Here is a 72,089-nt window from a genome sequence, read left to right as displayed (position 1 = left end):
GATCTTGATGGTCATGAAGCAAGTGATGGGTAATAGATGGAAAGATATAGTTGGAAGGTAAATTATGGAGGTCTTTGCAGGATTCAGGAGATTTGATTTGGTCCTAAAAACAATGAGAGTGTTGTTGGACAGTTTTAGTAAAGAGATATGATTCATATGCCAAAGATTAGTATGTATACCAAAGATTAGTTTGAGAGTTATTTGAAATGTGATTTAACAAGAAAAAAAAAAAAGAAAACAACTAGAGATGGAAACAAGTAAATGTCAAAAGTGTCAAAAAGAGGATGCATAATGTTTAGTAAATCAAGATTTGATATTTTTTTTTCTTTTCACGTACATCTCTATAATCATCAGACACAAACATTCTGTCAGAATAGGTTGTTTTTGTTAAGTTTACATTAATTTATGTTGCTTTGATAATTTTAAGAAAGCAGAACATCTAACATATTGTATTCTTTCTTTCTTTCTTTCTTTCTTTTTTTCTTGAGTGGCATTCCTGTTATATTCCAGCCTAGAGTGTAATCTGACCATCCAGCAAATAGTGACACAGTTCTTCTTAAAAATTTTTAAAAATTAATTAATTCACTTTAATTGAAGGCTAATTACTTTGCAATATTGTAGTGGTTTTTGCCATACATTGACATGAATCAGCCATGGGGTGTACATGTGTCCCCCCCATCCTGAATCCCCCTCCCACCGCCCTCCCCATCCCAACCTTCAGGGTCATCCCAGTGCACCGGCCTTGTATTTAATTACACAGAAGACTGAAAATGAGGAATAAGAGGTTTCTCCAGGTTTTGGCCTTGGGTCAAGTGGAGGCCAGGGTGCCATTAGCAAAAGTAGGATGGACATTAGAAACAGAAGCTGGTAATGGAGGGGATAAAATGAAACTTGGAATTGATAGAGCCTGAAGTGCTAGTGAATGCTGGAGATCTGCCCTTGACCTTGAGGGAGAGTTCAAGACTCTAGAAGTAAATGTGAGACCTATATATAGGGAGGCAATATTGTTGTTTAGTTGATAAGTCATGGGGGGAAAGCAAAGTGGTCCATAAAAAAGATCTTATAGCCCACCAGGCTCCTCTTGTCCATTGAATTTCCTGGGAAAGAATAGTTTAGTGAGTGCCATTATCTTCTCTAGGTGTTCTTCCTCACCCAGGGATCAAACCTGCATCTTCTGCATTGGCAGGCAGATTCTTTTACCTCTGAGCCACCGACTCTTTGCGACCCCGTGGACTGTAGCCCACCAGGCTCCTCTGTGCATGGGATTTGCCGGGCAAGAATACTAGAGTGGGTTGCCATTTCCTTCTCCATGGGAAGCCCTAGCTGAAGTCAAAAACTTGTGTATCACATCTGAGGGAAAAAGAGAAGAGAGGAAGCCATATGAGGCCCTTGAACACTTTGAAAATGAAAACAAGAAGATAAATGAGCCAAAGAAAGTGAAGAGCAGTGATCAGACAGATAGTGAAACCATGTAACTCAGGTTGAGACATGAACATTACATCACACACCTGGTCTCAGGACTTAACAAAGCTCAGGTTCTTGATGTCTCGTGGCAGAAAGAATTCAGTGAGAGACAAAGGGATAGATAAGAAGTGGATTTATTTAGAGAGAAAGACGCTCTACAGAGTGTGGGCCATCTCAGAAGGAGAGGGACACACCAGTGTAGGGAGTTGTTGTTTTTTGTAAGGGTGGGTAACATCACAGGTTCATGAGTGGGAGGAATTATTCCATCTATTTTGGGGAAGGGGTGGAGATTTCTAGGAATTGGGTCACTGCTCACTTTTTGATCTTTATGGTTGACCTTGGGACTGTCATGATGCTGGTTGGCGTGTCATCTAGTTTGCTGATGTGTTACAATGAGCATGTACTGAGGCTCAAGGTTTAGTGGAAGTTGACTCATCCTCAATCTTGGACCCATTTGGTTCTAATCAGCTCACGTCATATCCTTGGGTTACGTCTTTCTTTTAAAGGTTGTGCCCTACGCTTCCCCTCCTGCTTCAATAAGAGCACAGGGCAGAGTGTCCTGGGCTTTGGGGACCAAAGGAAGAACTTTTCAAGAGCAGGAGTTAATGAATAATGGGAAGACGATGGCGTTGCAACATGAGTTAGAAAATATCCCAGAGGAATTGGGTCCCAGGCAAATGATGACTGAAAATGGGCCTTGGGACTTGGTAAGAGTCAAGCTTCAGATGGTTCTTTAGAAAATCCCCTTGATAGAATGCTAGGAAAGGGAGGTCCACTTTGGAAAGGACTTGGACCTTGTTGAAAAATGTGTAAGCAATAAGAGAAGAAGATAAGTTGAGGGTATAAATATATACACACACAAATACAAACATATACACATAACACATCTAAAATATATACATAGGGTACTCCACATTTTTTAATATTTCAGTTCAGTTCAATTCAGTCACTCAGTTGTGTCCAACTCTTTGCGACCCCATGGACTGCAGCATGCCAGGCTTGCCTGTCCATCACCAACTCCACAATTGTGCTGGGAAGCTGAAGCCAAGGAACCAGTAGTAGCATCAGACATAGACTGAAGACAAGGGTAAGAGACAGTAATTGCTGGTAAAGGCCCAAAGGAGATGGGAGAGGTAGAATCAAGGGTCCCGATGAAAGGGTTATCTACTAAAACGATATGTCTGCTGGAGGAAGAGAAGGGAAGGAAGGGTGATTAAGATCAGTTAAAGGTGGAGGGACGAGCCCTTGAAAAGGAGGGAATTGCCCTTACTGTCCTCCAGTTTTTGGTAAAGAGGGAGCGGAGGTCATCTGAGGAGCATGGGGGCCAGGGAGAGGGTGGATGGGGCTGGTGGGTGGTATTGAGGGGCAGTTGTCAGAATGAATGAATCATACGCTGCCTTTAGTTTATTCTTGGCAAAACCAGCCATGAGAAGCACTCTTTCCCTAAGCATCCTAGTATGACTTTTCTAGAAAGAATTTTTTGCTGCAGAGGGTTAAAAAGGCAGAGGAGAAAGGAATAAAGGACAGGACACACAGGCGTTTTCACATAATTCAGCAAATTGTGTTTACAACAGATTGAGGGTTTTCCTTACCTCAATTCCTTCAAAATAGTAAAGTATAATAAAATGTCACTTTGCTCTGTAAAATGGTATGTGATGAGGATGTGTAAAAGTTTTGTGTATTTTGTTAATGCCATTGGCTCAATAATTTTTAAACATAGAGATAGCTTAAAATGGTAAAATTTACTGTCTCTTTCTGAACATTTGAGGTTTAATTTTGACTTATGCTCAGAGATACTTGTGAATCTTCTGGTACCAGAGTGATCCTCTTCTATCTGAACTGAGCTAATTCTACAGAAGCTTTTGACTCAACTACTCACAACCCATTCCAGGAAACGCATTAGGAAGGAGCCAGCAGATAACAAATCTCTAACTTAGGAAGAATTGCTTCTGGAAACTGCAGAGCACCAGATAAGGTTTATTCCATGGGAGCTGACTTTATCCAACCCCACACTCGAGTGATATAGTGGGCTCTGAGTAAGTTGTGTACACAACTGATAAACTCTGCACTAAATTAATTAAGAATTCTATTGCTTTAATAGCTTGTCTTCAAGGACCAATGACTAATACCAGGATTTATTATGCGAACAATGAAACATTGGCTATGTAAATTTTATAATGGAAGTTCTAGGGTCATATTAAATCATCTCCAGTTTTGTTGGTTTTCTTGTTGATATTTCTGGTATCCAAGCTACACTCTATAGAATTACTGGCTCACAGAGATCCAAGGATTCTTTCAGAAGTAGAATGACTAATCTTGTCACTGAGCTTAGAGTCTGTATGTGTTTTAACAAAAATTGCGAAATTTGAGTCTCTCAACATCTATGAAAAGAGATAGAACTACTCCCAATTTACAGATACTGGTTCATTAAGATTTTGCTTCCTGTCCAAGGACACCCAATTCAAGGGTGTAAGTCCAGTTCTCTTCTGCTCTGCCCCAAAGCAATAATAGCTTGTTTGATTTTTTTTTCCAATTTCTGTTCTTTATTTCTCTCTTGTTCTTTCTCTCTTCCTTTCCTTCTTTCTTTGTCTTTCTGAAAGGAAACTGAGATTCAGAGGTGCTAAGTGACTGTACTGCCAGTTACTGATAGAATCACAACTAAATTGGAAGCCATGACCCTGTCCCAGCTGTCACCCTATGCCCCTTGGAGTAGAGGATAGGTTTAAAGTTGGACATTCCAACAGCCAGCCCATGGTGGTTTATCTGTCTTTTGCCTCCTCAGTTCAGTTCAGTTCTTTTCAGTTCAGTCACTCAGTCGTGTCCGACTCTTTGCGACCCCACGAATCGCAGCATGCCAGCCTTCCCTGTCCATCACCAACTCCTGGAGTTCACTCAAACTCATGTCCATCGAGTCGGTGATGCCATCCAGCCATCTCATCCTCTGTTGTCCCCTTCTCATCCTGCCCCCAATCCCTCCCAGCATCAGAGTCTTTTCCAATGAGTCAACTCTTCTCATGAGGTGGCCAACGTACTGGAGTTTCAGCTTCAGCATCATTCCTTCCAAAGAAATCCCAGGGCTGATCTCCTTCAGAATGGACTGGTTGGATCTCCTTGCAGTCCAAGGGACTCTCAAGAGTCTTCTCCAACACCACAGTTCAAAAGGATCAATTCTTCGGCACTCAGCTTTCTTCACAGTCCAACTCTCACGTCCATAGACGATCACTGGAGAAACCATAGCCTTGACTAGATGGACCTTCGTTGGCAAAGTAATGTCTCTGCTTTTGAATATGCTATCTAGGTTGGTCATAACTTTTCTTCCAAGGACTAAGCGTCTTTTAATTTCATGGCTGCAGTCACCATCTGCAGTGATTTTGGAGCCCCCCAAAATAAAGTCTGACACTGCTTCCAGTGTTTCCCCATCTATTTCTCATGAAGTGATGGGACCAGATGCCTTAATCTTCATTTTCTGAATGTTGAGATTTAAGCCAACTTTTTCACTCTCCTCTTTCACTTTCATCAAGACGCTTTTTAGTTCCTCTTCACTTTCTGCCACAAGAGTGGTGTCATCTGCATATCTGACGTTACTGGTATTTCTCCCAGCAGTATTGATTGTAGCTTGTGCTTCTTCCAGCCTAGCATTTCTCATGATGTACTCTGCATAGAAGTTAAATAAGCAGGGTGACAATATACAGCCTTGACATACTCCTTTTCCTATTTGGAACCAGTCTGTTGTTCCATGTCCAGTTCTAACTGTTGCTTCCTGACCTGCATACGGATTTCTCAAGAGGCAGGTCAGGTGGTCTGTATTCCCATCTCTTTCAGAATTTTCCACAGTTTGTTGTGATCCACACAGTCAAAGTCTTTGGTATAGTCAATAAAGCAGAAGCAGATGTTTTTCTGGAACTCTCTTGCTTTTTTGATGATCCAGCGGATGTTGGCAATTTGATCTCTGGTTCCTATGCCTTTTCTAAAACCATCTTGAACATCTGGAAGTTCACAGTTCACGAATTGCTGAAGCCTGGCTTAAATAGGCATTTGTAAATCATTAAATTAATAAACACATTAATAAAGTGAAAACTGGACTCCATTTGGGAGTTCTCAGAGTGATTCAGAAAACAGAGGAAAAATAAACATCAGTCCAACATCTAAGCCAGATGTCTTCCAGTGCTTATATACTGGCACTTTTCCATGTTATATACCTAGAAGTGGAGCAGATCAGTTGAATAGTATCGACATCTGCAAGTTAACAAGAGAACTGACAAAGGGTTCTCTGAATCTTGGTTACAACAATGTAATAGAACTGCCCACGACATCTGGGTTTCCAGTTGTTGTCATCATTGCTGTAATCATAAATACTCACTGCTTGCTCTGGTGGGCACGATTCTAAGCATGTTACATGTGCTAACTCACTCAATTTTCATAATCCTTGGTTTAAAAAATCTCATTTTGCAGTGAGGAGATTGACGCACACAGAGTTTAGATTATTTGTCCAAGGCCATGTGATTTATGAATAGAGTTGGAATTAAAGGTCTAGTAGTCTGGCTCCTGAGCCTGCCCTCTTAGCCATTATTACAGGTTATTTCTCTCAACATCTAGTATGAAAGGCTCTTTACACATTTGACGAAAGGATGAGCGTAAAATACTCTTTCATTGTTGTTTTCATTTGTATACACCTGATTTCTGGCATATATAGATGAAAGTGACCATATTTTTGTGTATTTATTGTGTACCTAGGTTTCTTCTTCCATGCATTGCTCATTCATAATCTTTGCCAGTTTTCCTGTTGGGTTGTCTTTTCCTTTTTGATTCTGGATAGTATGTCAGTAAGCATGACATTTTAAATCACCCAAACCTTGGTATCTTAAAATAGCACACAGTGGCAGGTTCAAAGAACAATAGCCTTATATCCAGTCTACTCTACTGGTGAAGGCAAACACAAAGTGTCACCAGGGTTCAACGGGAGGGGTTACAAGCTCTGCCAAGCTACGCGATAACAGTCAGGGTCACTGTAAATAAGATGCTTGAGATGGGATATATCATGGCAGCTATCTTTGGAAAACTTTCTCACCCACAGAGAACAACAACAATTCTACCAAGTCTTTGCTTGCTTTTTCACGTTTTTAATAGTATCTTTTGACATAGTTTTAAATATAGTAGAGTCAGTTTTCTCAATATTTTCCCTTTTGGTTTGTAATTTTTTGTTTCTTTTCTAGGACATCACTATTTGACTCATGTATTTAATATAAGAATTATATATATATATATATATATATATATATATATATATTCTAAAGAAAAGTTATGACCAACCTAGATAGTATATTCAGAAGCAGAAACATTACTTTGCCAACTAAGATCCGTCTAGTCAAGGCTATGGTTTTTCCTGTGGTCGTGTATGGATGTGAGAGTTGGACTGTGAAGAAGGCTGAGCACCGAAGAATTGATGCTTTTGAACCATTGTGTTGGAGAAGACTCTTGGGAGTCCCTTGGACTGCAAGGAGATCCAACCAGTCCATTCTGAAGGAGATCAACCCTGGGATTTCTTTGGAAGGAATGATGCTAAAGCTGAAACTCCAGTACTTTGGCCACCTCATGCGAAGAGTTGACTCATTGGAAAAGAGTCTGATGCTGGGAGGGATTGGGGGCAGGAGGAGAAGGGGATGACTGAGGATGAGATGGCTGGATGGCATCACGGATTTGATGGATGTGAGTCTGAACTGAACTGAATTCTTATAGTTAAGACTTTAATTTATAAGAGACATATTTCTCTACATAGTGTAAGATAGAGTCTATTTTTTTTTTCTTTCCTTATTGATAGTTAGTTGTTGGAACTTGTGGTATTTACTATAATTCTTATTTCTTTAAAAATAAATATGTATTTTGTCTACTTTTTTTTCCGACTGGACTGAGTTTAAAAGAATTTCCTGGCATCCTTCCTTCACCCATTTGCTCCATTTCCTGCTTAGGAAAATGTGTGTTTTATTTTCATTTTTCGTGGTCACATTTATAATTTTAACAAGTAAATTTAACAAAGCCTAAATTTTATCTGCATCTCTCCCCTTATTTCCCCAAATATAAGGACCTTAGAAAGTTTTAGCTGCAATAACCCTCAGCAGCCTGTGTTACTTTTACGTAATATTTTATTTTTTCTTGTTTATATATAGATAAAAATTACTCGCTATTGTTATCATATCAGTAGCCCATGTTTATTAGAAATATTTGTATGTTTGGATATATCTTTGTTTGCCACTTTTTTTATCTCACCATATCCATCTGGGTTCAATTTCCTTCTTCATGCAGAACATGTTTTAATAGCTCTTTCAGTGAAGATCTAGGTGTAAAAACTCAATATTTTTGTCTGAAAATAGCTCTGTTATTTGAAGACATCATTCCATTCTCTTCCTTTTAAAACAATTGAAATATAGTTGATGTACAATGTCACGTTAGTTTATGATGCACAGTATTGCATTCTCCATCCTGATTAGAGTCCTTCACAATCTAACTGCTGTTAGTTTGTAGGTATTTGTTTCTGTTGTTTTTTGTTTAAAAATATTCTCTTTGTACTTGATATTCTCCAGTTTTCCTCTGTTTAGTCTAGATATAGATATCCTTTGCCTTTGACTTGGAATCACTTACTCTAACAACTCATCAATTCTGAAAAATTCTTCACCATTCCTCTTCACATATATCTTCTTTCTTATTCCATTCCCTCCTTCTTGAATTCCTATAAGATTCATGCTAGCTGTTCTCATTTTATCTACCAAACCTCTTAACTTGTCCATTTCCATGCCTTTATCTTTCAGTGATTCATTCTGTGTAATTTCCTCCACATTGACTTCTAGTTCACTAATTCTTTCTTCAGCTTTGTCAAATTTGTTGATTAATTCATTCATTGAGCTTTAATTTTTATATCTTATTCTATCAGGCATTTAATTTTTAGAAGTTTGATTTGGTTATTATTATAATTTCCTTTTTTGTCTATGAAACCTTTTATTTATTGAGTTTTATCCTCTCATATCTTTATTTGATTTATTTTTAGAATTGATTTGTTTTAGAATCTTGAATTCAGACATTTTTCTGATGTTTTTAGTGTCCAATATTTCCGCTGGAGTCTTCTACATTGTTTAGAGTGGAGAAATGGCGTTTTAAAATTCCTTACTGTGCATTCATTATCAGTGAGAATAATATCACTTGTGTCTTGGATTAAGGATTTTCCTCTGCAGTAGTTTTCCATTTGTTTATGGTGGATACCCCAGCATCTTGCTATACTGGGGTAAACTTTATGTTAAAATTTTGTTCTGAGGATTTGTAACCCACAGAGGTGGTGGAATGTGGTCTCTCAACTTATATGTCATGCTGTAGGCTTCCGGTTTTTTACGGGGATTATTTTTCCCCTCAAAAGTCTCTGAGTAGTGGAGGTGATGGAATTCCAGTTGAGCTATTTCAAATCCTGAAAGATGATGCTGTGAAAGTGCTGCTTGCAATATGCTAGCAAATTTGGAAAACTCAGCAGTGGCCACAGGACTGGAAAAAGTCAGTTTCATTCCAATCCCAAAGAAAGGCAATGCCAAAGAATGCTCAATCTACCGCACAATTGCACTCATCTCACACGCTAGTAAAGTAATGCTCAAAATTCTCCAAGCCAGGCTTCAGCAATACGTGAACTGTGAACTTCCAGATGTTCAAGATGGTTTTAGAAAAGGCAGAGGAACCAGAGATCAAATTGCCAACATCTGCTGGATCATGGAAAAAGCAAGAGAGTTCCAGAAAAACATCTATTTCTGCATTATTGACTATACCAAAGCCTTTGACTGTGTGGATCACAATAACCTGTGGAAAATTCTGAAAGAGATGGGAATACCAGACCACCTGACCTGCCTCTTGAGAAACCTGTATTCAGGTCAGGAAGCAACAGTTAGAACTGGACATGGAACAACAGACTGGTTCCAAATAGGAAAAGGAGTATGTCAAGGCTGTATACTGTCTCCCTGCTTATTTAACTTCTATGCAGAGTACATCATGAGAAACGCTGGGCTGGAAATGAACAAGTTGGAATCAAGATTGCTGGGAGAAATATCAATCACCTCAGATATGCAGATGACACCACCCTTATGGCAGAAAGTGAAGAGGAACTAAAAAGCATCTTGATGAAAGTGAAAGAGGAGAGTGAAAAAGTTGGCTTAAAGTTCAACATTAAGAAAACAAAGTTTATGGCATCTGGTCTCATCACTTCATGGGAAATAGATGGGGAAACAGTGGAAACAGTGTCAGACTATATCGGGGTGGGGGGGTGCTCCAAAATCACTGCAGATGGTGACTGCAGCCAGAAAATTAAAAGACGCTTACTCCTTGGAAGGAAAGTTATGACCAACCTAGATAGTATATTCAAAAGCAGAGACATTACTTTGCCAACAAAAGTCCATCTAGTCAAGGCTATGGGTTTTCCAATAGTCATATATGGATGTGAAAGTTGGACTGTGAAGAAAGTCGAGTGCTGAAGAACTGATCCTTTTGAAATGTGGTGTTGGAAAAGACTCTTGAGAGTCCCTTGGACTGCAAGGAGATCCAACCAGTCCATCCTAAAGGAGATCAGCCCCAGGTGTTCTTTGGAAGGAATGATGCTGAAGCTCAAACTCCAATACTTTGGCCACCTGATGCGAAGAGTTGACTCATTGGAAAAGAGTCTGATGCTGGGAGGGATTGGGGGCAGGAGGAGAAGGGAATGACAGAGGATGAGATGACTGGATGTCATCACTGACTCGATGGACATGATTTAGAGTGAACTCCAGGAGTTGGTGATGGACAGGGAGGTCTGGCATGCTGCAGTTCATGGGGTCGCAAAGAGTCAGACACAACTGAAAGACTGAACTGAACTGAACTGAATAGATAATCTTCCTTAAAATCTTCACCATCCAGGTACAAGAAATGAGGGTGGAGTCATTTGAAAAATCTGACTTCATGTAAAATGTCTCAGTGTCACCATCTCACCTTCAGTTCAGTTCAGTTCAGTCGTTCAGTCGTGTGTGACTCTTTGCAGCCCCATGGACTGCAGCACTCCAGGCCTCCCTGTCCATCACCAACTCCTGGAGCTTACTCAAACTCATGTCCATTGAGATGCCATCCAACCATCTCATCCTCTGTCGTCCCCTTCTTTTCCTGCCTTCAATCTTTCCCAGTATCAGGGTCTTTTCCAATGAGTCAGTTCTTCACATCAGGTGGCCAAAGTATTGGAGTTTCAGCTTCAGCATCAGCCTTTCCGGTGAATATTCAGGATTGATTTCCTTTAGGATGGACTGGTTGGATCTCCTTGCAGTCCCAGGGACTCTCAAGAGTCTTCTCCAACAAACACCACAGTTTAAAAGTATCAATTCTTTGGCACTTCCACCTTGGGTGGGCCAAAAACCTGGTTCCCAAGCTCTGGGGGGAACAATCACTAAGTAATTAGAGTCTTCCTCCTCTAAAACCCTGTTCTGTCTTTATGTCACCAGGCCAGATAGAGTTTCAGTTCCAGTACTCACAGACATTGCTTTCAGTTCCCTCTTCATTTCTGGAAATTTTGATTTTTCTTTCATTTGTTCTTCCTTCCTTTCTTTCGTGTACAGTTATATATTTGTACAGTTATAAATTTAGCTCATCATTGTTATTAACTTAGTTTCCATTGGTTTATAGTGTAGCTTGGTCTAATCTGCTTTTAGAACTCTAAGTATCTGGAAAGATTGACTATATCTTGGGTGAAGCTTGGGAGTGGAGTTTTCCAATGTTCTTGGGAGTTAACCTAGTCAACTGAAAGATTATTCTCTAGATTCAGTTCACAGGATCATTTATAGGTGATAAATCATCTTCTAATAAAACTGGTTTTAGATGGTTTCCAAGAGGGTTCTGACTTTCACTGACATTCTCTAGGAGAGTGTTCCTGGGGATGTGTTTGCAGGATATTAATACTGTTTAAAAAAATTTCATGTTTACATAAGTTTGGGAAAAGATGGGTTAAACCAATTTAAACCAAGTTTCTATATTTTGGCACTTCTCAGAAAAGAAGAGGGAAGCAGCTGCCCTTAGCATCATTCCTGAATATAAAAGCAAGTAGGAAAAGGTCATGTCTAAACATGAGCAGTGGATTAGGATATGGGACGAGAGTCAGAAGGTCAGAGCATTTCTAAGTCCAACTCCAGAAAGAAGAAATTGACTATTTAGGCCTGCCTCATTGGTTTCATTTCAAGCATGTGCCTGTTCATTTTGCAGGGACTCTATTTAGTTTAGTTATGATGTAAGGAAAACACTTCTATGATTTACATGATAGTGAATTATTGACATAGTCAATCCACCTTTTAAGTTTTGAATTCATCTCAGGCCCCATGTCCTATGAGAGGGTAAAATAAATGTTTTCTATTGTGATTGTTGTAACTCTCTTTTATAATTATAGCTAATGTATATTGAACATTGACTGCCTTCCAGAAGCAGTGTCTAGCATTCTATAGGGCATGTAAGCCTCACAACAGGACTGTGAAGCTGGTTCTGTAGTTGGTTCCATTTTACAGATGAGAAAACTGAGACGCCACAGAAACCCCATGCCATCTCCTTCTCTACTGATTCATTTCAACTGAATTTTCATTATAATACCCAAGTTTTGACAAGATCAATGCTAACTTTGAGGCTCTGAATTTAAGACATTTTTGGCATCTGCCTTAATTAGGAAGCAAGATGGAAGCTGTCATATAAGCAGGGATAGTTAGTAGGATACCCACCCTTCTGAAGTTTAGACATCTTAGATCCAGACTTCTGGCTGCCACGTGAAAGTGGGCAAAACTTCACCTTCTTAGATCCATTTTCGTCTATTAAAAAGGATTTATTGGAACTCTGCTCAATGTTATGCGGCAACCTGGATGGGAGGGGAGTTTGGGGGAGAACGGATATATGTATATGCATGGCTGAATCCTCTCGCTGTTCACCTGAAACTATTAGAACACTGTCAATTGGCTAAAGCCCAGTACAAAGTAAAAAGGTTTTTTAAAAAAAGGATTTATAATACTGGGGACGTCTACCTCTTAGGGTTGTCAGAGTTATTAAGTAAAATACATATAGAAGTTCTTTGTAAAGTGCTATGTAACATATAAGGTACTATCATTGTTAATGACGTATAGTTTTGCTTTCTTTTTACTTCTGATGTGAATCCAGATGAAGGTCATGATCCTGGTAAAAGACTGGGCAGTCTAGTGAGTCTGGTTTAAAGACCTGCTGACTCTCAGATGCTCCAGGGGGTCAGTGATGGTAATAGAACTTTCCATCCCCGTTTTAGTCTGAAGACCAGAATTGGGAGCTTTCTTCAGCCTAAATCCAGCTCTAGCCTGGATTTGCTGGTCATATTTTTAAAGTAAATACTAACATCTTCTACTTCAAAATGTTCTAATGAGAATGTGTGTGTCCTTTGTCAATGGAAAGGTTAATTTTCAAGGAATGTTACATATCTTTTTTAGTTTTTCTCCCCACCAAACAATCTCAAGATACTTTACGATTAAAAACAGAAATTCTAAAGAAGTATGTTGTATTTAATTCTATTTATAAAAGCAGACCCAAACAAGTCCTAAATCTGCCCAACAACTCGGGTAATAAATATTTCTGTATTTGTTTTTGGAGTCCATCTGAGTGGTCAGACATGTTTGATTTAGGCTTAGTTCCCTTGGAACAAATGCGTTTCCTTTTCCTCTTATCACTATCATGTTTTTGCAAGAACACTGGCTCCCTCTCTGAAGGTCCCTCAGACCTCAGTATTAACTTGTCCACTTTGCTAGGAAGTATTATGTCCCATGTTAACAAAATATGTGGGAAAATCTGGAATTATGAGAAAAGACAAATACTGCCCTGAATAGTAGCTGTCTATTCATTCATTCAACTCAGTGATCCAACCATTCAACAAATACATATTCAGTGCTTAACTATGGGTCTACTGTGAAGGAGACAGGCAGGGTTTCTGTTTTTATTGACCTTTCATTCCAGTGGAAGAGTGAAACAGACAATCACTTGCATCATTTATTCCTTTATTAGGGAAATTTCTTAAGCCAATTGCAGTATCAGATACTTGTAACTCCTTGATAAGAAATGAAGGATGGAACTGAGTATTTGCTGGAGGTCTTATTAAGGGAGTTAGTGTGCAAAACAAAGGATCCTTTACTATTTGGAGAGCTGTCTATTGCTCGAGGCTGAAAGAGTTGTAGCTATTTCATGGGGAGAAGAGTAAGTGAAATTGTGTTTGAGGTTAGGGAAGAGAATTGAAAGTGTCAAGTATCTGTATTTTTCTGTTGAGTGTAGGATGAGAAATACTCAAGTTTAAATTTCAGAGAGGATTGAGCTTAGACCTTGGGAAGGAATATCACAAATGACGAGAAATTTTGGACCTCATCCAAGGAGGGGTTGGACACAATATTGCAAAGATGCGTGACTGAAACAGAGCAGGACCCCTATGGTCCTTGCCCCCCATGTCCTCTTCCTGCCTTTTGTCTGTTGAAAGACTTTAGCCAAAGAATAAGTTTAATCGGAGAAGTGAGAAAATGCAGAAACAAAAACAGCCAAGGAAAACCAAGCAATAATGATTAGTGATTAAGCACAATCAGGAATCTTTAGTTCCTCCTCAAAGGCTATGGATAATATTCTAGAGCTGTCTTATAGAAACTCCCACCAGGTGGAGAAGTTAACTACGTGATGACCACACTGTATGACATAAGCTGCCACAATTCCAAGAATTGGCCTCAAGGAAATGAGAACAAACTGACCTTGGAACTGAAGACTGTACCTAAAACAATCAAGATGATGCTGATCAGAGCACTGATGACCAATTTCAGTAACCCGAAGGGCTGACCAACCTAGACAGCATATTAAAAAGCAGAGACATTACTTTGTCAACAAAGGTCCATCTAGTCAAGGCTATGGTTTTCCCAGTGGTCATGTATGGATGTGAGAGTTGGACTATAAAGAAAGCTGAGCACCGAAGAATTGATGCTTTTGAACTGTGGTGTTGGAGAAGACTCTTGAGAGTCCCTTGGACTGCAAGGAGATCAAACCAGTTCATCCTAAAGGAAATCAATCCTGAATATTCATTGGAAGAACTGATGTTGAAGCTGAAAGTCCAATACTTTGGCACCTGATGTGAGGAGCTGACTCATTTGAAAAGACCCTGATGCTGGAAAAGATTGAGGGCAGGAGGAGAAGGGGATGACAGAGGATGAGATAGTTGGATGGCATCACTGACACAATGGACATGGGTTTGGGTGGACTCCAGGAGTTGGTGATAGACAGGGAGGCCTGGGGTGCTGTGATTCATGGGGTCACAAAGAGTCGGACATGACTGAGTGACTGAACTGAACTGAAGGACTGACTGTATTGTTTTTGCACGTAGTCCTCGCCCTCTGCCTTTAAAAGCTCTTGCCCACTGGGTTGGGTTGGAGGGGAGTCAGCCTTTGGAAAGGCATTGCCCTTCTCCCCCTCACCCGTGGTTTCTGGCATCCAAAATAAAACAAGCTTTCATTTCCACCCACCTGGCCTCTTTATTGGCTTTTGAGCAGTGAGCAGCTGAACCCCGCTTTTGGTTACACGATGGGATTTGAAGATGAGGTGTTGCTAAGGGTAAGGACTGGGGTCCCAAGCGCTGGGTTCTTTGACTCTCTGAGGCTACTCTTCTTAGTTTCCACTGTTCCACCACTAGACCATGTTGAAGGATGTATCTTAAGCTTCATCTAATTGCAACACTCATTTCCTTTAACATTCACCACAACAGCATCTTGCATTTTTTTCTCTCTTCGAAGTATTTAATGTTTTTCACAACATTTTCCATTTTTATCTATGATGATCTATCGTTTCCTGTCAGAGCCGGAAATATGATACCAGGATTGAGCAACTCTCCAGTCTTTTTCTCTTGGGTTAATTCTGAAACGGAAGAACCCAAACCTGTCTGTTATTTCTGCAACATTTTCTCCAAATGTCATTTCCTAATTTTGTAGGGGGAAAATATAATCCGTTTACTCTTAAAATGAAAGAATTTATCTAAAATCTTCTTGGCATTGCACAAATTCCTCTTGGTCTTTATAGGGTCATAAACCATTCATGAATCACAGGACACTTTCAGCTTTGATGTCTGACTAATTGGTTTGGCATTCATTCTTTAATTGTTAATTTGAGGGGAGGGTACAGTTGCCGGTTCTCTTGATTCTATAATTCTGCTGATTCTGGTAACATTGATTTCCTGTTTAAAATAGAAAAGAAAATGAAAGAGCAATGCAGTTAGATTTTATTTTTAAGAGCCTGAAAAGTATAATAATAAATCCTCTGAATAGGGGGAAATCAAGCCAAAGAAACATGTTTACTAAAGCTATGGACGATCCTGTAACAGAAGCACCGCTGCCCATGTCGAAAGAAGAAAATCCTGCACCCGACACTTCCTTTTCCAAAAGCAACACACAAGATCAGTGCTTTGGAAAGTATGCATTTGGACAGTATGGCTATTGTCACATCTCCGCTGCTAATGTGATGACTAAGATGGGGAACTCATCACATGTCACTTAAGTCATTGAGCAGCCCAGCTTCCTCAGAGAGCTTGGGAAATGTTTTTCATTTCAGAAATGAAAAACAACTGAAAATCGGCCCTGCTTGTATTTGAAGTCCAACTCACTGCATCCTGACTGACCCCCTAGTGTCTCTAAATTATTAATATCTTGCGTGCACGAGTGTTTAGTCACTTCAGTCGTGTCTGACTCTTTGCAGTCCCGTGAACTGTAGCCTGCCACGCTCCTCTGTCCATGAGGTTCTCCAGGTAAGAACACTGGAGTGGGTTGCCATGCCCTCCTCCAGGGAGTCTTTCCTCCTCCAGGGATTGAACCCAGATCTCCTGTGTCTCCTGCACTGCAGGTGGATTCTTCCCCATTGAGCCACCTGGGAAGCCCCTAAATTATCCTAGGGCTTTGAAATATGTAGAGAAGGGTTTTGAGAAGACTTTTGATAACCAGCCATTCAAATTGAGAGTAACTAAGTGAAGCAGCATTCTCATTCTACTTTAGCATTTTCAGTGCAGTGTATCCTGGTAATGGAAGTTAATAAGTCATTAAATTAATAAATGCCTTAATAAAGTTATTATATTTCTGTAAGTTTCTAATAGGAAGCTGTTTTAGGAAAACAATATAAAAAGAAACCTTATGTTGCATTTTATTTCTTTCAGTCATGTGCTTCATTTTTAATTCAGATTTTTACTAAAATAAATGAAGTATGTCAAGCTTTCCTTGTGCATCATTCTTTATGGATGTTAACATTCAGAGGAAACAAATCCTAATTTGCATTGGATAGCTAACTCTATAGACGGTGGGAGGAGCCTGGAGTGCTACAGTCCTTGAGGTCTAGCAACTGAACAACAACTAACTTGAATTTGTAGATATGAATACACCTGTGCTTTCCTACGAAAACCATTGTGTTTGGGTGGTTACTTTCTACAGTCCTACTTGTAGAAAAAAAAAAATTATGTATGCTGAGATTCTTCCAACAGAGTAATGGAATACAACATTGGAAACTACAAAGTACTGTGGTTAATTTCTTCTGCATGAACTTAAAATTTCAAGCTTCCTTTTTTCAGTCATTCTAGGAATTAACACTGTAAAACAACAGCTTTTAAAGCCATTTTGATGGCTACACAAAGATTATCCTGAATTCTGAGATCTTTTAAATGTTCAGAGTGCCTGGCCATCATGTAATTCTCATGGGAAAACAGGGCTGTGAACTGCTGGGGGCATTAACTAACTTGACCTAGAAAGCAGGCCCAGGTCTTCTTGTGAATCCAGAGGCCAGACAGGTTGAAGAAATAAAAAGTCCGTTTTAAACACCTGCACGTCCTCAGAAGCTGTGAAACGCTGGAACCTGTAAAAACTGACTTCCCATCCTGATTTCTAGGAAATGTTTTTTGTCTCATCAAAATAAGACTTTGTGATTTCAGCCCATCTCTTTTCTACTTTCTCTTTTGCCAACTGCCTTCTTCCCCTAAAAGGCGCCACGAGGTCCTAATGCTGCACAACTCTGTTCACAAGGTCTTTAAATGACTTGAACATTGTTGCGTGGATGTTAAATGTTATCATCACACACACAAAAAATGGTACTCACGAGAAACGATGGTGGTGTTAACTAAGCTTATTGTGGTTAACACTTTGCAATATACACATAGGTCACATATCAATAATATCTCAATAAAGCTGGAAAAAATGAATGACTTCTGTGTCATTTCCCTTTATTCCATCATATGGTTATAACGTTTCTTATATATCTGATACTTACACATGCAGCCCCAATGAGAGGATATGGGACTTTAGGCTTTCCTCCTGTGTCCTCAAAGGGTACCAAGCTGAAGGAGCTATGCCCCAGGGTGATTTTAGTTCATCTTACTGAACCTTGACACAAAGTATTTAATAACAATTGAAATGCAAAGTACACATGGCTTCAATGTGGGCAAATCTATTGGGTCATTTATTTTCCAGGATCGGTGTCTGTTACACAGTTAGGGGACAGAAAGAGGAAGGGAGGAAAAACAGAATGTCACTGGCTGTTTTTGACAGCACATTTCTAAACATTTAAGTTACCGGGGTTGTATGATTTCTCAATTCTGTTCACATGAGCGCTTGGAGAAACCATGCAAAATAAAATGAAAATGTTTATATTTGGAAGCTAGGTACCTAGGTATTTCTCCTTGATACTATACATTTGTTTTAGGATGAGGATGATGATGTGTGTGTGTGAGAGAGAAAGATACAGGCAGACAGACAGACTGAGAGTGTCAGAGAAGGGAGAGAGAGTGAAAAAGAAGATGGAAGGTGGTCTCTTCATAGAGGAAGACAGAAAGAAAATACATATATATATATATACTTGTTTCATTTCATGGGGAAAAATACTGCTTTCAAAGTTGCAGCAAAAACTATGACTGATTAATAGACATATTTTAAAAGTTGTAAGACAAACAGGGTGATAGTTCAGACACTGAATATATGTTCATGTTCTAGGCAGAAGGGGGCTGGAAGTCACTCAGGATGGTGGGTGGATGGATGGAACTAGCATCCATCCAGGATGGATCCAGCAGGGATGCTCCTGGATTGCCAGGAGCCCTTTCTTATTTAGTGGGATGCAAGAAGACAGTTACGATAGTCCTTGGAACTGATGGGGAGCATTGCTATTCTGTGGATATTCTCTTCTTCTGATGGTGATGACGATGAATAATTATGGAGCACCTCATATATATCCATAGTAAGTGCTTGATGGGGCTTTCCACGTGGCACTAGTGGTAAAGAACCTGCCTGCCAATGTAGGAGATAGATGTGGGTTCGATCCCTGGGTCGGGAAGATACCCTGGTGGAGGGCATGGTGACACACACCAGTTTTCTTGCCCGGAGAATCCCATGGACAGAGGATCCTGGTGGGCTATGGTCCATAAAGTTGTAGAGAGTCAGATACGACTAAGTGACTTAACACGCATGCTCACAACACTGATATCAATTGACTCATTTAACCCTCATAGCATCCCTCACAGTTTTCTTCTGATTCTGCCCTAATTCTTGTACTGGAATCTTTGATTTAAAGATGAAGAAGAAGAAACCCAACAATAGTCAGCTAGTGGGGCTGAACTGGGATTCAAACCCAAGCAGTCAAGCTCCCAGGCTGAGCTCCTGTCGCGGGCAAGTTGTGCTTGCCTGGAGCGCTCATTTCTAATCTCCTTTATTGTCCTTGGCAACAGGTTTTTATTTACATAGTAGCAATGACCTGTGTCTTAGAAGAAGTCATATTGGGAGGACTCTGGGTAACATGTCAAGACATCATGGCTGTTTAAAGAGAGAAGCAGCCCATGTCTTTAGTGAGTAACAAATGGAAAATTGTATTTGCTATTTTAGGTCACTTCTCTAAGTCAGAAGAGAGGAGGAGTAGAAAAAACTGTTATCGTGGGAGGTGTCTGAGATGGAAAGACTGTTTGAAAGTAAGGGAGGACTGAGTAGTATTAAAAGATGTTCCAGAGTCTACTCTGGAGAAGGGGATGACAGAGGATGAGATGGTTGGATGGCATCACCAACTCAACGGACGTGAGTTTGAGCAAGTTCCTGGAGATGGTGAAGGACAGGGAAGCCTGGCGTGCTGCAGTCCACGGGGTTGCAAAGAGTCAGACATGATTGAGCCACTGAACAACAGTCTACATCTGGCAAATTGGGGCTACAGGGTCAAGTGTGGGAACCCTCAAGGTCCCCAGGTCCTCCCCCTATGCCTTCCTCCAGGCAGCCTTTCTGAAAAGTTCTGCATTTAATTCTCTAGCTGGATCTTTCCCCCATTTAATACCAAGCCCAGGAATTGGAGAGAAATGAGAAGGGACTTCTGGAAACTTGCTGTACCTGAGTCATCCTTCTGACGTCTGATTTAGTTTCACTTTTCTTGCAAACCCTGAATAGAAGTTCTCTTGAGATCTGAGACCTGGAAGTCTTCTCTGACATTGTCCCTGCAGTTTTGTTCACATCTTTATAGATCAGTGAGGAGTTTACTGAGGGCAGAACACTGTTCTGTAGAGTCTATGAAATGTGTCCATTGAAACAGCAGCCACTGGGGAAGATAGGTTAGTGGTTAAAAGGCAGGTCCTTGGGCCCTTGCCCCACTCACTGAATCAGCACTGAGGGGGAAGATGCAGGGAGGGTGTCTGCCCTAAATGATGCATCTCAGAGGATTTTCGTACAAGGTAGCTTGCAGATCATCGCTTGATGGGCTTGCTGGTTCATAGAGAAACACTTCTTCGCTAACAATCATTATCTTTTTCTTTAATTGGATAATTGCTTTACAATGCTGTGTTGGTCTCTGCTGCACAACGGGAATCAGCCACAATTTTATATATATATATATATATATATATATATATGTATGTATGTATGTATGTATGTATCTCCACTCCCTCTAGAGTCTTCCCTGCTTCCCATCAAGCACTCTAGGTTGTCATAGAGCACCAGGGTGGCTTCCCTGTGTGATACAGAAGAAGCTATCTATTTTACACACTGTAATGGACATATGGAGAAGGCAATGGCACCCCACTCTGGTACGGCACCCCACTCTGGTACTCTTGCCTGGAAAATCCCATGGACGGAGGAGCCTGGTAGGCTGCAGTCCATGGGGTCGTGAAGAGTCGGACACGACTGAGGGGCTTCACTTTCACTTTTCACTTTTCACTTTTCACTTTCATGCATTGAAGAAGGAAATGGCTACCCACTCCAGTGTTCTTGCCTGGAGAATCCCAGGGATGGAGGAGCCTGGTAGGCTGCCGTCTATGGGGTTGCACAGAGTCAGACACGACTGAAGTGACTTAGCAGCAGCAGCAGCAGCAATGGACATATGCCAAAGCTACTTTCTCAATTTTTCCTAATCTCTATAGATCTGTTCTCTACATCTGCATCTCCATTCCTTTCCTGTAAATAGGTTCATGAGTAGTATTTTTCTAGATTCCATATACATGCGTTAATACATGATATTCATTTTTCTCTGAGTTCCATCACTCTGTATAACAAGTTCTAAGTTCATCCACCTCACTACAACTGACTCAAATTCATTCTTTTTTTATGGCTGAGTACTGGAATATTACTCAGCTAATAATTGTTAAATGATTTTCTGTTTCAGGACTGCTATAAATGTTCAATACCAGGGCTATGTGGATTGATGAATGACTAACTTACTCCCGCCATGAGTGGGGTCCAAGTTCATCAAATAAAATTCATGTAGGCCTGAAATGAAGAGGTGAATGAGACTCAAAAACAAGGCAGATTCTCTCATCAGCCTTTTCTAACTGTATCCTACCATCATTGGAGAATGGATTTTTGAACTAGTGTTTCCCTATTCGAATAAGTCATTCTTTCCCCTTTCACAGAATTTGACTCATGGAAACTTACTTAAATCTTTCGAAACATTCTTTAATACAAATCTGGGGTTTCCAAGCTTTTAAAGAAATCACAGTGCTTACAAAACCTTAAATATTTGTAAATCTTTGCAGACCATATGGGTGACTTTGATAGCACACCCTAAAATACCACTGACATTGTGGGAAATTTCCACTAAGATTAATAGTTCTCTCCAATGGAGATGGACTTATTAAAAGCATAAATAAGTGTTGCTTATTTTATTTATTTAGAAAAAAAAATACAATCTCTCTAAATGTCTTGTAATTTGATGGGAAGAACATGTATTCTGAGAATTAAAAAAAAACAAACAAACTTATGTTTAGGGCTTCCCTGGTGCCCAGTGATTAAGACTGCTTCCACTTCTGTGATGCAGGTTGGTTTAATCCCTGGTCGGGAAACTAAAATCTTGAATGCTGTGAGGTGTAGCATCAGTGTTTGAGTTATTTCACACGTGCAGAGCAAGAGATTTTCATTGTCACTTCAGGGTAAATTAAGACTAGTAATAACAGTGTGCCGGGGTCCAGCCCCAGTCGATCCAGGGAATTCGAAGGTGGGGACAGTGTTGGCATCCTTGGAAAAATACATATTTAATCACAGGTATACAGAAAGATTGGAAACGGATAGTGTAGAAGGAAAATTAGTGGAGAAAAAGAGGCTGAATAACTTGGTTTACGTGGAATAGCATCCATGCTCCAGATGGGAATTCAGCCAGAAAAACAGGGAGCAAGAAAGAATGACATGGGGGGCATCAGTCTTTCCAGAAACTGATCTGATTTCTTTATTTTGGGGTTTGCTTATATACCTTTTGTTACATATAGGGATGAATACAGAGTCACGTGGGGGTCAGCAGTCCTGACCTTTATCAAAATCAGGTGCTTCACATAAAAAGGTATTAGGGATTTTACATCATCTTCTGGCCATGAGTGAGACCTGCTGACATTTTATGATCCTTTCTTTCTGATAACCAAAAATCTTATTTCTTCCAAGGGTGTTTTTTCTTAAACCAGGCACCACCCTCCAAATAAAGTTGCATTCCTATAGGGTGAGGGTGTAGTGAGTTACAATCAAGAAAGGAATTTATTTAACCCAAGGTTAACATGATTAATCTTAAAGGTTAATGCTTATTTCTCCTATATGCTTAAAGGTTAATACTTATTTCTCCTATATGTTAGTTATATTCATTATAAGGGCAGGGAATATGGAGATTTAGCAGCAAACATCAGCCCAACAAATGAAAATCCTTTCACCAATGTTCCCCTTAAGATCTATTTAGTCTTAAGATAGTGATAAAGTTACATTTTTACATAGCAAGGACACAGTGATTTATAACAAAGTACAGTGATCTATTACAAAAGAGGAAATTCATTAACTCAAAAAGTCTAGTATTGCTAACCTTAAAACTACTATATTTCCTTTTCTATATTCCAAATACATTGATTAATATATTCCCAGGTGCCTAAGGATACGGAGGCCTGGCGGCAATCATTGACTCAACAATGAGAAAAGCCCTATGCTAATTAAGACTTTCAAAATACTCCAAAACTCTCTGTTCTGTCTATGGTTGAGAGGTAGTAAACAATCATGTGGGTAGTGGCAGGAGTATGGATAATCCTGTCACACAAGCTAGTCTGTCAGCAGAGAGGTTTGACCTAAGACACCCTTGTCACACCCAGGGCAGGGAATTAGCAGCAATTATTGGCACAACAAATGAAAAACCCTTCACCAATATAATTCCTAACCAACCCACTATACTAATAATTTCCAACTCCCCAAAGGAATTTGCCTTTAGTAAGTCTAAAACATCTCGTGCCTCTCAGGTTGGGAGGCTATAAACAATCACATGTGGCCGGACGAACCTATAGAGGCTGGCTAGATAAACTTCAGAGGAGTCCATAAGCTGAAACACTCTTGTCATGCCCAGGAATTTTTATTGCCTTGGAGCTGCACGTTTACTCCTTCTCAGAGAAAAACGATTATGGGGGAGAGCATAAAACAGACTCTGGTTTTGGGGTAGATGCTCGGGAACAGGGGGTTTCCTGAGGCTTGATCACGCCTTTGCATATGCCAAGCCTCCTTCCTCATGATCTTTGCCATGGGCGGAGTTCCTCACGCTGGCCCCTGGCAACAGTGCTCTTTGGATTTCCCAATAGGGCTCATGAATCTTTCTTTGAATTAGTGATTATTCCTACAATATCCAATGACCAGCAGTTTCAGACACAGTCACATGTATGATGGCTAAACTGGAGATGGAGTGTAGAGAAATCAGTATTGCTCAGAGCAAGGATTACCAAATACTGCCTGAAACAAACTTACAGGAAAAATACATTCATTGTTTATCCTAATGCAAACTGAACTAGCCATACTTTTTAGTTTTGTTTGTTTACATGCTCAATCTGTTTTAACTCTAATCACTGGAAAGAAAAAAAAAATAGAAGCATTTTTAAGAAAACCAAGATATTGAGAACTTTTGTTTCTCATTATTACTGCCAGAGTCACCTTCACTGTCTCATGAAGTACCCTAGGTAGCCACCCTTGCCCATCAGTGGCTGCTTCCCATCCCCACACCCTGCGCCTGCCAGCTGATGCAGGGAGTGTGGGATTTTTTAGGCTTTCCAGCTTGTTAGTGAATAGGGATTTGTCTTTTGGGGAGGATTCAAGGTTGCGGCACTTGTAGGGGAGCCTGTATCTCCAGAGTCAAGTCAGCTCAGGGTTCCCTCCTCTTTAAACCTTAAGAGCCTCTCCACACAGAGGCTCACAGGCTGACCCAAGGTCTATGTGCACTCACACACCCCTGAAGATGCACGCACACTCCTCTCTGCCTCATTTCATAGGTAGTGTATTTACTTATGACTTCCTGATTCCACACAGCGGTAATATACTTTTTAAAAGTTGAAGTGTAGTTGATCACAATATTATGTTAGTTTCAGGTATACAGTAAAGTGATTCAGTCATGCAAATATATATGTATCTATTCAATTATATTTCATTATGCTCAAACTGCCACACAATTGCACTCATCTCACATGCTAGTAAAGTAATGCTCAAAATTCTCCAAGCCAGGCTTCAGCAATACGTGAACCGTGAACTTCCAGATGTTCAAGCTAGTTTTAGAAAAGGCAGAGGAACCAGAGATCAAATTGCCAACATCTGCTGGATCATGGAAAAAGCAAGAGAGTTCCAGAAAAACTTCTATTTCTGCTTTATGGACTATGCCAAAGCCTTTGACTGTGTAGATCACAGTAAACTGTGGAAAATTCTGAAAGAGATGGGAATACCAGACCACCTGATCTGCATCTTGAGAAATCTGGATGCAGGTCAGGAAGCAACAGTTAGAAGTGGACATGGAACAACAGACTGGTTTCTAATAGGAAAAGGAGTACATCAAGGCTGTATATTGTCACCCTGCTTATTTAACTTCTATGCAGGGTACATCATGAGAAATGCAGGGCTGGATGAAGCACAAGCTGGAATCAACACTGCCGGGAGAAATATCAATAACCTCATATATGCAGATGACACCACCCTTATGGCAGAAAGCGAAAAAGAACTAAAGAGCCTCTTGATGAAAGTGAAAGAGAATGGAAAAGTTGGCTTAAAGTTCAACATTCAGAAAACAAAGATCATGGCTTCTGGTCCCATCACTTCATGGCAAATAGATGGGGCAACAGTGGAAACAGTGCCTGGCTTTATCTTTTGGGGCTCCAAAATCACTGCAGATGGTGACTGAAGCCATGAAATTAAAAGACGCTTACTCCCTGGAAGGAAAGTTATGACCAACCTAGATAGCATATTGAAAAGCAGAGACATTACTTTGTCAACAAAGGTCTGTCTAGTTAAGGCTATGGTTTTTCCTGTGGTCATGTATGGATGTGAGAGTTGGACTATAAAGAAAGCTGAACACCGAAGAAATGATGCTTTTGATCTGTGGTGTTGGAGAAGACTCTTGAGAGTCCCTTGTACTTCAAGGAGATCCAACCAGTCCATCCTAAAGGAAATCAGTCTTGGGTGTTCATTGAAAGGACTAATGTTGAAGCTAAAACTCCAGTATTTTGGCCACCTGATGTAAAGAGCTGACTGACTGGAAAAGACCCTGATGTTGGGAAAGATTGAGGGCAGGAGGAGAAGGGGACAACAGAGGATGAGATGGTTGGATGGCATCACCAACTCAATGGACATGAGATTAGGTAGACTCCAGGAATTGGTGATGGACAGGGAGGCCTGGTGTGCTGCAGTTCATGGGGTTACAAAGAGTCAGACACAACTGAGTGACTGAACTGAACTGATAGTTTATTACAAGATATTGAATATAGTTCCCTATGCTATATAATGAATCTTTGTAGCTTATCTATTTTATATCTAGTAGAGCATATCTGTTAATCCCTTACTCCCAATTTATTCTACCCCTCCACTTTGGTCACCAAAAGTTTGCTTTCTATGTGGGTGAATCTGTTTCTGTTTTATAAATAAGTTCATTTGTACTAGTTTTCAGATTCCATAAATAAATGATCTCATATAAGATTTGTCTTTCTTTGTCTTAATTATTTCTCCTAGTATGATAACTTAGGTCCATCCATGTTGCTACAATTGGCATTGTTTCATTCTGTTTTGCAGTTGAGTAATATTCCATTGTGTATATATATATACATATACACACAATATTCCAATGTGTGTATATATATACACACACACAACATTCCATTGTGTGTGTATATATATATATATATACATATATATATATACACATAATATTCCATTGTGGATATATATATATATATATATATATATATATATACATACACACATACATCTTGTTTATATGTTCATCTGTTGAAGGACATTTAGATTGTTTCCATGTCTTGGCTACTGTGAATAGTGCCGCTACATTACTTTTCATGAAAGTGAAAGTGAAAGTTGCTCGTTGTGTCTGACTCTTTGTGACCCCATGGACTATACAGTCAATAAAATTCTCCAGGCCAGAATACTGGAGTCAGAAGCCTTTCCCTTCTCCAGGGGATCTTCCCAACCCAGGGATCAAACCCAGGTCTCCCACATTGCAGGTGGACTCTTTACCAGCTGAGCCACAAGGGCAGTGCTAGAATACTGGAGTGGGTAGTTTATCCCTTTGCCAGTGGATCTTCCTGACCCAGGAATCGAACCGGGGTCTCCTGCATTGCAGGCGGATTCTTTACCAACTGAGCTACCAGGGAAGCACTTTTCGTATATTATCTCATTTAATCCTGCATTAGTCTTATGAGGACAATAGCATTTTCTCTATGTATTTCGAATCAGACAGTCAAGACTTAGAATGATTAAGTAATCTGTCCATAGTCCATAAAAATTCACATGAAACACCTCTTCCAAAGTCCAAGCTCTTACCGTCTCTTTGTATACCATCGCTTTCTTCCACTCTTCCGACGTGCTCTCTCTATTCTATATCTCAGGTAAATCAGAAAGGGATCATAAGAACTTAATACAAATGAAGAGATGCCCTGGGTTTTGGGTCAGGCTGACTCGGTGAACTTTCCTATTTGGGGCAAGTTGCCGAATCTCTCTGAGACTCAGTTTTCCTATTCTTTAAAACTGGAATACAAACGCTGCCTGCATAAGTTTTCTGGGATGATGAAATGAAGAGAGAGCCAAAAGGGAGAACAGAAAGATCATAGGAGAACGTGAAAGGGGAGGAAGAAGGTTAATTGTGCCAGGAATCTGGGATGGGAGTCTGTTAAATCCAAGCCTGACTTTTCAATGTGAGGTTTTTGAAAGCTTTGTATAAGGAGCAGTGATGGCTTTGAGGGGACAAGCATGACCCTCAGATTCATATGTAGAATCTGTGTGTACAGCAGCCGCTATGGCTTTTAATTCACCACGGGAAGAGGAAGGTTAAGGCTCAGAACTCCTGAGAATTCCTTAAAAATCTCTGTTCATGACTAAGAAATATTTATGTTCTTTGTAGAATATACAGTTGCTTTTCTGGACTTCCCTTGAGGAAAAAAGCATCCCCCATCTATTACTTTTATTTATTTTCTGAAAAACAAAGCAAAACAAAAAAATCTGAGCCAATACTTACAGCAAATATTTCTGAACTTGAACAAAATGTTATTACAATTCTCTGAGTAATCTAGGCTGGGCTGGGCCAACTCTCTGGGCCTTTCTAGCTCATCTGAACAGGAAACAGATTAACTTGAGGAATTCCATGGACCTGTGTGGAGCATCTGGTTTACACCTTGCCCTGTGCTGGGCATCCGTCCATGAATAACCAAGGCCTCCCCATCACAAGTGGGGATGGAGGGGTGAGTGTGGGGACAGGAGTCACTTAACCTGATACACACGGGTGGGTTGCATCAGGTGGTCCACATGCCGTGAAGAAATACTGCCAGGCAGCAGAAGAGAGCATGAAGGGGACAGCCAGGAAGAAGGACCTGGCATATCACAGAAGGCTTCTCTGAGGAGGTGGCATTTGGGCTCATATTTGCATATGGTTACGGAACCTGGCACGAAGCATGTTACAGGTGGCTCTTGTGGAAGTTGCCTTCACAGAATGCTAGGGAAGGAAGTCAAGGCAGCAAGGAATTTGGGTTTTGTTAGCAAATGTGAAGCTGTAAGAATATGCCTTTACTTGGGCCCTTGTCTTCAACTTACACTTTCTATATCCTCCACCTTGTGTGTGTGTGTGTGCGTGTGTGCGCTGTATTCTTTTATGAATAATCATTCAGATATGGCCACAAGATGAGATCAAGGAGAGGCTCAGGAAAAAAACAAAACAAAGTTGATTATATTATGATGACTTGAGGCAGGACCTTATGGGAAAGACCCCAGAGTGGAGGCAGAAGTTGGCGGTGGAGGGGCAACCTTGAGGCCTTGGTCTTTACTGAGGTTTCCCCAGGAAAGGCAAGGCTTCCCTGGTGGCTCAGATGGTAAAGAATCTGCCTACAATGCAGGAGACGCAGGTTAGATCCTTGGGTCGGGAACATCCTGTGGGGCAGGGAATGGCAACCCACTCCATGACTCTTGCCTGGAAAATTCCATGAACAGAGGGGCCTGGTGGGCCACAGTCTGTGGGGTTGCACAGAGTCAGACATGAGTAAGTGACTAACGCACACACACACAGGAAAGACAGCAGGGTGGATGCACGGCTTAGGATAGGCTAGTCAGAACGACTCCCATGGGCTTTGGGCTCTGGAGTTGGTCCTAGTGCTGAAGGGAAAGTGGTATCTACCCCTGGGGTGTAAGGGCAAGGGAAGAGTTGTGGTTTTGGACAGGTTAGTTCATCTGTCAAAGACACACTCCTGACTAGGCCCTTGGCTATCTCTAAGGAAGGCAACCAGAAAAGTCTGTTTTAGAATGTCAAGACATCATCATGTAACTGGGAAGGGGTGATTTTTTTTTTTCTATTTCTTTTTTTTTTTTTTTTGGTTAATTTTAAATTTACACCGGATCTGCTTCTGTGACTTAAACTTTTTTTTGTTATTATAAATGTCCATAATGGCCTGCCTCAGGGAGATCACCTGATCAGCCCCCGTGTGAAGGGCTGCAAGGAAGCGAAACTAACACATCCCTCTGTGACGCTTGCCATTCTAGGGGACATTTGCCAGGGTTGAATAGTCTTTTTATTTTGTTTCCTCACCTCCCTCGGCCCCCTCAACCTTCATCTCTGGTCCATAAAAGAGCCGGGCATCCAGGCCCTGACAAGATGGCTATTTTGAGGCACTAGCCTGCCATCTCCTTGGTCAGCTGGCTCCCTGATTCAAGTCTCTTTCTTGTTTCAACCTCTCGTCTCTCGCAATCACTGGCCTGTCGTGTGCAGAGGGCAGAGGGAGCTTGGATTCAGTAACAACAACACACAGAAAAATTGGAAAAAAACCCATAAATCTACAGTTCAGTATATGTCCACATTCTTTTAAAAATATTTATGTATTTATTGGGGTATAGTTGCTTTACCGTGTTGGGCTAGCTTCTGCTGTACAATGGAGTGAATCGGCCTTCTCTCCTGGTTCACCCATCCCACCCCTCTAGGTTATCCCAAGCACCAAACTCAGCCCCTCGTGCTGTGCAGAGGTTCCCACTAGCGAGCTGCTTTACACGTGGTCGTGTATATATGTCCACCCCCAAATCCCAATTCATCCCCCGCTCCGCCTTCCCCCTCCACGTCTCTACACATGCTCTATGTCCACGTTTCTGCTGTCACCCTGCAAACAGGTCCATCTGTACCATGTTTCTAGATTCCACATTTACGTTGTTGATATGCGGTAGCCATGCGTTCCGGGAAACCAACTCACTCAGAAGGACAATGCACACAGTGGAGTGCAATTTATTACACTGGCGGGCCCAAGGCAGAGTCTCATAGCCAAGGACCCCGACCGACTTCTGTGGCAACCTTATATACCTTAAGTGTACTGTTCAAGCCCACCTCCCCAAATTCTTTAAACCTAGTCTGGAAAGTGTTAAAGGCAGATGCAATCAGGTCACAGCCATGATTCATAATCACAAGGATCAGCTGGTTACACATAGTAGCCTACGCCAATGGGTGCCATACAGATGACAAAGGTGATTGACCACATAGGGGATTATTGCATTCTTTTTGACAACGGGAAATCTTGGTATGGAATCTGGTGTCTCTCAGTCCGGGAGGCCTGTTCGGCCATAGGTATGTTATCCCCATGGTTACCAGGCACACAGTCCAAAGCTCACTGAAAGTGCAAGATGGAGTTTCCTTCTTTTTCAAGATAGAGTCAGCTCGGCCTGTTCTTTTCCTCCCTCAGATATGCATAGATCCACATTCTTACCTACACATCAGGAATAGGGAACAGACACAAGTGCCCCAGGGTTTCCCCCACTGTAAGTCCCTATGACTAGTGTTGGGGGGATAAACAGATGCCCCAGCACTCCTGCACTGATGCCAGCCCTGTCAGATCAACCCACGGATGGCATCAAAGGGGAGGCGGACCCTGCTGGCTCCACGGTCCAGGGCTCCGGGCTCACTCGGATGCTCCTGAAAATCCCTGTTTTGTAATATTGACGAGAAAGTTAAAACGGACTTTGCAAATCAAAACAGAGTGGGTGTGAAAGGAGCCGAGTGAAACCTCGTCAAAGGGGCGACTTCCACGGGACATTAGGAAACAAGCAGTACACCTGTGTGGGCACAGATGTAGAGTGTGAGAGAACTGGGGACCGCGTCGGCTCAGCAGCAAAGAATCTGCCTGCGATGCAGGAGCCGCAGCAGACGTGGGTTCAGTCCCCGGGTCGGGAAGATCCCCTGGAGGAGGGCATGGCAACCCACTCCAGTATTCTTGCCTGGAGAATCCCATGGACAGAGGAGCCTGGCACGTTACAGTCCGTACGTCACAAAGAGTCAGACACAAATGGAACGACTCAGCACGCACGCAGGCGTGTGGCAAGAGCGTATAGCTCGGCCAGTGGAGCAGTGGGAACAAAACAGAGCCCCGCTGAGCAAAGACTTCAGAAGAGGAGCAGTGCGAAATGGAATTGAGGATGTGAGTTAGAGTCTGGGAAGAGTTAGAAACAGGATTACAAGAAACAAAAAACAGTTTTTCAGATGGATACTGAGGATCTGTTTGCCCCTACGTGATCCACTGCGTGTACACAGTGGCCTGGCCTGTGACGTGTGGCAGGAATGGGTACTCTCCCTGGTATTTGCAGTACCTGCTGCAGAAGCCTTAATTTCAAGGTGTGTTCTGGGCCTGCCCTTTCCGGGGCAGTAACCTGGGGGCAGAAGGGCTTCTGTTAGAGAGGGGCTTACCCAGGGTACATCACTGTGTTTGCCAGAGTCTGCACAGAATACCTGAAGATCAACAGTTCATTTCAGACAGATGGGTGCTAAGCCGATTCATTTATGTTCGACTCTTTGCAACCCTATGTACTATAGCTCGCCAGGCTCCTCTGTCCATGGCAAGAATACTGGAGTGGGTAGCCGTTCCCTTCTTCAGGGGATCTTTCCAACCCAGGGATCAAACCCAGGTCTCCCACACTGCAGGCAGATGCTTTGCTGTCTGAGCCGCCAGGGAAGCCCTGGAGTGTAGAGTGTAAGGAAAATACCAAATCACTGACATGAGGAGTGGGAGAGGATGGAGTTAATTCAAATGAATTGAGACCAACAAGATTACTGATGAGAATCCAAGCAATACTTTAGTGTGATTTGTCAAGACCAGGCTGATGAAGTTATCATTTTCCTAGCCTCAATGACCTTAAGCTGAGTTTTTCTTCTAAACTGAATTTATTGTATATTTTTTCATTACATATTTAATTCATTCCACTTTTTTTTCTCCCTTTAGAGAGTGATCTGGTGAAAGAAAAACACTCTGAATTCCAAGATCGTGCTGTCTAAAGGTAAGGAGATTAGAAGTTGTGTTTTGGTGAACTTGATGGTTCAGCCATCTGACATTAGAGATGGAGAAGTATTTCTGATGGGTGCTGTGGTGTAAGCAAATATTATCTTCTGTAAGTTGATACTGCTGAGTCCTTCCTTGTATTAGTTAGTGCATCGGGGGGAAGTGTAAAATTTGAAGTATTTCTTGCTTCTTTTTAGGTCTACTTTAGAATAGAGACAAAACCGGCATCTATGTTGCTTCTTGGTTACAGTGCCTCACTAGTGAGGCACGGGAGCTGTTGGGAGAAGCTCCTGGTCTGAGCCCTAGAGGTCCAAGTCTCTGCTGAGCTTTGGGCTTTTGCTTGAAGCCTCTTGATATCATAGGAAGGTCTTGTTCTGGCAGTTGTGCTTTTATGATGTACTTGGGCTTCTTGGATGCTTCCTTTCTTTTTGATTTAGATTATTGCTCTTAATAAGCAAGATTCTCTTTATGTCCCTCCACGTTTTGTTATACACCAACCTGCAAGGGAGTAATTGTGTCTGTTGTATTTTTGTATTATCTCTGGCATAGCATTTAAAAATATTTTAATTTAAAATGTTATGTCACAAAATTATGAAATACTTTTGGGAAAGGACCCTTCAAAAACTATCTCCTGGCTATTTAGAAATGGCAGCTATTATTATTTTGCTACCAATTCATATGCTTTTTTTTCATATGGCACATACTGTTTGAAATCCTGAGCAATATTTAAGAAAAAAAACATTAAAAGTGAGTAAATGAAATATACACATCTTTTCTTCCCTCCTTTGCCCCATGACAACTAATTCCCTTTCAAGGAGACATCTGATATCATCTCTGGTTTTCTAATTTACTGGACCTTTCAGATTATTTTTATTATTTATAATTTTTCTCTATTAAGCAATATTTGATGAATACATTAATGAACGCCCTTACACACGTGTTGTTTCTCATACGTGTATTTGGTTTGAAAGCAAAGCCATCACTCAATGCCTACAGCAAAAACTGACTCTTTTTCTTGCTATACAAGGGAAAAGAGTAGCTGTGGGATATAGTTGTATCAAAATAATGCAGAAGCTGATCTTATATAGGGTTTGGGAAGCATTGAGACCAGGGATTGACAGAATTCCAGAAGCAAGAGTGTTTAAAGATTGGTTGACCTTCAGTTGCAGAACCTTGGCAATGGCATGTGCCTTTAAGAAGTGCAGTTAGTAAATCTCATTTTCACTGATGGACTGGAATGACTTTGAAAAAAAGTTGTGGTGAATTGTTTATGTCTTGGGACTATGGCCAAAGAACAGTCATTTTTTCCTTTCTTGAATTTAGAGTATAGAAACTTTAAAATGTCATCTTCATGAGAAATTCATAGGAATGGAATTGCTGGGTCAAATAGTATGTGCTTTCTGTATTTTGACTGGCTTCCAAGAGGTTTACCAACTTATACACCAACTAGCAATGAATGACAGTGTTCATTATCCCATAATGTGGTGTGTCATCGAGTTTTTGGTCTTTGTTAACCTGACAGGTAAAATACAGTACCTTCTTGAAGTTTTAGCTTCTCTGTTTCTTAGCATAAATGAACTTGAGAAACTTTGTCCATGATTAAAAGCCATCATGTTTATTTTCTATAATATTTTGCTAACATCTGCCCATTTTCAATAGGGTTTTTAATGTTGATTTTAAAGAACTCTTTATATATTAATTAGACCTTTACATTAAGAGTGGTAAATATTTTCTCTATGTATTGTCTTTTGACTTTGGTTATGACGTTTATTCAGAGGAGAGGAGCATATAAAAGCCTGCTTGTACACAGTTGGGTTGATCAATTTTTTATTGTCTTTCAGGTTTAATGGTATGGTTGGAAAGACTTTTTAATTTTAAGAATATAATATTTTTCTATGCTTTGTCCTAGTGGTTTTATGGTGTCACTTTCTATCATTCTTCTGGGCTTTTATAGTGGAATACGTATTAAGGAGGATTACACTTTTTCAGGTAGCAACTTAGTTGACTCAGCACTATTAGAAAATGCCTATTTCTTCATTAATCAGAAACGTCATCTTTGCCTCAAACTATTTTTCCATAAATGTGGAAATTTACTTCAAAATTTTCTCTTCTGATCTATTGATATATCTGTTGACTTTTTCATTTAACATGATATTATGAGCATCTTTGTAATTGGTAACCAGGCTTCTTGCTTATTACTGTGGTATTTCTATCAAGCGAACATTCTATACTTTATTCCACAATCTCCTTCTTCTTGCCCAATATTTAACATTGGTGGAATTTTGGTTACAAGCCAACAAATTGATTTCCAAAACTTTACCTCTGTTTATTCCATAAATAACCAGTTGTGAAGGCTACTGTCTTGACCTGCTTTATCTGACCACTGCTTACAGCTGCAGATCACAGGTGTAGATTTTCTCATTAAAGCCTGAGTTAGATCTCTAAGTGTGTTGGTAAAAAAAAAAAAAAAAAAAAAAGGCTGAAAAAAAAATCCTTCAGCAACCAAATATCTGTCATAAAATGGAAAAGAAAAATCTATTGGGTCTTTAAACTTTTCTTGTGAATTAGAACATCTAGAACTTGAAGAGAAATGCTATTCTCAGTTCCAGGTGCTAGTTGAAAATAGCTGGCTATAGGACCTCATTTTCTTATGAATGTGCTCGCACCAAACTCTGGAGAAGGCAATGGCACCCCACTCCAGTACTCTTGCCTGGAAAATCCAATGGATGGAGGAGCCTGGTGGGCTGCCGTCCATGGGGTCGCACAGAGTCGCACACGACAGAAGCGACTTAGCAGCAGCAGCAGCAGCACCAAAATCAATTTTTTTGGTGGATGATTCAGAAACATTGGTTGAGCCATCATGGTGCCAAATTTGTAAGTGTGCAGATGTGTGTAAAAATATGTGGGGTGTGAATATGTGTGCTATGTTCCCCAGAGAATAACACCGACATGTGTGTGCTTCCTAGAGCTATTCTAATTTTTATTCCCTATACCAGAGATTATACTGACTTATTCTAAGGGAGAAAAGAGTGCTATTAGCTTTCCATGCCCACGGAAATGAAGTTTAAACTCAGACACAAATTCCTTTTTCCTGGACCTAAGTTTGCCTCACTGGTTAGGGTTGGATCCGTCTGAAGTCAGGCAGTTTGATAACTTCATCTTTATCTATACATATCTTAGAGAAAAACTTCCTCTACAGGCATTAAATGGTATCTCAATTTTATTTTATTTTTTATAGCCACTTCTTTTAATAATATTATTTGGTAAGAAGCTATATTAATACTAAATATTAAGCAAATATTTAACATGAATTATCTATTGAAATTTAAAAAATCTTTCTAGTCTTTTTATTTTTTTAATTTTTAAAAGTAAATTTTATTTTATTTTATTTTTAATTTTTATTTTTACTTTATTTTACTTTACAATACTGTATTGGTTTTGCCATACATTGACATGAACACAGCAGTCATCACTTTTATCAGGGATTATTTGTTACTTAAATGAAATGTGTGTTCCTTTTAGGAGCCCCCAAATCCTCATTGGCAACAAGTCATTAATCTTCTTACACTGGGGTAGATAGGAGCTCCTGGCCACAGATAGTCAAAGTTACTCATCCAGGGTCATGTGACAAGTCCCTGGTGAGGAAAAGAAGTAATGGGTCAGTAAGATAATGTCACCATTCTAATTAAAAGTCTTGGGCTGGTGAGGTAACGGTTATGAATTATAGCATGAACTCAGTGGACTGCAGAGAGTACAATTGTATATGAATGCTTAAATTACTTCTCACACTAACATTTTTAAAAAGAGATGAATAAAGAATAATGAATGACTGGTTAGATGGAGGTCTCTCATTTTTTTCTGGGTAAATTCAGAAAAAAAAACTGTATTCCCTTCTTCACTCCTGTGAATATCTATATTCTTCTTCCAAAGGGATGATAGATGAAGGAAATCAATAGAGGAATGTGGAGAGCCAGCAAATACTTGAGACTATGTGGGAGTTTCCTAGTCATCTCAGCATCTTTGTGATATTAGACCGTCATTGCTAGGATCGTCAGTGATATCTCAAACGGAAGAGCCTCATTAAATTTCATGAAATGTGATGTCAGTAAAAGCGGTCAGATAAGGCTTCTTAGGGCAAGAGGAGGGTACAAAGCAGATGGTAAACAGAGCTGCCTAAAAAACCTACCATTTTGTTCCACCATAAAGAAGATCCCAGCTTGCCTGAGATCTTGTAGGTTCTAACTTCTGAGGGTGGGATGCCAAGTCAGGTTGCATTTGCCAGCTGTCACCTGGAACTATGTTAACAAAATTTGTTTGGGAGCTTGTCCTCTTTAAGAACTCTCCAGGAGAAATGTTAGATTCTTATAGGAGAGTCAGAAATAGAGATGTCATGTAGGAACCAGGCTGAACCACTTCACCACAATGCTTTCTCAATGTTTTTGAAGAATGCCAATTCTGAGCCTCATCTCTAGAGTCTGACTCAATAATTCTGGGGTGAGGTTTGCTAATATCTATTTTAACAAGGGTTTCAGTTGATTCCAGGTGAGGCTGAAGTTTTGGTGTTCTTTAACGTAAGTGTGACCACACTACAGTAATATGACGTGGTTAGTGACAATAAGTGATTCATTTTCAGGCGATGATTTGAATGTTGCCTTGTGGCTCAGACAGTATAGAACCCCCCTGCTAATGCAGGAGATATAAGAGACACAGGTTCAACCCCTGGGGTGGGAAGAACACCTGGAGAAGGAAATGGCAACCCACTCCAAAATTCTTGCCTGGAGAATCCTATGAATAGAGTAGCCTGGTGGGCTACAGTCCATGGGTTAACAAAGAGTTGGACACGACTGAGTGACTAAGGACACACACACAACTTCACATGTTACAGATTTATACATCCTCTTACTTCTACGTGCATATAAATACAAGCAAACAGACAGCAAATGCATAATGCTGTGGTGGGGGAGGATTTTTTGATCTGTTGTATTTAGGGGAAAAACCAAGTTCTGAAGACTTGATGAGAGTCCATTTAAAATTCCTAGTGTTCCTAGAAACATTGGAGGGGGTCACTGAGTGGTCCATCTCAAGACCAGAAAGGGCAAAAGACCAGAACAAAGGCCAAACAATGATTTCATTATACGAATGAAATGGGAAAACACAGTGGAATTCTATCCATCCCTCAGGACTGACTCCATTTAGAGGTTAGAAGAGCAGCCTGGAGTGATCTTACACTTATGCGCTCTATAACTACCAATCTCGAGCAACGGTAGAAGGGTTATGACTAAGGATGAAAGAACCATCACGTAAGTTTTGAACTTTAACTGCCATTCTGCTGGGTGCATAAGAAATAAAATAGATGATCAAGCCAAATGAGCCATCCCCTGGTGAATCGTGAACAAGGAGTAGCTAAGAAGGCAAATGCAATCATCAGGGAAAACCAAATAAAAGTGTCAGGAATGAATTTCACTTCAGTTTTAGGGACCACCTGTTAAGTACATCAGGTGATGTCACCCATGTTCTATGTTAAAGAAGACGCCGGAAGGAACTGACTCAGGCAAATCCCAAATGCTCTAAAGGCTTCCTTCCGTGTTCTTCACAGTCCATTGCAGTTTAAAGGATTTCCCACATTGAAACAGGTATCATGTTATCCAGATTACAGATGAGGAAACTGAGTCTCACTGAGATGAAATGGCATCCAGCTTTTTACTGTCAGAGCCTATATTCAGCACCAACTCAGCATCTCACTTGCACACTTAGGCTCAGCTCCTGTTTATGGAGGACCAACCCTAAGTAAGTCACCGTGTTGCGTTTCAAGGCAAGTGAATGACCTCGGACCGTAAAAATGGTTGCAGGAATCTCTTACCATTTCTTGATTGTTCTTTAGTCTTCAGCAAGTCTGTGAAGAATTCGGTGGAAAGACTTTGAAAATTGCTTAACATTTTAATCATTAATATTGTCACAGCATTAAATTAGACAGATACCTGTGAAAATGAAAAAAAAAATTAAAGCAAGGAAATCCTCATTTTGTTGATTCACTTTACAAGATGGCACCTACAACTGATGTGAGAGAATTCTGCCAGCAAACCATTGTCCAGTGCACAGCAGACTGTTAATTACTCAGAGAGACACACTTTTTCAACAAAGAATGGTACATTTTAATTGCCTTTAAGTAACAAGCTTTGTCTCCCCTGGCCCCCGGCACCACCTACATTCCATCAGCACTTATCCCAGAGCTGGCTTGAGTTTTAATTGATTCATAATAGAAATGTCTATGTATTAATAATAATAAAGATAAATTCTGTTTTCAAGTGCTTTCCTTGACATTTCATCTCCATAGCAACTCAGGGGCATATGCAGGGTAAGTATTATTATCTCTGCTTTAATGATGAGCAAACCCAGTCATGGTGAGGTTGGGGGATTTTCCAAAGTTTCAGGGGTCTATCAGGACTCAAGCTCAGGTTTTGTCTATTTGACAATATCCTATTCTGCACTTAAGAAATCAAGCTGTGCTGTAACACAGGACAGTGCTAGGGCATGAAGACTCAGCCACTTGTGTTGCCCCTGTTAGCTATATATTCTTAACTTCCTGTTACCCACTTTGTGTTGTTGTTTTTTAGTTGATAAGTTGTGTCTGACTCCAGGCCTGTCCATAGGATTTTCCAGGTAAGAATACTGGAATGGATTACCATTTCCTTCTCCAGGGGATCTTTCCATCCCAGGGATTAAACTTGTATCTCCTGAACTGCAGACAGATTCATTACTGTGGAGCCACCTGGGAAGCCCTGTTACTCAATTTATTCATCTTCAAAATGACAAAAGTAGCATCTGTAATATTATGAAGTTTTGGTAAGGCTCTATGGTGGCAGAAAGCAAAGAGGAGCCAAAGAGCCTCTTCATGAAGGTGAAGGAACAAAGAGAAAAAGATGGCTTAAAACTCAATATTAAAAAAAAACGAAGATCACGGCATCTGGTCCCATGACTTCATGGCAAATAGAAGAGGAAAAGGTGGAAACAGTGACAGATTCCTTCTTCTTGGGCTCTAAAATCACTGCGATGGTGACTGTAGTCATGAAATTAGAAGATGCTTGCATCTTGTCAGGAAAGCTATGACAAACCTAGACAGTTTGTTAAAAAGTAAAATCATCACTTTGCTGACAAAGGTTCATATAGTGAAGCTGATGGTCTTTCCAGTAGTCACGTACAGATGTGAGAGCTGGACTATATAGAAGGCCGAGAGCCGAAGTATCGATGCTTTTGAACTGTGAAGCTGGAGAAGATTCTTGAGCTTCGGAGATAAAACCAGTCAATCTTAAAGAAAATCAACACTGCATACTCTTTGGAAGGACTGAGGCTGACACTGAAGCTCCAATATTTTGGCCACCTGATGTGAACAGCTGACTCATTGGAAAAGACCCTGATGCTGGAAAAGATTGAAGGAAGAAGGAGAAGAGGGCAACAGAGGATGAGATGGTTGGCTGCATCACTGATTCAATAGACATGAACTTGGGCAAACTCCAGGAGATGGTGGGGGGCATGCTATAGTCCATGGGGTTAGAAAGAGTTGGACGTGACTTGTCCACTTAACAACAGCAAAAGGAGATAATGCATGAGGAATTGGTTTGAAATTTGTACACAGTTTGTTCTTTGCCTAGAGTCTTTGAATATGTGTTGATGGGTCTATAAGACCTTTGCTGCTGCTGCTGTTGCTAAGTAGCTTCAGTTGTGTCTGACTCTGTGTGACCCCATAGACCGCAGCCTGCCAGGCTTCCCTGTCCCTGGGACTCTCCAGGCAAGAACACTGGAGTGGGTTGCCCTTTCCTTCTCCAACGCATGAAAGTAAAAAGTGAAAGTGAAGTCGCTCAGTCTTGTCCGACTCTTAGCGACCCCATGGACTGCAGCCTACCAGGCTCCTCCGTCCATGGGATTTTCCAGGCAAGAGTATTGGAGTGGGTTGCCATTGCCTTTATGCCAAAATTGGTGTATATTTGTTTATAAGGCAGTTTGCTGGGTTAGTATTGAAAATATAAGATTTTCAGAGATTTCTGTGGTTAAAAAAATAAGTATTGCCACAAAACATTATGCAAAGTGATTTGGGTATATTATGTCTTTTCTGATTTTATAGTGTATTTCTTCCAGAAAATATTGGAAAGTAAAGCATGAAGAAGAAAATAATATTTACATGTATATGTATGACCGAGTCCCTTTTCTGTCCACCCGAGACTCTCAAAACATTGTTGATCAGCTATACTCCAATATAAAATAAAAAGTTTAAAAATATAAATAGAAGAAAAAGAGAGAAGAAAAGCATATCATCTAGAGAGAATGCTTACACGCATGTTACATTTTTGGTAGACATTATCTTCCAGTTTTTAAAAAATTGGGGGGGGGCAGCATAAAAATATAGATAGTTTATTTGTACATGTTTGGACTATATGTTTACAGGTTTGGGATCATTCTAGATATGTGAACATGATCTAGTGGTATCATATTTTTTTACGTGCTATTTAATGCCTGACCAGAAGTCTCTTTATGACTTTATAATTTCTATACCTAATACTCTATACTTTCAGGTTATTTTTATTTCTGTCACTTTTACTATTTTATAATATAATATTTATGCTTCTACATGTGATTATACTATATATTCATGAATTTTATGTATTTTCCAAAGTCAGTCTTACGTTTCTTATTATTCAGTTAGGTGTCCAATTATGAAGTATTTAGTTCTCCCAGTTGTACTTTAACTTTTCACTACAAGGTTTCAAATTCTTCAGTTCAGTTCAGTTCAGCCACTCAGTTGTGGCCTAAAAATTAGTTATATCTATTAATTGTTGGGGACAGGTGAAGGAGAGTTTTCCTCTTTATGCTTTTAGCCCAGACTATGGCCTGTCCTTTCTTTTATTCGGTTCTTTTTATATCTTTCAGTTAAATTTCGTTATTTTCTTTAATGCTACTCCTAATAACTTGCGTCTTCCTTTACAATCTTTATAGATTGTCATTTGTCTTTTAAAGACCTTTTACAAGGCTAAAACTTTCAGAACAATTTTGAAAAGCCAGTGGCAGTAGTAGGTGTCACATTTTTTCCAAACATGAATGTGGGTATCTCAGCATTAATGATGGCTGGCTTAAAGTGAGGACCAGTGGTCTTTATCATGATAAGGAATATTGGTATCTACTTCTGGTTTACTAAAAGGCTGATAAAATCAATATTAGATGTCGAATATTATCAAAAATGGCTTCCCAGGTTGCTCAGTGGTAAAGAACCTGCTTGCAATGCAGGAGGAGCGGGTTTGATCCCTGGATCAGGAAGATCCCCCTGGAGAAGGAAATGCCACCCACTCCAGTGTTCTTGCCTGCAAAATCCCATGGACAGAGGAGTCTGGCAGACTACAGTCTGTGGGATCACAAAAGCTTTGGACATGGCTAAGCAACTAAACAACAACAGATTATCAAATACACTTTGAATTTTAAAGAGTTAATACTCTGTGACTTCTCTTTTGATTGAATGCACTGAGTCATTTTGGATTTCTGAAGTAAATCATTCTTGCATACTTAGAATAAACTCTTCTTGATCACAGTGTAATATTTTTAGAATACATTTCCAAATTAAATTGCTAATATTTCATTTAGAATTTGTCATTGATAATCATAAGGGAGATTGGTCTGTAGGCTTATTTTTCTGTCCCCCCCCCCCCTTTTCAATATCACTACAAGAACTAGGAGAAGAAAAGGAAAAGTCTTCCATCCTTCTTCTCAGGAAATTGTAGACAACTATGAAATTTTTTCCCTAGTTATTCCTTCATTCAGCTGTTCTATATCTTTCACATTTTATTGAAAAATCATCTCAATTACTCAGTTTTCACATTTATCAGAATAAGATATGGGGAAGAAATCCAAAGGACTTTTTTGTATACATGACAGAATTTTTATTAAATATTCTGAATTCTGATCAAACTCCTTTTCTACCCTGATTTTTTTTGAAAGTATTGGTCTTTTTTATTTATTTTTGCCTGAAATGTACATGTTTTGCCAGCCCAGGCCATGCTACAGATTGGTCCAGTCTGTAGAATTAGGAGCAGTAATTCTAAGGGCCTTTATGAAGGCAGAAAGGGGTAAAGAGAAACCAGTTCACTGGGAGCAGGACATCAAATCCAATTCCAGCCCCAGGTGTTCATCTGTGACATGGGAGTGCTGTAGACACTCCCCAAATCCCAGAGCTGATGAAGGCATTCAGCGCAAACAGGTAAACTCATTTGCTGTATAAGCATTGACATCCCTTTAAAATTGAGCATTCTCTATTTTGAGTTAAAAAATAAAAGCTCTTTTGCAGAAAAGTTGTAGAAATACTTAAAGTCCCTGTAAGTTTGTGGCAGGAAGAGTAATGGCTCCCCAAAGATGTCCACATCCTATCCCCAGAACCTGTGAGTGTGTTACCTTATGTGGCAATGGAAGATGAAGGCCGCAGGTGGAATTCAAGTTGCTGATCAGCTGAACTTGTTGGGAAGATTATCCTGGGTTATCCTGGAGGGTCCAATGTAATCAGAAGGGGCCTTAAAAGTGGAAGCAAGAGACAGAAGAAGAGGTGAGACTGACGTGACACGTGAGCGATGAGAATGCCTCATTCGTGGCAGATAAAGAGATACATTTGTGATATGATTATAAAGGAACAATGGATAGTAGACATCTAAATGACAAAGCATTGACAGCAATTAGTGCTAGTGATGGTGATAGTAACTAACATTTCCCAAGCATTTGACACGTGCCAGGTTCACTAGATCCTTGAATTCTCACAACCATACTGTGATGATGGTCGTAATTTTTCTGTCTTGCAGATGAGGAGACTAAGACTTGAGAGGCCGGTCTTTATCCAAATGTTATAATGAGCTTATGGCAGAGCCTGTTTCACACTGTAGCCTTTAGGGCCAGACATCAGCATGTTCAATTCCTGTTCTTTGCTGTTCTCAGTGAATATGAGCAATTCAGGGTGGAAGGCATGGACCACTAGGTTCCTAGAACGGAAATCAACAGTAGACATGAGCATGTTTGAGAGCAAACCAGGATGAATCCTCAGAGAAGGAAGGCCCTGAATTATAGGGTGAGTCTAAATTAAAGGACAATTTAGGGTGGGGTGGGACTGGAGACAGAAGGACAGATGTCCCTGCTGACATTTTTCATCAGCATGACACCAGGTCCCTGCTATATGCATACCAGTTTACCTGGATTCTTTGAGCTTGAACAAAATTTAGAATTTTACCAAGGTTTTCACAATAGCCATACTACAGAGAATGAATTGTGTACAAGTGGTTTCACTGGGATTTGGTACTTTTTTTATGTGTCTATGATAGGAGATGGATAATAATCACTTATACTCACATCCTCAGAGTGCCCACCCCAGGCAACTAGAATGGATGTTATAGGCTGAGGCAGAATCTCCTTTGTAATTTCAAAGGCTGTTATGTTCTCTACTGACAAATAACCTTAAATTAAATGTTAAATTCTCTGTTCTTTATTATGGAATAAAGGAATTCACGGGAAAGGCAAGAGAGGAAAAATATTCTTCCTTGTACAGGCATATAGTTCCTCTCTCTCAACTCTCCACTCACGCTTTAGTTTAGAATTTTCTTTTGTAAAAATATCTTGTCTCTCAGATCTAAGACACTCTGGTGGGTTCATCCGGTTATTAAATAGGGAACATTTATATGCATTCCTCATTTTAAAATAAAGTAAGAAGATTCTTAATTAGGCCTTAACAGCCTCCTTAATTAGGTTAATCAAACCAAGGAAGCTCTAACCTTCCGTCACTATATACATTTTTAAATTCTTTTATTGAAGGATAGTTGTTTTACAGTGTTGTGCTGGTTTCTGCCACACATCAACATGAATTATTTTATTTTTTTAATATAATTTATTTATTTTAATTGAAGGCTAATTACTTTACATTACTGTACTGGTTTTGCCATACATCAACAAGACTCTGCCTCGGGTGTACATGTGTTCCCCATCCTGAACCCCCCTCCTACCTCCCTCCCCATCCCATCCCTCTGGGTCATCCCAGTGCCGCAGCCCTGAGCACCCTGTATCCTGCATCGAACCTGGACTGGCGATTTGTTTCACATATGATATTATACATGTTTCAGTGCCATTCTCCCAAATCATCCCACCCTTGCCCTCTCCCAGAGTTCAAAAGACTGTTCTATACATCTGTGTCTTTTTTGCTCTCTCACATGAAGCGACTTAGCAATAGCACCAACAGCATACAGGGTTATCGTTACCATCTTTCTAAATTCCATATATATGGGTTAGTATACTGCTGGTGTTTTTCTTTCTGGCTTACTTCACTCTGTATAATAGGCTCCAGTTTCATCCACCTCATTAGAACTGATTCAAATGTATTCTTTTTAGTGGCTGAGTAATATTCCATTGTGTATATGTACCACAGCTTTCTTATCCATTTGTCTGCTGATGGACATCTAGGTTGTTTCCATGTCCTGGCTGTTATAAACAGTGCTGCAGGCAACACTGGGGTACACGTGTCTCTTTCGATTCTGGTTTCCTCGGTGTGTATGCCCAGCAGTGGGATTGCTGGGTCGTATGGCAGAAATAAACAGACATTTCTCCAAAGGAGATACACAGATGGCTAACAAACACATGAAAAGATGCTCAACATCACTCTTATCAGGGAAATGCAAATCAAAACCACGCCAGTCAGAATGGCTGCTATCCAAAAGTCGATAAGCAATAAATGCTAGAGAGGGTGTGGAGAAAAGGGAACCCTCTTACACTGATGGTGGGAATGCAAACTAGTACAGCCACTATGGAGAACAGTGTGGATATTCCTTAGAAAAACTGGAAATAGAATTGCCGTGAATTATTTTAGAAGCACGATTTTCCAAGTGGTGGTCAGGATGGCAGAAAGATGAAGGGAAACGTATGTTACTTTTTGGTTCTGTGGTCATAGGATTTGGCCCTTTTATTTGATATTTTTACATTTATATGTTCACTACGTTTTTGTCATAGACACTGGGATTTATATTTAAATCATGAGGACCTTAGGTTAAAGACAATAAAAAAATACCATTTTTTTTGCATATTTAATGTTACATACCTGTGGATGAAAATTAGAGAAAGAAGCCTTCACTGACCTTCGTATTAGTAGGATTACCAATGCCAGGATACGTCACGTTGGATTTTACCTAATGTCATAATTTATACTAGATTCAATCTGACCTCTAGATTATCCTTTTCATGGTATAGTGAGCTATTCTACCGCTTATGTGAAAGAAAAAGCACTGCTTTACTGCAAGAGTTCAGGCGGGTCAGCTTTCACCCCCGGCTTTGGGTGAATTTCCAAAGGAAGGACGGTGGTTAGGCCACAACCCACACCCTTGTTCCATGATGAGAGACATCTGTTTTGAATGGGCTGGAATCTCCGTTTTTTCCATATGGCCTGGGTCTCACCTTTGTCCTGTGCCCTGGAGAAGGTTCGTCCTCCAGGTGGTCAAGCTCCTCAGTTCCAGGGTAGTTAAGGCACTATTAAATAGAACTTAGTGAGAATATCCAAGAGGGCACACAGCATTTTCAGCTCAAAGTAGGGTAACAGGTGTTGAACATGTGGGTGTGCAAACACGTGGCTACTGTTATCGGCTGCACTGTTCTCTCCCCTCCCCCTACAGAGGACACTGAAGGCCTAGTCCTTGGTTTCTAGGACTTAGTAGACCTTACCTGGCCACAGGGTCCTTGCAGATGATCAAGGTAGGTTGAGGTCATTAGGGCAGCCCCTGATTCGATATAACTGGTGAACTTTGAAAAAAAAAGATAGATATTTGGACATACAGAAAACGCAGAGAGAAAACAATGTGAAGAGACAGGGGGCTTGTCATCTTCAAGGCAAGGAAAGCTCCAAACTGCCAGAAACTGGGAGAGATTCTCCTTTTTAGCCCTCAGATGATGCCTTGACCTCAGATTTCTGGCCTCCAGAAATTCAAGACAGTACATTTCTGTTATATGAGCTCCCCGCTGAACAGTACTTGTTTCAGCAGCCTACAGCACACCAACACAGTTGTTTTATTCCCAGTTCAACCACTCGGTTTGAAAATTTCAACAATGGCAATTATCAGTAAGTTTTCAAGCCAGACGATTGAGGCTCTGTGTCAGCAGTCACTCTGTGGGGGGAGAGGACCAGATGATATTGTAGGGTTACTTCTAAACCAAAATACTAAGAATTCTACAGGCAAGTTCTTACAAGGTGAATGTCCTTAAGGCTGCTTGTGCAAATGCTGATAGAGCCTTGAACTGAGATTTGGTTTCTTTCATCTGTTTTGACACTCCATTCCGTGATAGATGATGGTTTCCCCTACAGGCTTCATTACGAAACCAGTACCACCACCGCCCCACAAACCCAAGTTCTAACTTTGACCTTCCAATCTCTGATTTTCCAATGGTATTCTATATTATGTATTAGACTCAACAAAGAATTTTACCTTGTGGTCTGCTTAACAAAAGAACAAGATGCTATGTTTAATTATGTTCTGTCTAGACAGGTTTCTCTTTCAAAATAACTGCATTGAAGCTTATGGAAATGTCTGCTTTGCTAAGCGGATGGGTTCCAACCAGCGCCGCCCACCTTGAGAGAGTTTCCGAGTCTGGATTTCACAGCCGACATGTGTGCCCACGGGAACTGGAGGGGAAATCACCCAGCTTCTTTGGCGGTTTGCTGAGGCCCTGGCGATCTTCCACGGGAGATAATCAGACAGCTGAAATTAAAGGGAAGGATGAAAGAAGGGACAAAGAAAGAAGAAGGGAGAGAAGGAGAGGAGGGGAGGGGAGGGGAGAGAAAGGATGAACATTTAGTTGAAAGGGAGAGAAGGAGGAGGGGGGATCAGAGAGAAAACTATCCAAGAGCGAAATTCCAGAGGACTCTCCCAAGTTTTTATTTTTATTTTTTTTCATGTATGTAATAAAGCCGTGATATCTATCTTAGACCACACTAAGCCCATTCTCTACCGTGAGACTAGGGTGATACACACCACTGTGGATATTTCAGTTTTAAAAGTGCGATGAGACCTGATAAGATACCGCATTAAACACATCTCCTATTGATTCTTTCTAACCTTGCAAAACGAGCTGGACGGTTAAGTACCTTTTACTCCAGCCCGGCTGCTTGGACCACAGATGTTAACTGCAGGGCTGAATTTCCTCCAGAGGTCAGCAGACAGGGCGAGTGGGAGGTGACCGAGGGAACATCTTCTGGTCTGGGGACTATTTACCCTCACTGCCCTCAAATACAGTTTGAGGACACATGTCTGGACAAGTCTGAATCATGGAGAAATTAAATCAAGCCTCACTACCTCGCTACCCACTGCTTAACCAGCCTCACGAATGTGTGTGCTTCATGAAACCAAGCAGTCTGTTATAGAAGCGGGTAATTCCTGGTTTGGAAGGCTAAAGTTATCTCTTATTTGCAAAGCTTATTTTTCTCTAAGTTATGGTTTTGTTTCAAATAATAAGAGATATAGAATCACACTGTAATTCCATCTACTCATCTTGGATGTCTGTGCTAACACCTCTGTCCTTATGGTCTTGTTCTGCCTGTGTGCTGATGGGGACACAGAGCAGGTGGGGTCAGAGATGTTTGCCTTTTGTGTGAACAGCTTTGATGCTGTCTCCACGGGATGGGAAGCAGCCACTGACGTCAGTCACCTGGATTGAAACCCCCATTTACCACTTGCAAGACCTCAAGCTAGTGTTTCAGAGGCTTTATTTTTTCATCTGGAAAATGGGGTGATAATACCTAAGGTGGGATTAATCAGTTAAAATGTATAGCACACAAAATATCCTCACTAAAAGGTGGCTATTATTTTTCTTTGTTATTATTGTTGCTAACACTATAATAATTTTCCTTTCACCTGCTAGTCTGAGTGGTTTCCCCATCTGTGGAGAACTTTCTGGAATTGCAGCGGGGAACCAGGATTCACATCAGAGGAGCCAGGAGAAGGCTATTCTCCACTCTGGGAGGGTGGGAGAGTGCCCAGAAGAGGAAGAAGCTCCTCAAATACCTCCTATCCACCATGGTATCATGGCACCTGGAATCCTTCCTGCCATCCCTTAGGTTAATGCTGGAGTGACCGTCTTCACTCTGGAGTGAGGCCTGGGGAGGATGGTTAGGACCACTGGCTTGTAGAATGTGAGACAGTATAGGGCATGTCAGAGAAGGCAATGGCTCCCCACTCCAGTACTCTTGCCTGGAAAATCCCATGGATGGAGGAGCCTGGTGGGCTGCAGTCCATGGGATCGCTGAGGGTCGGACACGACTGAGCAACTTCACTTTCACGCATTGGGAAGGAAATGGCAACCCACTCCAGTTTTCTTGCCTAGAGAATCCCAGGGATGGGGGAGCCTGGTGGGCTGCCATCTATGGGGTCGCACAGAGTTGGACACGACTGAAGTGACTTAGCAGCAGCAGCAGCACAGGGCACGTCTGTCTTATATGCGTTGCTCACCCAGGACCTGTTGTATATACTGAATGAATGAATGAATGGATGGATGGAAGTCAAGGTCATTGTCGTCATCACTTTTCCTCCCCAACATGCTTAGTCTAAGGCTTTGCACAGGAGGCGATCTGTAACTGCTTGCTGTATTTATTTAAGTTGAATGGAAAATGTTTGCATTGGAATTGAAAGTAGAATGCATAAGAACTGGGTTCTTGAGGTTGACAAGTCTTACAGGAAGTGGGGGGAAAGATAAAGAGATGTCTAGGACATAGCGGACCTTTTGGGTGGACACTTTAGGAAAGACATCTAGGCCATCCATGCAGGAAACTAGGATGTGTACCCTCTCCAGTACTTGGAAGACTCCTGCTACTCTTGAGTGACTTTTCCTCTTTATTTAAAAACTTAATTATAAAATTTATATTCATAGTAAACAAACAAACAAACAAACAGTATAAGAAGGTGTACTTGAAAAAAAAATTCCTCGCTGCCTAGTCCCACTTCTGTTCTAGGAGTGTTTTCTGTCCATATAGATGCATAAATATTTTTCATTTTAAAAAACATGGAATCACATCACACATATTCTTCTGCAACATGTATTTTAAAACACAACCCTATTTAATAGATGTCTTTCCACATTAGCACATTCAGACCTGCTTTGTTCTTTTTAAAGACCAAGTCACTGATTTAAAAAATTGCCTTTGGATGGACATTTTGCTAGATTCCAGTATTTGACCCATAGTATTTTTACATACTGGCACATTGGGTGGGAGTGGAGGAGTATGAGGACGCACATCTCCTAAAAGCTGACAGTTTTCATTGACTAGATAGGCCCTGATGAGAACAGAGTTTTGAAAGCAGGTGAACTGGGCTGGCTGGTGGTCTTGAGAACGGGAGGCTGGGACTTGAGCGTGGTGAAGAGGAGAATCATCTTCCTCGGTCTCGTGGTCAGGGCAGAATTCCCCGAGGAAGAGATGGAGAGGCTGATGCCTGAAGGACAGACAGGATTTACCCAGGCAGTGAGATGGTTTGGAGAGAAGGACCGAACTCCAGGCCCAGGAGCAGTGTGCCCTGTGATGCTAAGGTGGGGATGACGTCATCCTCTGGAGGTGCTTAGGGAGGGAGGTCCCTGAGAGCTAGGGTGTGATGGGTGGGAATGACATGTCAGGAAGGCAGGGGCAAGGCAAATAGGACGCGGGGGACTTGCCCTCAGAGCAATGTGAAGGCACTGATCGGTTTTAGAATGCAGCTACTTCAACGCACTTGTTTTGTAGAGGAATAAACTGAATTCCAAAGTCATTAAGTGATGTGTTTGAGACATCACACCTGGTGAAGAGCCACTCAGTGGTTTCTTTGGTCTTGCCCTCTGTACAGGGACACTCAAGGATTCCCTTAGTGTGTAACATTGACTTCCAGCTGGGACAACTAGAGTGGGCTTTGGAATACCAAAGAAGCTTGACAGAATCATGGCCTCACCACAACTAGCGAGGATTGTGGGAAACTTATTCCACATCTCTGAGTCTTGTTGTTTCATCTGTAAATGGGAATAGTAATCTTATCGCCCCAGGTTGCTCCATGGTAAAGAATCGGCCTGTCGGTGCAGGAGAGGCAGGAGAGGCAGGATCTATCCCTGTTCAGGAAGATCCCCTGGAGAAGGAAATGGCAACCCACTCCAGTATTCTTGCCTGGAAAATCCCATGGACAGAGGAGCCTAGTGGGTTATGTTCCGTGGGGTCACGAAGAGTCAGACATGACTCGGCGCATGAGCACACAGGCAGAGCATCTTAAATTAGGTCGTGTGTCAGTCACCTAATACAGTCCTCACTGTATTGTTATTGATCAATTGTGTCAATTTCCCCTTGGCACACCTCTTCTGCTTTGTGACAAATGAACTTCTTCCAGCTTTGGTGACTAGACGGATGAGACTATTGTTGCAGCTTTCTGATTTCCTTGTAGGGCTGTCCTGTGACAGATTTCCTGGTAGAGAATTCAAAGAAAACTGGAATATTCTCTGTCATACCCAGAGGTTCCAGTTTGGGGCAGAGTTTAGTTAATAACGTTCAATGTACATTCTGTCTTCTGTGAAATGCATAATGTTATTTTCTGCTTCAAGGTAGAGCCCATAGATACAGAGAAGTAGCAGGACTATAATCCCTGCTCTGCTGCTGGCTATACCATTTGGGATAAATGACTCCATCGCTCTATTTCTTCTCTGAAGAGCCAATGTGCAGTGAGGATAAATTGCCATGGTAAATAAGAAACACCTACAAAACGCCTTGTTTGTGACAGGAATTGGCAAATATTAAAGACTCCTCCCTCTCCCTAACCTTGGTACCGAGTGCCATCAACAGGAATGCCTTTGGAGGCAACACCCAGAATGGGAGTGTCTTGGGCTCTTCTGACCTGGGTTTGGACTGATGGAAGCGGGAAGTGGGGTTTTCCCGGCTTTTCCCACCCATGTCTGCCAGCTCCAGTTGCAGAGTTCTCTGAAGCTCATGAATGTAGATCAGGGCCCAGGAAGGCAGCTGGCAGCCTCTTTCCTAATCCCTTGATTTTGTGACTGAGGGAGCTGAAACCCAGAGAGTCAAGAGATGCATGTAGACTGCATGCCCGGCTCAACAACAGGCCTGAGCTAGGAATACATTTCTCCGATTCTTCAAGCCTGACTCTACTTCCCCACTCTCCCACTGGGCCTCACTGTTGTTGTTCTTCAGTTGCTAAGTCATGTCCTGCTCTTTGTCTGCAGCGCTCCAGGCCTCCCTGTCCTTCACTCTCTCCTGGAGTTTGCCCTGGGTCTTAGAGGAAGCGGAAAAAAAGAACATTGTCTTGAGACCAAGTAGCTGGACGGCCCTGTCTTGAGCAAGACACCACTTCTTCCCTGTGTTAGTTTCCTTATCTTAAAATGGGCATGGCGCTTAACTTTGAAGAGTTGAGGTTACAAGAAAATGAGGGTCAGGCATAGCTACTTCCATGATCAGTTCTGCTGTTCAATAAACAAAAGAGATTCTCCTCTGTCAAGTTTTCTTTCCATTTCTTTTACTTCTCTATTTTTTTCAAGTCAACTGTAGATCTAAATGCCGGAGACATATCAATCAAATGCCTTACAGATTTTCACTCAGGTGACCCTCAAGTACTGATAAAACTCTTTCTTGGTAGATATTCCAATTGTTTTTGAAGTCTGAAATACTTTATGTTGTAGAGGATGTGAAGAAACAGATCTTCTTATGCATTGTTGGTGGAAATGCTAATGGCGTGGCCCCCCGGGGAGAACTTAGCAATATTATCTCTCTGTATCTTTTAACAAACAATCCATCCTCTAGGAATCTGTCCCAATGAGAAACTAGTAAAGTAAAAAGAAAAAAAAAAAAAAGAAAGAACACAAAAGTCTATTCATGTGCCGTGAATCACAGTAAAAGACTGGCAATAACTTAAATGTTCATCAGGAGGGCACAAGTTGAATAAACAACGCGATTGCCACACGGTAAAGTATTATATAGCTGCTGACAGAGATAAGCCCTGGAGAAGGAAATGGTATTCTTTCCCAGTATTCTTGCCTGGGGGTATATCATGGACAGAGGAGCCTGGCAGGCTACAGTCCATGGGGTCACCAAAGAGTCGGACAGAACTTAGCCATTAAACAACAACAACAGAAAGAAAAGCCGAATGTATACGTTCCTGTGGAGTGATCTCTAGGAAATAGCACTTAGTGCAAAAACCAAGGTGAAGATCAGAATATATGATATACTACATTTTCTCTAAGATAAAGGAGGATTTAATATTTCACACATAAAAAGCCACAGGACAAGAAACAATAATTTTTAAAAATGGTTAATTACAGGAGAAGGGGGAAACAGATTGGAAACAACAGCTTTGGAAGCCAGAGTTTTCTCAATGTACCTTGTTTAGTACATTTCAAACACAAAAATATTTTACAAAATCATAAAACAAAATGTAAAGAAAGCAATCCCTGAATTCAAAAGCAAAACTAAGTACACCAACCTGGGCATTAACCCTATGAATGAGTGAGTGAGTGAAGTCGCTCAGTCGTGTCTGACTCTTTGCGGCCCCATGGACTGTAGCCTACTGGGCTCCTCCATCCATGGGATTTTCCAGGCAAGAGTACTGGAGTGGGTTGTCATTTCCTTCTCCGATTAACCCTATAGAAAGGAATTATATCAAATAATTTTAACCTTCATTTATTTGGCTGCATGTCTGCAGTAGGATATATCCTAAAGCAAAAGAGCTACAATGAAATCTTTAACTCCTTTCATTAACTAAATTACTATGTTGTTAGTAATATTTTGATAAGGTTATTCTGAAACTTTTTTCTGAAACTTTCACATGGAAGTTGAAAGTGAAAGTCACTCAGCTGTGTCCCACTCTCTGCGATCCCACGGACCCCCTGGAGAGTCCATAGAATTCTCCAGGCCAGAATACTGGAGTGGGTAGCCTTTCTCTCCTCTAGGGGATCGTCCCATCCCAGGGATCGAACCTAGGTCTCCCGCGTTGTGGGTGGATTCTTTACCAGCTGAACCACAAGGGAAGCCCTAAATTAGGACAAAACACATAATATTATACTAATGTCATAAAAAACCAAGGTTTTTTTTTTTTTTTTTACATCAGTGCTCAGTGTTCACTTGCTCAGTCTTGTCTGACTCTTTGCAACCGCATGGACTTAGCCTGCCAGGTTCCTCTGGCCATGGGATTTTTCCAGGCAGGAATACTGAAAAGAGTCACCATTCCTACTCCAGAGGATCTTCCCTACCTAGGGATTGAACCCCCAAGTCTCCTCCATTTCCTGCATTGCAGGCAGATTTTGTTAACATAAGAGAAAAAAATAGATAGAAAAATCCAGCAAAATTACATAAAAACCTATAACCCAAAACTTGAGTTGGAAATATTGGTATGAATTCTGAACTATTTCTTCTAAAATTATTTCCTGACTGTGCCCACTGAAAGGTTTAGAACCAATAGCTGATACAGAACCAAGGAGCTCTTAGTATCCATACTGTAGTTTCCAAACACCTTTCTCACTGAGAAGAACCAGGGTGCCTTGGAAATACTGGTTGCATCCAGGTTGAGGTGGGAAATGTTCCAGATGAGTCTGTGACATCTTGCCATACCCGGAAGCAAGGAAGCTGCTAAAGACCACTGGGCTGGGAAGAAAATTCAAAATATACAGAAGTCAACAGTCAAAGGCTCCTACTACCCAAAGATAAAACAACCATGTCCAAAGATGGATAGAAAAAATAACAGTATTGCAAAGAATTGAAACACAGATGATCTGTTAAAACCCTTGCATTCATAACAATATTTAAAAAGTGTATGTGCTCCCTTTGTAGGATACTAGGGAACCAACTCATTATTTAGAAAACTAACAAATAAAGGGACACATTCAAATATTTAACTTCCCTTTTCATACAGGGCTGTACCTCGAAATAATGAAATAGCTGAGGAGGCCAAGTTCTTCTTTCCTTAGAAGAATTCCAGTTAATAAATAAAGAAACAATTAGGAGTCAGCATACCACCACTTTGCAACCCCTAATGAAATAATGGATCTCTGAAACCAGTGTGGGATTGCTGGTGGTAGTATAACCTTTCTCACGGGTGTTAGTTTTGTGATTGCTATCAATAATTGTGAAATGAAAAGCTGTTGTCTTCGATTATGGAAATCACAGAGAACTAGAGGTGGCAGTAGGTTTGGGGCTGGGTGGGGGACCTCCCCATTGCATCAATCTCCCGCCTGCAACTATCCCTGGGGTGCAGCTCAGGCCATGTCAGAGCTGTGGGAATTCTCCACTGCATCTCTGGCTTCTGGGAAGGCAGCCGTTGTGAGCGGTTGTCTAATTTTTCTTCCTATGTTGTCACTGTCATTCAGTCACTAAGTCGTGTCTGACTCTGCATCACCATGAACTGTAGCTTGCCAGGCTCCTCTGTCTCCCGCTTGCAGAGTTTGCTCAAATTATTACCCATTGAGTTGGTGATGCCATTTAATAATCTTATCTTCTGCCATCGTCTTCTTCTCCTCTCAATCTTTCCCAGCATCAGGGTCTTTTCCAGTGAGTCAGCTCTTCGCATCAGGTGGCCAAAGTATTGGAGCTTCACCTTAAGCATCAGTCCTTCCAATGAATGTTCAGGGTTGATTTCTTTTAGGATGGACTGATGAGGTCATAATTTGTGGATGTCTTTTTAAGTATCACACAGCTGTACTGAGAAGGAAGCGTTCCACGGCTGATAGTGGTCTAAAATAAAACCGCTCTTATTAAATCTTAGCATAGATGAAATTAACTTGGAGATATTTTATAACCGTGTGCCACTCATCTGGTGATCAGAAACAGACAAGGTTTGCTCAGTATTGTAGGAAAAATCTCTTTTTCTCTGAAAAACTCAATTCTTTTGATGATTCAATTGACCAAACTGTTAAGACAGTCTGGAGTTTTCCACACTATTCCCTGCAACTTTCTCCCTTTTCTGCCACTCTGCAAAACACACAAAAATAAAAACAAAAAACAACCTTCTAAACCATCATCCTAAGAACACACAGTGCATCAGTGAGCCCAGAGCTGACACTGACCCAGAACATCTGGCTTCAGGAATGCTAACTCGACTGTCACCACCAGCTCAGCTACTCAGCACTTGACGCTGGGCACGCTCTTTTTAGATGAATCAGCCAAAATATGTTATTATAACCATCTTGCTTTCTCTCAAAACTTCAGGAACAAATTGGGTACATGATTTTCCCACCCACAACCCTCCATAATCATCCTTTTCTGCCTATTTTTATTTTTCAGAGACTTCCAGGAGATTTAAAAGGGGTGTCTTCTTAAACTTGATCTCAATAACAGCTCGGGGGAGAAAAAGATGAGTAGGTGCTGGAAGTGGGAAACCATTTTGTTCCCTGCCAGGTTTTATTTCTGTTGTTGCAATAGACAGAAAACCAGCAGTCCACTTGTTCCAGTGATTTTAGAACATTTCATGGGAACTAAAGGCTGGGTCTTTCAAGGTTTTCTTTTTCTGCTTTAAAATACTGTGTTATGTTCAGCCAATCACAATCCGTTGATGGTATTATCACTGTGTTACTTAACACAAAAATAAACATCGAAAGAAAGACATTTTTGTGGCTTTCTCTTCTTTTACATTTTTTTCTCAATTTTATTTTATTGCTCTTTGAACACATGCTTGAATTCTTTCCTTTTCTACGAATGTTATGTGCATTTTACTCCAGTCATTGGCCCTGGGCATTTATTATCTGTGTTTTCCATTTGAGAGAAATCGTTAGAACTTAGAGATTTTGTTTGTTTGTTTTCCTCTGTCCCTAAAAGGTAAAAGCTCGTTTTTTGAACTGTATAATAGTTTCTACACGTTATTGATTTAATGTGTCTTACTTGTACTGTTCTTAACAATTAAAGCACTTTTGAATATTGGAAGATGGCTCTTTGGGTGTTATAGTCTGCTATTGTTCATTTTTGGTGATGGCGACAGGTTGCCTTGTTACAGATGCTCACATGATGATATGAACTATAAAATGCTTTGTGCAAAAGTCTCATCAGAAGCTGTAATGGTGTGCCATAGGGTGCAGGCTTATCTGAGAGAATTGAGAATGGTTAGAAATAGAAGGGTCCTGAAAACCTGATGGTGGCTTGGAATGAGTTTGTTGTCACGAGGGGAAAGGGAGCAGAGCTTCGTGAAAACAGGGCTCAATCCACATCCATCATTTGCTGGACTGATGGCCTTGGGCACCCTGCTTCATCCCTCTACACATCAGTAAAACGGAATAATGATAGTACCCACCTGATGGGGTTATTATACTATTAAATGAATCCACAGTCAGTCATCCGCCTGTGCCTGGAACACAGCGAGTGCCATCTAAATGTTTGGTGAATACATTAAAATAAGGTATTATGTTTCAGAAATGGAATGCCTAGATGATCATAAATACAAACACAGGGTTAATTGCTTTGTGTTTAGCACACAAAACAAAACAGACCGAAGAGTCACCTTCTTGTTTAGGAAGAAGCTGACCTAAACTGTTAGGTTATGAGAATGTCAGATTGAATACATTTTATAAACCATTCGACTTCTGCTTAGGGAAACCTGGAGTGAGGGTAGAACCGGGCATGGGATCCTGGGTGTGAGAGGGTGGGTGGGTTACCATTTTAGCTGAGAGGTGCCTCCCTCTGGCCCCAGCACATTTACAAATGTTTCCTCTGGTTGTAAGCACCCTTCATGTCACAGGAAGTAGGATTCTTCCAAATTAGCACTTAACAGCCTGGGTTCCAGTGAGACCAAACAGATGAGCTCTGGCATGTGCGAGAAATGGATGAATTTTAGATACAAAGAAAGCAAGGAAGGAGAGAAGGTTTAAAAAATAGAAAGAGAAAGAGAAAGCATGGAAGCAAGAAAGGGAAGGAACGCAGAAAGGAAGAAAGGAAGGAAAAAAGAAAGATAAGGAGAGAAAAAACGAAATACAAATCACTAAGAGGGAAAAGCTTATTGTTTTATTAGTGAGATTCATCAAAGTCTACTAGGCAGATCTTCATTCAGAAGGAATCTTTTGCCTTTAAAAATTATTTTTCAGAAAACGTAGGCAAAGGAGAATAACCCTTGGCTCTACTTGGGTTAAGATGTTTCTTCTTTTTATTTCCAGCTGATGCAAAGAATTAACTGTGGAAAAACAGCAGAAGAAATTACTTGAGGCAATTCTGTGTGGACTTTGTTTCTGATAAGCAGTTAGGAGTGAGTCAGACAGGCATAAATGCTGGTTTACCCCGCTGTACAGTGTTGAGGCCAGAGAACCTCCAACCATGCTCATTTCCAGGAACAGAACCTGCAGTTCTGAACCAGCAAACAAACTATAAGCTATGCCAGGCTAAGAAGAGATGTCAACTCTTGAGGCTGACTTGGTGGCCGTCTTTAAACCAGAATGAGGGAGTGAGGATGTCAGACTTTGACAAGGAGATTGGATTAGTCTATCCTCTTTGGTTCCAATGAGAATAATTAATTCAAAAGCAACAATGTTAGAATCAGCAATTTCCATATTCTTGGAAAAAAGCTATTATTTATGTTATTACGATTTTAGACGTTATTTCTTTCAAAATTTTTGAGTGTATTTAGGCAAATAAAAATACTCTGAAGGATTTTGGAAATTGCCAGGATTTGGTGGCTCAACTGGTAAAGAATCTGCCTGCAATGCAGGAGACCTGGGTTTGATCCTTGGGTTGGGAAGATCCTCTGGAGAAGGGAAAGGCTACCCACTCCCAGGATTCTGGCCTGGAGAATTCCATGGACTATTCCATGGGGTTGCAAGAGTCGGACACAACTGAGTGACTTTCACTTTCACTTTCATTGACAAATCCATATCCTTGTGGAGCTTTAGCACAATTGGCCCGGTTTACAAACAAGCCATATAGCAATATTATACACTTTTTTTTTTTTTTAATCAAGAGACTCTGTAATAAGGTTGCCAGACAAAGTATAGGAGGCTCAGTTAAATTTGGAGTTCAGTTAAATAAATTGTTTGTTATTATAAGCATGTCCAAATATAAGACACACAAAAATTATGTAATATTGGTCTAAAATTTAACTGTGTCCTAAATTTTTATTTGCTAATTTTGGCCGCTCCACTTTGGAAAAATCAAGTGAGATATTAGCTGTTGAGCCCTTCAGAGAGCACGTGCTCCTGCCTCTTCTACTAACCCACTTTGTGATTTGATCACTCTGCAAGAATTGTTTTTCTAACCTACTATCCATCCTTGTTGGGAGTGGCACACCTGTGTATCGTGCTGCTTCTCAAACTGTGATGCTTGTACATCACTCAGGCACCATGCTAAAATCCAAATTCTGGTTGGGCAGGCAAGTCTGGGGTGGGGCCCAAGATCTCACATTTTAACAATTGTCAGTCTGTTGGTCTGCGGCACAGGCTTCACTGAAGTAGCTAGCTGTCAGTTCTCATTTTCAACTAAACATGAGCAAAACCATCATTAAAATGTCTTAATGTCCCTTGCTTCCTCCATTTTGTGGATTCTTTATTCTGTTTTCTCTCTTTTTTTTTAAAGCCGGAAAATGCTAAATGTTATGCCTTTTGTTAATGGAAGTAAACTTTATTAGGCAGTGGGAAAGTTCTGGAAAAGTGCATGTTCCAGGAATTGGTCATTATAGTGTTCATCCGTTCATATTTCTGGAAGAATCAGAAGTGTCATAGAAAAATCACATGATTGTACTTGGTTAAACAGGCCATCCCCTGGAGCCAAGTTCCAAAATGTGTCTGTTCCTAAGCATGAAAAACCTGCTGGAAGTGATGTGTTTTTTTTTTTTTTTTTTAATAACACTGAACTCTGTTAGGGGAAAGCATGTTGAAATGATTTCAACATCTGCATATAAAGGCTCAAAAGTCCTTTGAAAATGAAAATCCCAGATTAACAGCTGAAGATCTATGTTGCCAGGTATTCTGAGCCTTCCAGTGGCAAAACCCAAATTAAGGAGGGGGGGTGATGCTTGTCAATCAGGAGGGCACTTATTATTCTTACCGGGGGCTCAGGTCTAATTCCCCTCACCTGGCCACCAAGAGGAAGGCGTTGTGCCCTCCCTGGATGCAAACAGTGGTGGATTTTCCCCTGTTGGAAGCGTCCTGTCTGCTCCTGACCCCCTGCAACTACCCTGCTGAGAGTCAGGCAGCCAGGGATGTGTTGACAGGCTATGAGTCTGCGTCTTCTCCTGGTGTCTGATGTGGCTTCTGTGTCAGACAGGGGGCAGACAGGGAGGGGGAGGAAGCTGGCTGGGAGGGGCAGGGGGACGGGAAAAAACTGCTAGACAACTTCTCTGGCAGCAGCTTAAACTTTTGCCGTCAGAGGGAATTTTAAGAAATAGAGTCTGCTTAAAGGACGAGTTGAAGAGAGTCGTTCTTTCTTTGAGAAGGAAACAGAAAGTTGAATGCCATCTCTTTTGAGACTCCTTAGGCTGGAGGTCTAGAGTCTGCTTTCTGCCTTTTGGGAAGCCCCTCAAGACCTGTCTGAGAATGAGGGTCTTCCCTTGCACTCTTTTCAAGGCACAGAAGCTCATGTACCCAGCAAAACTGTGCAAAAGGGGACAGTTAAAAATTCCTCTCCAAAGTTAGATACTAGCATCATATCAATGATCATTTCCTGACTTTGCTAATTGCATCGAACTTATGTAAGAGGATATCTCTCTTCTTAGGAAATGCACACTGAAATATTTGATAAAGAGGCATCTCAGCTGCAATTTATGTGATTCTCAAGATAGAAAATGACAGAACAAAAATGATAAAACGTTGAGAGTTGGGAAATCTAGGGACGGTACACAGGAGTCTTTTGCGCTGTTTTTGTCATTTTTCTGTAAATTTGCAATTACATCAAAACAAAGTTTTACTAAGAATACCTCCTTAGAATAATCCTGCCTAACCCAGCTACTTGCACTGTCTTCTTCGAATTCCCGGAGCAGGTACTTGTCTTGCAGTTAGTGATGGGCAGGAGTGTCCTTGGGGACATCCCTGAGGCTTCACGTCATTTTTCCCCTGCTGACTGGTAAGGCCTGGGGACAGGGACTGTCTCTTGGAGTCTCAGAACTGAACATAGACTGCTTTAATCAATAAACATTCATTTTTCTGAGGATTCTTGACCAATCTTTCTTTCAGTTGTGATTGGCTGATGGAGAGTGGACATTTCTAAGCAAGATATAGCTAATAGCATTATCTAAATTTATTTGTGTGTATGTGTGTGCATCTGTGCGGATATCTGTGTGTGGATGTCTGTGTGTGTTCACATCAGTGTGTTCCAGTCTGGTGCCCTCTGATTTAGGGTACGGTTCATTCACACATCTCTTTGTGGAGACTCACTGCTAGAATGCATGCAATTCCTGCATGGTGAGCACAACATCTTTAAAGCAGTTTAATTTCCCAGACTGAGCTCTGAACCCCAAGAGGATGAGTAACACATTGGTATTCAACTCAAAACAACAAAAAAAGGAATTAATACTCAGTTTTCACCAGTTTGATATCTTTCCATGATACTTCCCCCCCCACTTTTCTCAGTAAGAAAATTAAAAAAAAAAATTTGGTTTTAGTTTCCACCCAATCTACCATTTTCCCCCTTTAAATACAAAGAAGTTCAAAGTGTCGAAAGTCTGTAATATTATTAATAAGTACTTAAGACAGCCTTTGAAGGGCGACTACTCCCCAAACACATTTTATTGGCCACTCCAAGCAGTTTTTCTTCCCTTTCTCATCAAAATTAAGGTGGCCAAAATCCAATCATCTTTGGGAATTTTTAACTTTAGAGATCTCTAAGAGCATAAAAATTCTCCAATATAAGAGGCTGTTCTTTGTTCTTTCTTTGGGGTAAAGCATTTTAATTTGGTTTAAAGTTTTTTGTTTTTTTTTTTTTTCTTCCTGGAGAGTTTATTCAGACAATTCAATTTTTCCCTTTAGTACTTTTTTTTTTTTAAAGAATAGTCGTTCATGGGCTCTCTGGTGGCTCAGTGGTAAAGAAGCCACTGGCTGGTGCAGGAGTCACAGTTTGATCTCTGGTCTGGGAAGATCCCACGTGCCACGAAGCAACTAAGCCCATGCCTCATAACTACCCAGCCTGTGCTCCAGAGTCTGGGAACTGCAACTTCTGAGCCCACGTGCCACAGCTACTGCGGCCCATACTTCCTAGAGCCTGTGGTCCGCAACAAGAGACATCACCTGGATGAGAAGCCCTCCCACCACAGCCAGAGAGTAGCCCCCTGCTCACTGCAGCTAGAGAAAAGCTGCACAGCAATGAAGACCCGGTACAGCCAAAACTAAATAAATAAATTTTAAAAAAGAGTCAGAGAAAAATCAGTAAGGGAAGAAAAATGGTTTACAATTCTGCTTCCGAGCTGAAGGACCGCTGTCATGATATCTGTATTGAATTACGATTGGTCACCTTGTTTTAAGATGCTCTGTCTACACTCGCAGAGATTCACCGCGAAGTCTTAAGTCAACCTTGTTTCTCACTAAGAGAGAGCCCCATCTGCAGTTCCATATCCCCTTTCAGAAGATGGGCGGGCAGGGCTGCCTTTTAGCGCTGCCTCCGAGCGTTTTCATTAAAAGACAAGATGGACACTGGGAGGCAAGGGAGGAGAGGGGAGGGGCTGGAGGGTCTGGGAGCTCTAAGTAGCTTTCTGAGTGAGAACAATTAGTGATGTAAGTGTATTCTTGAAAATGAACTGCTTTGGGGCGAGATTACTTACAAGCACCATCGTCCCAGCTAAAATCTCCATAAAGAGTTCCGCAGTTCTGAGAAGTCATCTTCGGAGACAATGCTTATTGGAATTCATAGATAGTGTTTCATTTCGTACTCTCTGAAATTAGCTAATGTTCTGGTCACTCCAGAGCCTTTAAAAATGGCCCCAGTCCCAAGGGCTTTCACAGTGTGTGTGTGGGGGGAAGTCTAGCAATTCATGTGCTAGAAATGTGAGGCTCCCTGTGATCATCTACTTCAAGTTGACATTGTGATCAGAATCTATTTTTTTTTTCCAAACCCGGACATAATATTGGCCTCTTTCTTTATTATCAAGAAATAGCAATGCTTTCTACATAGCAACAGTATTCAAATATACAATATAATTTTTTAGCCCTGATTGTAAAATATATAATTTAAGTTTTGAAAAGAAACATTTTTTCATCCGCTTTCTTTAATTAATTGAATTTCATTTTAATAAGCCTGGAAGGGTAGAATGATGGCTGGTGTCCTCTAATAACATATTGACATAGACGTCATCATAGTATTGTTGATACCGTTTTTATTTGCTTACGTATAGGAAAGATACCATATAGCCAAGGAAGATAAATTTAGATGGGATGGATTTCTGGGATTTAAGAAAATTGTACAATATTTTACTGAAATATTGACACTTGCAATTTTTAATACAGTTTGGACAGATTTTATTTTAATTATATTTAACAGCATTATAAGATATAATGAGATGACACATTCTTCAGAATATTTCATTAATTTGTAAGTTGGTATAGAGAGAGCTTCCAGAGATTTCAATAGGTAGAATATGAATACAGTTGTTACCGATTCAGTTCAGTTCAGTTGCTCAGTCATGTCCGACTCTTTGTGACCCCATGAATTGCAGCATGCCAGGCCTCCCTGTCCATCACCATCTCCCGGAGTTCACTCAAACTCAAGTCCATCAAGTCGGTGATGCCATCCAGCCATCTCATCCTCTGTCGTCCCCTTTTCCTCCTGCCCCCAATCCCTCCCAGCATCAGAGTCTTTTCCAATGAGTCAACTCTTCGCATGAGGTGGCCAAAGCATTGGAGTTTCAGCTTTAGCATCATTCCTTCCAAAAGAACACCCAGGGCTGATCTCCTTCAGAATGGACTGGTTGGATCTCCTGGAAGTCCAAGGGACTCTTAACAGTCTTCTCCAACACCACAGTTCAAAAGCATCTACTGAGAGTTTTCATTGACCTTCTAAATGAGCCGAAATAACCCTGTGATTTACCATTGTTGGACCTAAAATCTTTACAAATCTGTCTGTAAAGTGCACTTTCAAAGTATTTAGAAAATGCTTCTTCAAAGTGTCTGACTCTTTGCAGCCCCAAGGACTACAGCATACCAGGTTCCTCTGTCCATGAAATTCTCCAGTCAAGAATATTGGAGTGGGTTACCATTTCCTCCTCCAGGGGATCTTCCTGACCCAGGGATCAAACCCAGGTCTCCTGCATTGCAGGTGGATTCTTCACCGTCTGAGCCACCAGGGAGGCCCTTTAAACCCTCCCAAATCATCAGTATAATAGTTTTGATATCACTAAATTAATCTCATTTTTGCTATCATTTCCTTTATTCATACTTTACCAGGAGTTCAATACTGCATTATAACTTGACCTGTGGATGAAGAGAGCATGTAAATACCTGCTGTATGGCACTGCATCTTCCAAAAGAAAGTTTTGGTTCCAAACAGACAAACTTGTGCCCAAGGCCTGGAAGACCCTAGAGAGAATACTGTCAAGCACCCACACAGAAGCCATAATGAATGGGGTCCATCTCAGCCAATGTTCTTAGTCCAAGAGTGGACAAGAATTGGTTTCTGAAAGATAGGGTGTGCATTGTAACAACACCAGGGAAATAAATGCTGCTATGGATTAAAACTATGTGTCTCTCTAAAATTCATTATGTTGATACCCTGACTTCTGATGTGATGGTATTAAGAGGTGGTACTTTTGGGAGATGATGAGATGATGAGGGTGGCACCCTCATAAGTGGGATTAGTGTCTTATAAGAAGAGTGTAAGAGAGACGATCTTTCTCTCTCCACCAAGTGAGGATACAGTAGGAAGATGGCCATCTGCAAAGCAAGAAGAAGATGCCACCAGACCCTGGATCTGCCAGCACTCTGATGGGCTTTTCAGCCTCCAGAAGTGTGAGAAATGCAGGTTGTCTAAGCACCCCCAGTCTACAGTATTTGTTACAACAGCCTGAGCAGGCGTAGGCAAACGATGATCAACAGATGACCAACGGATGACCACTTGGTCAGTAAAAGTTCGGTCACAATTTACTTAGCATTTGCTGACCACCAATAAATGCACATGTTTTAAAGATTTTTTTGTGTGCATTTCTCATGAGTGTGCCTTGGCGGATCAATGACATTTTTCCTTTGCAGAACTAGAAACCCAGAGGTGAAAGGAATTGTCTGAGCCAAGCTGAATCCCCAGCCAAGGCAAGACTGACTTTGTAAGGTTGCTTTAGGTTCTCTGTCTCCGAGGACTGCAAGCTTCCTTTGAGCTCTTAGTCCTGAAAAATTCAACACCTCACCTTCTGCCACCGTTATGGCTTCTCTTATTGAGCTCTTGCCCTGCTTACCAAGAAAGCTCCTTTTGAGCGGAAACCATGTATTGAGTTTCTTTATTCTCCATTACACACTGCTTGGCATACAAAAGACACCAAATAAATTCTTGGTTATATAATTTTTGAAAATTGGAATAACATTTCCTAGGACACTCCAGTGTTCTTGCCTGGAGAATCCCAGGGACTGGGGAGCCTGGTGGGCTGCCGTCTATGGGGTCGCACAGAGTCGGACACGACTGAAGCGACTTAGCAGCAGCAGCAGCAGCAGCAGCAGCAGAATGCTAGTAAAGTAAATGTTATGTTGTAAGAGATAGGATTGCTCGATTTTCTTGTATATCAAAAAGTTAGTTCAAACTAATGTTTTAGGGCCAGCAAGTCTTCCAGGGACTAATTTAAAGATGTTTATATTTTTATGTGATGCCAGATATTTTAAATGTCTCATTCCAAATAATGCCATGCCAATCTCTGAGTATAAATTTTATGAATAAATTTAGGAGTTGGAAAAGGAGACAGAAGCACTTTCTAGGGGTGACATCAGTGTTCTACCCAACCCTACAGCGAAGTGTAGATAACTGAAGAAGCGGCTGATTTCTGTCCTTGTCTTGACTACTCCCATCATCTCATCAACATCCTCAGTAATACATACTTTTGAGTGCCTATCATGTAATGCGCTTATAAAGAATATGTGACTGAGAAGTTTACTATTCAAGTGGGAAGAAGGACAAATAAATCCCTTACAATTATACAGTGGAAGTGACAAATAGATTCAAAGGATTAGATCTGATAGACAGAGTGCCTGAAGAACTATGGATAGAGGTTCGTGACATTGTACAAGGGATAGGGATCAAGACCATTCCCAAGAAAAAGAACTGCAAAAAGGCAAGATGGTTGTTTGAAGCAGCCTTACAAATAGCCAAGAAAAGAAGAGAAGCTAAAGGCAAAGGAGAAAAGGAAAGATACATCCATTTGAATGCAGAGTTCCAAAGAACAGCAAGGAGAGATAAGAAGCCTTCCTCAGTGATCGGTGTAAAGAAATAGAGGAAAACCATAGAATGGGAAAGACTAGAGATATGTTCAAGAAAATTTGAGATACCAAGGGAACATTTCATACAAAGATGGGCCCAATAAAGGACAGAAATGGTATGGACCTAACAGAAGCAGAAGATAATAAGAAGAGGTGGCAAGAATACACAGAGCTATACAAAAAATATGTTCATGTCCCAGATAACCACAATTGTGTGATTACTCACCGAGAGCCAGACATCCTGGAGTGTGAAGTCAGATAGGCCTTAGGAAGCATCACTATGAACAAAGCTAGTGGAGGTGATGGGATTCCAGTGGAGCTATTTCAAATCCTAAAATATGATGCTGTGAGAGTGCTGCACTCAGTATATCAGCAAATTTCGAAAACTCAGCAGTGGCCACAGGACTGGAAAAGGTCAGTTTTCATTCCAATCCCAAAGAGAGGCAATGCCAAAGAATATTCGAACTACCGCACGATGCACTTATTTCCCACGCTAGCAAAATAACTCTCATAATTCTCCAGGCTTCAGCAGTATGTGAACAGTGAACTTTCCAGATGTTCAAGCTGGATTTAGAAAATGCAGAGGAACCAGAGATCAAATTGCCAACATACGCTGGATCATCAAAAAAGCAAGTGATCCAGAAAAACATCTATTTCTGCTTTATTGATTATGCCAAAACCTTTGACTTTGTGGATCACAACAAACTGGTAAATTCTTCAAGAGATGGGAATACCAGACCACCTCACCTGCCTCGTGAGAAATCTGTATGCAAGTCAAGAAGCAACAGTTAGAACTAGACATGGAATAATAGACCAGTTCCAAATTAGGAAAGGAGTATGTCAAGGCTGTATATTGTCACCCTGCTTATTTAACTTCTATGCAGAGTACATCATGAGAAACGCTGGGCTGAATGAAGCACAAGCTGGAAGCAAGATTGCCAGGAGAAATACCAATGACTTCGGATATGCAGATGACACCACCCTTATGGCAGAGAGGGAAGAGGAACTAAAGAACCTCTTGATGAAAGTGAAAGAGGTGAGTGAAAAATTTGGCTTAAAACTCAACATTCAGAAAACGAAGATTGTGGCATCCAGTCCCAATTACTTTGTCAACAAAAGTCTGTCTAGTTAAGGCTATGGTTTTTCCAGTGGTCATGTATGGATGTGAGAGTTGGACTATAAAGAAAGCTGAGTGCAGAAGAATTGATGCTTCTGAACTGTGGTGTTGGAGAAGACTCTTGAGAGTCCCTTGGACTGCAAGGAGATCCAACCAGTCCATCCTAAAGGAGATCAGTCCTGAATACTCATTGGAAGGACTGATGTTGAAGCTGAAACTCCAATACTTTGGCCACCTGATGGGAAGAACTGACTCATTGGAAAAGACCCTGATGCTGGGAGAGATTGAAGGCAGTAGGAGAAGGAGATTACAGAGGATGAGATGGTTGGATGGCATCACTGATGTGATGGACATGAGTTTGAGTAGGCTTCGGGAGTTGGTGATGGACAGGGAAGCTTGGTATGCTGTAATCCATGGGGTTGCAAAGAGTCAGACACGACTGAACTGAACTGAACTGAACTGAACTGAACTGAACTGAAGGACAAACAAAAGGGCACTGACAGTGTCCCAGGAAAATGAAGAATGGGACTTCCTTGGTTGTGAAAAACATGTGCGTCCCCAGAGGAAAGCCTCAGCTCAACAGGAAAGACCTAGCTCTTTAAAACTGGATTATGGCATTACTCCTGAAGAAACAACAGGACCTTCTCACTCTGGTGAAAACAGGAAACTTGTATTCCTATTCCTGGCAGGAATTACTTGGTTGACTCCTTGCCACTTGCTTACAATCAGGCTCTGCTGATGAGTTTAAGGAGCTTCGAATTTCAAAATGGGCTTGTAATCACAGCTGTTGGAGGACCTAGGTCACAGCAACCTGGGGGTCGACATGAGGCTACAGTTGGGTTAATTTCCTAGCATTGCTATAACACGGGCCCCAAGACTGAGCAGCTTACCCAACAGAAATGTATTATCTCACATTTCTGGAGTCTGTAAGCCCAAGATCAGATGTTGGCTAGACTGATTCCTTCTGTGACTGAGAGGAAGAGTGCTTCTCCCCTAGTAAATGCAATCTTTGGCATTCTTTGGTTTGTAGACATGACACTTTGGTGTCTCTGGAGTTCTCCCGGTTTTGTGCATGTTTGTGTCCAAATGTACCCCTTTTATGAGGACAGCAGTCATTTTCGATTAGAGCCCACCTTACTCTGGTATAATGTCAACTTAACTAATTATGTCTGCATCTGCCCTAGTTCCAGATAGGATCACATTCTGAGGCCCTGGGGTGTTAGGACGTCAACATACAAATGTGAGGGAAAACAGAGGATTCAACCCATTACAGTAGTAAAGCCCTATATTCTGCTATCACTACCCACTCCTGCCACAGATGAGGGTTCCTGGTGTTCTTGTCTCCTGTGCTGTGCTGTGCTTAGTTGCTCAGTCGTGTCTGACTCTTTGTAACCCCCAAGGACTGTAGCCCACCAGGCTCCTCTGTGCATGTGGATTCTCCAGACAAGAATACTGGAGTGGGTTGCCATGCCTTCCTCCAGGGGATTTTCCCAACCCCGGAATCAAACCCAGGTCTCCTGCATTGTAGGCAGATTCTTTACCACCTGAGCCACCAGGGAAGCCCAAGAATACTGGAGTAGGTAGCCTAGCCCTTTTCTAGGACATCTTCCCAACCCAGGAATCAAACCAGGGTTTTCTGCATTGCAGGCGGATTCTTTACCAGCTGAGTCCCCTGGTCAATGTCCCTGTCTCCTAGTCCCCTGCTAAATGTCCTCCAGGTATTTCTGAGTGAATGGTGATGTTCTCAGAAATATCTGTCAGACACTGCTTGCTCTCTGCTGTCTCCAGCAGTCTGCTTCTTCCCTTGGGCACAGGTGACTCTCCTGGGTACCAACACCTGTGCCATGGGTCCTTTAGTCCACAGACCCTTGGCACACTGGCACTCCTACAACTTTGCAGTCGTTTTCATGCAAAGGGCTTTGTGAAGTACAGAGAAGCTTCTTTCCCCCATGGTCCTTACACGGTGTGTGCCATCAGAGGGTTGTTGAAGCAGGACAGCCTACATGCTGGCTGATTATGTCACAGAGCTTTTAGTGAAAACAGATACGATGCTACACTTGGACTGACTGGAGTCCACTGATGTCTCAGGCCCAGGGATCAAGTCAGCCCTGCCTTCTTGCCTTTGCGTTCCGTTAGCACGAGCTCTTTTCCAGAAGGTGTTTATGTCCTGCAGGCAAATCCCTTCCCTTTAGGCATCCAGAGCCCCACCATTGTACTAGACATGCTCAGGCAATGCTGAATATTATGTAAAGTGCTGATATTTATCTTTGGATCTTCTTGGAGTGTTTTATTTCCCTCTTAGCAACCTCACTTCCACCTTTACATGTGTGTATGTTTGCAAGGGCCTGTGCATACTACATGTCATCTTGGGGCTTTCTCTCAAATTTCTAGCCTGAGGGTTTCACTTCTGTCCTCTTTTAATATAGTGGTGGTGGTGGTTTAGTTGCTATGTCATGTCTGACTCTTGTAATCCCAGGGACTGTAGCCTGCCAGGCTCCTCTGTCCTTGGAATTTCTCAGGCAAGATTACTAGAGTAGGTTGCTGTTTCCTTCTCCAGGGTATCTTCCTGACCCAGGGATCAAAGCTATATATCCTTACTGATTCCTCACTAGCAGATTCCTTACTGCTGAGCCAGTAGGAAAGCACGTATTTAGTATAGTAATTTTTGTATAGTTTTGATCATTGAATTCTTTGTTCAGATATGAGTGGACAGTCAAACGTGGGCCCCTGAGTCTAACCCTCTGACTTCTTAATTTACCTGCTGTGTGAGTAAGGTCAGTTTCCCAGTACATCAGTTTCCTATTCCCTAAAGTGGGGGAAACTTTATACTCAACAATGTTGTTATATAACACAGTGTTATTATAAGAGCAAGTGGGTTCATGCACATTGTTTAGAACAATGCCTGGCATACAAGCTTCCGATTAGAACATAGGTGAGGGGTCGGCTCCCCCTCCTTAGGTAAGCCCCCTTCCTCCTTCTGAGTTACCTTTGAGTGAAAGGATTTCTAAAACAAGTATCAACCTCCCAGTTTCCAATATTCGGGCAGTGATGTACTTATAGTTAATGGTTCTCACACTTTGGGGACTCCTGGGCAGAGGAGTGGGGCTTCCTAGGTGGTGTTATTGGTAAAGAATCTGCCTGCCAAAGCAGAAGATATAAGAGGACATGGATTGGAGCTCTGGGTTGGAAAGATCCCCTGGAAGAGGGAATGGCAACCCACTCCAATAATCTTTCCTGGAGAATCCCATGGACAGAGGATCCTGGCAGGGTACAGTCCATGGGGTCAGAAAGAGTCAGACATGACGGAAGTGACTTAGCACACACGGGTAGAAGAGTCTTCACCATGGAACATGGACATTTGAATATTTTCTGATTCTGGTGGACTTTGATGCTGCAGGTAAGAAATGAAATTTTGTTAAACAGGTATTAGGTAACAAATGTATGCACAAATCAGAAAACTTCCTTTTAGTTTAGATCCTTCTAAGGCCAGCCTACTGACTTTTTAATTTGTTTAGCTGAAAACTTCTGCCCCACAAGACAGAAGATTCCATGACTATGAGGCCAAGCAGCCCGACACATCTGAGTCACAGCCATTAAAGCAACTTAGGGCAATCCCATTTGAGTTGATGCTTTAGTAATTACTTGGATGTTTCTTTGTCCCTTTAAGGACTGAATTTAGAGATACCAACACTGAAATCCCATGAGCCTAGGATTTAGTCAATTAATAAAAACTTCAAATAAATAAAATATCCTTTTCTTTTTTTATTTTATTTTATTTTTTGAGAATGGCTATGAGCTATTTGGTGGATTTAAAAAAAAACACATCAAGGTGATTTTGCATCTCAGAACAACAGTATTTATCAAGCAAGCTCAGGGGGACAGTTAGAAGTAAGATCACAAGAAGAGATGACAGTCGCCCTTGTGAAACCATCTTCGCCTTATACTTGACAGATGCTTCAGATAGCTGGATGAGATGAACAAATTGCTAAAATGAAACCGACGTAGCATCTCTTCAACACATCAAGATGCTTCGATAAAAGAGAAAGAACAAACAGGAAAGGCAAGCTGCATGCTCAGAATCACTGGGACGTCTAGAAGGATGACATGAGCTCCTGGGTGAGGCTAGTTTATTTACTTGTGAAGTCTGAATGTTAGGATTATAGCTCAGATGTGACGCCCAGGGTGACTAAGAGCCCAGGTGGAATAGCAATCTGTAGGACAATTAGAGCAGGAAGCCGGGAGGAGAGATGCTGGTCACAATATGCTTGGACCCAGGTTTCCCCCAACCATAGTGGCCATGTGCATGAGGCTTTGGAAGCCCCTGGTGAGGTGATTGTCTGTGTAAGCAACAAGCACAGGGCATGAGCGTGCGGGACTGACTCCATTTAGATGCTGTTTCACAAACATGCATAAAAAAAGTTACAATTTAAAGAAAATGCTGCTTACAATACATGCATATGTGGATGTTTGTGTTTTCAGTGTTTGAAAAGTGGAAACTCCTACGTCCATCTCAGAAATTCTATATCAGGCTTTGGGGGCTGGGGTTTGCATTATTTACTCACAGGCCAGGAGATTCTGATGAACCCCATCAGGAGGCAAGGTTTGGAGATTGGAGTTCTAGTGTTTTGCCTAAAACATCAAAACTGACATCTTGATGAGCACATAACTTACGGATGAGGTCCTTAGCCACACTTGCTATGCTCTTTCATTATAGCTGTTTCTAGATGCACTCACTGGCATAAGAATCAATAATTTCATACTTAGACACATTACAAAAATAAAAATACTACAGCTACTGTTTATTTACCATGCTCCTTTTGGTTTCATTTGTTTTACATTTTGTGATCTCTCTCTTTCTACATGCAAACACACAGAGACACATATCTTTTCTTCTGAGTTATTTGAGGCTAAGTTATGAACTTGGGCAAATTCCCGGAGATGGTGAGGGACAGGGAAACCTGGTGTGCTGCAGTCCTTGGGATGGCAAGGTGTCGGGCATGGCTGGGCGACTAAACAACAGCAACGCTGTGCACACCACAGCCTTTCCAGTTCAGTTCAGTTCAGTCACTCAGTAGTGTCCGACTCTTTGCGACCCCATGAATCGCAGCACACCAGACCTCCCTGTCCATCATCAACTCCCGGAGTTCACCCAAACTCATGTCTATCGAGTCGATGATGCCATCCAGCCGTCTCATCCTCGGTCGTCCCCTTCTCCTCCTGCCCCCAATCCCTCCCAGCATCAGAGTCTTTTCCAATGAGTCAACTCTTCGCGTGAGGAGGCCAGAGTATTGGAGTTTCAGCTTTAGCATCAGTCCTTCCAAAGAACACCTAGGACAGATCTCCTTTAGAATGGACTGGTTGGATCTCCTTGAAGTCCAAGGGACTCTCAAGAGTCTTCTCCAACACCACAGTTTAAAAGGATCAATTCTTCGGTGTTCAACTTTCTTCATAGTCCAACTCTCACATCCGTACATGACCACTGGAAAAACCATAGCCTTGATAGACAGACCTTTGTTAGCAAAGTAATGTCTCTGTTTTTGAATATGCTATCTAGGTTGGTCATAACTTTCCTTCCAAGGAGTTTTTTACTTCTTCCTAAACTCTTCAGTGTGTATTTCCTCAGAATAGAGACACTCTCTTACATCAACACCATACAGCTATCAATTTTGGTGATTTTAACATTGATAAAATATTTCACCTGTTCTGCCATTTGTGTTTCAGGTTTGTCAGTTGACCTCAGCAATGTTTTTTAGAGCATTTTCCTTCCAGGATTGGATCCCTGTAGAGTCAGGAATTGCATTTCATTGTCCTGTCTCTTTATTCTTGCTATTGAGTCTGGGTGTTTCCACAGGCTTTCTTTGTGTTTTAGGAACATTTGAAGAATGC

General features: G+C 41.2%; 2 long non-coding RNA genes across 2 annotated transcripts; one reads left to right on the top strand and one right to left on the bottom strand.

Moving 5' to 3' along the window:
- Positions 1 to 15,597: 15,597 nt before the first annotated feature.
- LOC121818583 (uncharacterized) lies at positions 15,598 to 15,965 on the bottom strand. The gene is made up of 2 exons (XR_006058555.2): positions 15,819 to 15,965; positions 15,598 to 15,697 (listed from the first exon to the last, which is right to left on the bottom strand). It is a non-coding gene; the product is annotated as an uncharacterized LOC121818583 (long non-coding RNA).
- Positions 15,966 to 16,086: 121 nt separating this feature from the next.
- On the top strand, positions 16,087 to 46,855 carry LOC132657707 (uncharacterized). The gene is made up of 3 exons (XR_009596238.1): positions 16,087 to 16,264; positions 31,688 to 31,742; positions 46,278 to 46,855. It is a non-coding gene; the product is annotated as an uncharacterized LOC132657707 (long non-coding RNA).
- The last annotated feature ends 25,234 nt before the right edge of the window (positions 46,856 to 72,089 follow it).

The sequence above is a fragment of the Ovis aries genome, chromosome 1, assembly GCF_016772045.2.
Source record: "Ovis aries strain OAR_USU_Benz2616 breed Rambouillet chromosome 1, ARS-UI_Ramb_v3.0, whole genome shotgun sequence".
NCBI classification, from domain to species: domain Eukaryota; kingdom Metazoa; phylum Chordata; class Mammalia; order Artiodactyla; family Bovidae; genus Ovis; species Ovis aries.
The sequence above is the reverse complement of the archived record's forward strand: the minus strand, read 5'-3'. Positions and strand labels throughout refer to the sequence as shown.